The following is a 72,089-nucleotide window of genomic DNA, read 5'->3' as shown; positions in this document are numbered from 1 at the left end:
TACATAATTAAAAACTATATTTGTTTTCCAATCCTCAGAATCTAATAGCATTATTAGCTTTAATATTTGACCTGGATAGGTTGTATTTGTTATCTATATTCTATTATATCATTCTTTCACAATGAAAAACTCATTAATAATAGGTTAGTGAAATAAATATATCGCTAAAAGTTGATTTTTGCTGTGCAGTAACCCAATTTAATTATTCAAATGAACCCATCAAGTGTATCATAAAAATGAATAGCTCCTTTGAATATAATACAAATGGAGTAGCATGCCATTTCCAGCTCTCATGAACTAATGAGGCATCTCACAGAACTGTTCTAGTCACAAGAGACCTGTGAAGAGGGTCAAGATCTGTGTGATCATTGTTTGACAAGGCAGAAAGCTTAAGGGGTTTGTTCTCTCTTATCAACTACACTTTAAACTAGACCTGCTTAGTCTCTCGACTCTCAGCTGTGTGTTCTCTCTTCTCTTAAGCCCCTTATGTGTTTCCTTAGGAAGTAAATAAATGAGAGCTAAGAGGTGATTCTCAGCAATTATATCCACATGACCCTACTTTCCCCAGGCTTTCTTGATTCTTGATCTCACAGAGTTCCATTCCTCTTATTTTTCCAACAGTATCTGACACCAACACTTTTGCTTTTGAGACAGACTGCAAATTGTTGTAAGCATAGATTTTTAGAAATTAAGGACAACTTATAAAGTCTGAAATTAACTGCTATTTTCAAGTGTAACTAATTTTATGTTAAAAGCTAAGGCAAATTATTTATAAAATAGATGATTAAATATGTGTAGAACTATTCAAATGCATGCTATCCTTTAACGCTCATGTTCCAAAAATTATAACATTCAAATAGCTTCATAAAATACAACTTTCAGAAGGGGAAATCAGTGAACAGAGCCTCTCCCCTTAATCTCTGCTTGCTTTCCTACCATGAAAATCTAGGAAAATTACAAAGAGTCTCAAAGGTCCCTTCTTCTGCCTTTGTTTTTTCACTTGCTCAAAGATGAAAAAGTAGAGTTGAGCTAAAATTAGCAGAGTTTCTTCTTTCTCTCCCCAGTGTCATAGGATATCCTCTGGATCCCTCTTAGATTTCTAGAGTCAGAGTTTCTTCTCCATAGGAAGATAAGATAACTGGATAACCTATATGAAAAACATTGTCACTTATAAGGGTGTTTTTGAAATTCATTTCAGCTTATTCTCAATAATGTTTCATTAACCACATGCCACCTTCTTCAGAAACCAACCCAGTGCCCTGCCTCCTTTACAGCAAAACATCCTTAAAATATGTTCTTCAGTTGCTGTTTCTTATTCCTCACATTATTTTCCTTATGCACATATCCAGTTAAGCTCCAACCCCCCACTTATGCAGCTAAAATTTCTTGTCAAGGACAACTACAACAGCACACTGCAACCCAATGTCATTTTTATGTATTACTTCAGGTAGCGACAGGAAACAGATGACATACTAAAATTAATATAATTCAAGGAAAGTTGACTACAGGGTTTATGTATAAACTGTAGGAAGACTCTAGAGAAACCACAGTGATAAAATAGCACCCAAGGTAAATCAGCAGTGGAGCTCGTATTGACCATTATCCTGGAATGATAAAGGGAGGATGTATTTACTAATCAGGATGGAAAGAATCATGGAGAGGTGTCTATTTAGGGAAAAGCCATGTCTCCCAGCAGAGGAACAGAGTCTGCCTAAGGCAAGTCTTCAAGAAATGAGGTAGGGAATAAACACCTTGATTTTACTCACCTCTCTCCATCAGATCTCATGCTGGAGTTCCCAGTTAGCTGAGATGACAAAAGCCAGAGCTCAAAGAAGCTCTTGATTAGTCCACACAACTTAGCCTCCTGGGATAGAATAGTAACAAGAGAAGGACAGAGTGGATCTAGAAGGTTAAACAGAAAATATCCTTCTATACATCTTCTCATCTTATTCTATTGCTCAGGGGCATTTTATGCAGTTGGCCACCCCCCACTTCCTAAAGTGCTGTCTTCACCTGTCCTCCTAGGTTTCTCCCTCAGTCACTAACCACTCTTCTTCTCTATCTCCTCCTCTACACAAATTAAATGTTGTAATATTCCAGAGATAGATCTTAGGCCTTCTGTTTCCATATGACCTTATTTTATGACAACTATAAATGCTACAATTACTGGTGACTCTCAATTTATGTCCTCAACTTAGAACTCTTCATTAAGATTCAAACTAATAGGCTAAACCAGTTTCTTGGCATCTTCACTGGACGGATGTGTAAGAGGAAACCTCAAATTTAACAAAAAAATAGAACAATTCTCCCTCCTCGCCACCCATCCCTGCCCCATTCTTTCCCCCTAATCTTATCCATCCCTGTAAATAGAGCCACCATCCACCTACTTGCTTGAACCAAAACTGTAGAATTCTCAGATAGCTTTGAGTATTTTATCTAAAGCTGTTACTTTGATTATTACTAAATAACGAACTACCTCAAAACTCAGTGACCTAAAACAACACTTCATTGTTTATCTTTCCCAGTTTTGTAGATTCCCTGGGATGTGCTGGGAAGTTGTTCCACTCGTTTCACTTGGAATGCCTCATGCAGCTGCAATCAAAGGGCAGTGGATGCTGGAGTAACTGTAATCTCAACTGTGAGGTGGGATTCCTGGATCTCCACCTATCCTCCTGTAATCTCAAATCCTCTTCTCTCCAAGTGGCTTCTCCATGATCTTCCTATAACATCTCTTCAGCAGAGTAGTTATACTCTTTCCCGTTATCTCAGTGCTCTGAGAGTGAGCATTCCAGGACTGTTGGAGCAGAAGCTGCCTGCCCTCCTGAAGTCTATACAGGTAACTGGTGGGGTGGGCCCCACAGGCTATTAGTCAATAGTCTCAGGCCAACCCACATTCAGTGAAAGAGAGGACTATATAAGGGCCAAATACTGGCATGTATGATTGAAAACTATCTACCACAGTCATATTTGATGATTTTATTTTTGACTGCCATTCTGTACAGCTTTAGCCACATATGCAACTTCTGCCATTGACAAAGGAATGTGTCATCTATAATTGCATTCTCCAAAGAGGGGTGTTTTTAAGTGCCAAATTACCTAGGACCCAATTTCCAGACTACACAAGGCTGATGACCAAACCAAAACCTTAACCTAGGAATAAGAGTCTAATTCTTCCCCTAGTGTCAGATACACTGCCCTCCTTTCTTTTCCTTCTGCAGATTTATCTTTTGCTTCATCATCCAAAGTTATATCTTTTGCCAGGAAAATAGCAGCAGACTTCCAAAATGGCATTACATCCTTTATTTTTAACGTTCCATCAGTCAACCAAGAAGCTTGCTTCATCTTAACACGGAGAATATATAGGTCAGATACTCTCAATGTTCATTGAGAGTAACTGATCATTTTTCTGGAGATTTTATTCCCTGTCCCAAAGCTGAGTTGTGACCTATCCATGGTCATAGTATACAGGGGTATATTCCTGTAACCCATTTCCATGTTTTTGGTGAGCTTTACTGAACTGATTTATTCTTATTGCAGTGTCTCTCTAACACACCAATAATGGAAAAGATATTTTGGTTTCCAGATTATTTGATGTCTCTCAGTGGTGATGTTTCACCAAAGCCCATTAGCAGGTAGTTGTATGTCTCTCAAAGGAGCTATATCTATCCACTGTATCAGTTAACTCATGAACCCAAAATTTCAATAATACTATTGTGGGAGAGTGTTAGATTTCTATAATAGGCTCCAATCTCTATTCATCTGCATAGCAGTTACTTCCAAAATTATTTGTGCAATAACATCACATGGTCTTAATGTGGCTTGATTTCAACCTGGTGCAAGTCTGTATGTGCTCTGGACCATACTTCATTGTGTGATTTTATCTATCAGGCTAACAGGAGAATCAAAGGGAGAAAATACCAAGATTTTTGATGGGTCCAACTAAATCCATGTATATCTCATAATAAATTATGCATTTTTTATGAGTAAGGTCTGGTATAGACTGCAGCTTATTCTATAATTTCTGTGGAATGTCATGGAATGTCCCATATGGCCCCAGACCATTACTCACAAATTTAACTGATTGGGTTAGGCCCTATCTTTTAGCATCAATGGTCATAGATATTATCACAGTTCTAAATATTTTCTGACTTCTTCCTCTGAGAGGGAAATTCTCATGTTATCAATTAATGCAATGAATCAACATACTTTTACCATGTAGCAAATCTATATTGCATCTCAGTAGGTTGTGACATATGCCTGAAGTACCCTAAAAAAGAGGATGATAAGCGCATGTTCAGCTTCCTTCTACTATTGGGATGGAAAGAAGAGCCTGACAGAGTTTCTCAAAATATGCCAGTATGGCTGACATTATCTTGTTAAACTTCCTGAAGACCAAACTGTATATAAGGCACAGAGGCAATTTTATTCAAATTAAATATCTTTTTACGTTTAACTAGTTTATAAACATTACAATAAGGGGAGGGAAAATCTTTGAGAGAAAGGCTGGGACCATAACACAAAGCATTACAGGTTAAAAAGTACTGGATTATTTACTCTTCTGTTCCATTCAAAATTATGTTCTCTGAAATTACATCTGACTATTCTAATTGTCGATCTAACTTTCAGTATGTCTTAGTTTCTTTTCAAATTCTTTTGATTAATTTCATATCTACTTTGAAACATAAATTATTTTTATATCTAATAGTTCACTTTTATCTAAATATGTTATTTTTCTTTACTTTGTATTACTGAAAGTCAGTCTTGTTTTTTTAAAATCACTTTTATTATTTCCTGAAAGATACATAAATAGTTCTCAATATATGTAACTGTCCCTATAAGCCAAAGATAGATATATCTATCTATCTATCTATATATATATATATTTCCCCCAAACAAATTTCTCTTCATTTCCATGACATATCCATACAGTCACCCAGCTAATTGCTACAATATTTTCTTCTCAAGTCAGAATAGAAAGGAAGTTTATTAGAGATACTCATTTTTTAAATCTTATTTGCATTCTTAAGAGATTAAGCAAAATTTCTCCTTGGTATCCATAAACACATTGACATTTATCAATCAAACAGGTAGAGGGAAGCTAGAAAATATGAGACCCACTAGAAATGGGAAGTGTGAGAGCATTTGGATATCTGAAAATCACGGACACTGAGGTTTTATTCCTCAGTTTACAGCTTTTTTGAATGTGAATATTTCTGTCCCTAATTGGGGCAGAATTGCTTGGATGACCAAAAATTGCTCTGGTGACCACTTCTATGTATCATAAGCCCTGAAAATGGCATCCCAAGCAGAAAGGCATTTTTAAATTCCTGCTCTAGTATTTTTCCTGCATTTTATGATGTGCTTTGTTATTCCCAAAATCTCTGGTGTGCTATATCTTCTTATTAGGAATTACTTCATTTTTACTAGTATTATGTTGTGGTATTGTTTATTTGCCTTATCCAAATATTGCAATATCTAGGCACATTTTATTATTTAGAAAGATTTTGTCATCAGGCAAACAATAAGTTGCATCCTAGCACTAAAAATCAGCCTTATTCCATGAAGGCAAAATTTCTTTTTCTTCTAAAGGGGACAATATGTCATGAATAATGAAGTGTAAATCCCATTTGGGTCATAGTTTCAGATGTAAAGAGATGTGAAGAAACAAAAAGTGAGACTAACAACAGGAAGTCCTTGTGTATCTTTTCATCTTCTAGCCTGTCAAAAACATGGAAGTTTGTACTGAACACAATGTCTCTAATTACAGTGCTGGTTGCCAAGAAGAGTTACTGTGTCTGTTAAAAAGATAATTACAGCTACTTTACAATTCAAATCTGTGCTCAGTTACCTTGTGAAATCCAAACGAATGCTAATCTGACCTTATGTTTCCAAAAGGCGCTATACTTTTTAACACTTTTTAAAAAATTGTATTACTGAGGGTGACAAATACTTTCACATCTTCAAAACGATGACACATAAAACAGGCACTTTGACTACCACCCTGAACACACTAAAGAATCTCAACAACCATAAAATTCATCTCTCTGAAGCACTTAACATTTTCACATGTTTCAGATGTGGCTGCTTACCCCACAATTCAAACTTGGGTACACATATCAGCAATGATGTAGACAGAAAACAGATGGCACACTCAAAGTCAGTAGTAAAGGTGGTCTTCACAAAGGAAACTAGCAGTTCCTTAGTGAATTGGGAACATTAGCAAGGGATACTGCAGTTCGTTGGGCTGGCAAGAGAGAGCGCGTTACTACCTCTAGGTCTAAGAGGGCAAAGAGAGGAAGCAGTTATCAGAACTCAGAGTGTGAGTTGTTTGGAGGGGGCCACCAAACAGAAATGTGCCCTTCAATAAAGAGATAGGCTCAATTCCCTGTGACCTGGTAGAGTCACGATAATGCATACCCTCACTTCCCTTGCTTCGGATTTCTAATCTCCAACTGTCCCCCACCCCCCTTCCTCCTTGGTCAAATCCACTAGGAAGCCATCAGGCAAAGGTACAGAGTGATACAGTCCATAGATGTCAGCCTTCTGGGACACAACAGAATTAGGAAGGTTAAAGAAGGAAACTGAAGAAGGAAAGGTAAAATATACGTGGTGATGCGTAGTCAATTTGGAAACAGCTTTTCAAATAATGCATAGTACATGATTTCTTCAAGTATCGTAATCACAAATATTGTAAAGAATCCAACTTCAAAACTCTCTTGAGTCATTTATATAAGGGACATTTTTCTATACTATTTTCAGACATAATTTACAAATATTGCTACATCTAATACCATAAACAAATGAAAAGTAGCAGATATTTTAGCACACAGTGGCTCAGAGAATTTAAACATGTTGCCCTAGGCCACAGAACAAAGAAAAGGAATGAAACATGAGTGAAAGAGTGAATGCCATAAAATGAATGTTGGTCCTATTGCTCTTACCAAATACCAGACATTGTCTTAAGTACATTAAATGTATGAACTCAACTCAACATTACATGAATTACATATTATTATTATCTTCATTTCACAGTTTAGTAAACCCAATTAGAGAGCATACACCCTATCCAATGTCATACTATTGGGTCAGGAGTCACCCTCGAGCCATTTGGTGTCAAAGTCTGTGTATTAGATCAAAATTTCCATCGGGATTATGTTTGCTGAGTGACTTGAGCAAGAAGTAAACATCACAGAAATAAAAATCATGTTTGGATTCAAATGTTGGCTGTAAAATAAATAGAAAATAGATATATGTCAGTATGATGTGAATGAAATCTTTCTAAATTGAATGTATATTAAATTTTATATATCCTATCAAGGGATCATTTAGAGATAATGTCAATAAAATAGAGTTTTGTCACAAGATAATGATCTCCTGCTGTTACATAACCATGAACGTGAAGCCAAGTTGTTTATTTTCAAAGCAGGGAAAATCAATCCCAGAATTATGTTCTATAACAGTGATTTTAGTTCTATTATACCAAAATGATGCATGTTGATTTAATAATTTTGCCTGATGGATGTTTGAGAGGGAAAATGACAGATGTTCCCTGCACCATTGTGAGCCAGAGGCATTCTGTTGGGCTTAGAAAATATATCTGTTGTATGTTTTGCCTAATCAGAAACAGTCATCCATAAAAAAGATGAGGTTGTATCCCTGTTGTAATCTGCACCTTTATGAATGAGATGATTTATGACCTGTTAAGGGTGCTGTGGTTTTAAACTTAAATCAGGGAATAGTGGTCAACCATGCAGCCATAAGGTCTAAGAGAGCAGGGTATATATAGTCCTTAAAAATTTGAACTGACAGCAAAACAACTACAGAAAGGTCTATTGCACTTGGTAATAATCCTGACTCAACTTTCATTTTAACTCCAGATGGAACTGTAGTAATTGTTTACTTAGGGCCCAAATAGCAAAATATTTCAGTTTCACTTAGCGGGGAGTGTGCCCAAATACAGCTAACTCCCAGAAAGACATAATACATATTTGTGAGAATATACTGAATAACACTTTGTATTTTAATATTTGTGATTGTTTTCAAAGTGTTTTCTATGTATTATTCATTATTCATTTCATGTTCACAACCACCTGGAGCATTGGTTCCATACTGATTAGCTGAGTAAATTGAGGAACAAGAAGGAAGAGGAGTGAAAAGAAAAAAATCAATAAAAGGTTTAGGTGTTTTGATTCCTACTCTAGACATTGGCATCCAATTCTACCACAAAGCCTTTCTTTCTTGCAAAATTATTTGTTTTTTAATGATATATGGCTTGCTGTAGTTTATTCTTTTTTGAACAACTAAGACCTTCTCTATAATCAAAAAGTGTGATTTCAAATGCATTTCAAAGCTAAAATACTAAACTGATTTATTTAGTCACTGCAGATAATTTTCAAAAATCTGGACATCCATATTTTATAAAACCAAATGCATTCTTGATTAAGTAGTTAAGAATTAATAATCAAATTTTATAATTTTGCTTTTAAAGTGAATTTTAAAACACTATTCTTAGATTTGAGGTTAATAGCATCAGTCTTCAAACAGTGCCTCTTCACCGCTCAACTTCTAAATGGCTATGGAATTCAACAAGACAGCTGATGGATGTGAACCAAATATTCACCGATGGCACTGATGTTGTACAATATGGTTTATATATTCAAGAAAGTTGTCTTTCTGACACCAAACCTCAGATTTAGACAGATGTACTCGCCCAGTTACAGTGACATAAGAAAAGACAAGCTCTGCCAGGCAGGAATTATCTCTTTTAAGCCTTTAAGAGATGGGTGCACAGAAGAGAACAGCTACAAAGGATTTATTCAAAAAAAAAAAAAAAAGAAAAGAAAGAAGAAGAAAGAAAGGAAGGAAGGAAGAGAAGGGAAGGGAAGGGAAGGGAAGGGAAGGGAAGGGAAGGGAAGGGAAGGGAGAGAGGGAAGGAGGAAGAAAGAAGGAAGGAAGGAAGGAAAGAAGGAAGGAAGGAAGGAAGGAAAGAAGGAAGGAAGGAAGGCAGGCAGGCAGGCAGGCTACAAATTGCTTCTCCTTCCAAAGTCACTCAAGATTTAATTCATTTAATGTCCCTTAGGCACAGTAAGTAAGGAGGACATAAAAAGTCAAGATTGTTATTCTACTGAAGTTCCCTTTCAAGGAAGAAAACATAATTTTCCATTATCCATCACTATTCCCGCCATCTAACTTCTGTTAATATTCTCTCTGCCAGAAAGAAGTTACTCATATTCTTCCACCTCAGCACAGGAAATGTGATTTGCTGCGTAACAAATCATTCCAAACCTTAGTGGATTCAATCAATAGTGATTTACTATTTCTCACCATTCCTTATGTGAGACTAGGCAGATCTCTCCCTGTGGAATTAGGTGAGGTCACTCATGCTGGACAGGGTTGGCTGGAAGGTTTAAGGAAGCCTCTTTCACATATCCAGAGTCTTAGGGCTAGTAGTTGACTATAGTGCCTCTAATCTCCTCCAATTGTTCTCTCTCTATCAACACAATGCCCCGGCCTCCAGAGGCTTTCCACATGGTGTCTCTCTCCAGAAGAAAGGTCTGGACTTCTTTACAACATGACAACTAGATTGCGCGAACAAAATGGAAGCTATGGTTCTTTGAAGGGCTGAACCCCCAACTACTTGCACAATGTCACTCTGCCACATTCTATTAATAAAGGCAAGTCACAGATCCAAAAGAAAGGGAAATAGACTTCACCTGATGATGGAAAGACACACAGAGATGGCAGGAATTGTTAACAGGCAAATCTGGAGAGAAGTGAATGACAACCTCAAAGGAATTTTCCCCATGAATCCATTTTATGCCTAATCCTCTGCCCATTCCAACCAGAAGATACCCATCTTCACAAACAATACATTACCTCTAATCCTTCTGTATCCAGTGTTCCCCTTCCTTAACTCCTTTGTTTTACCCCACATTCTAAATTAATTCTATCTGACCTGTGGGGCCAGAAGGTTGATAGAAGATCTTGGTGCGTGCAGGACCACTCTCTGAGAGCACTTTGTTAGTCCCTTTCCCTCACCTAATAGATATGGCTGTACTCCATGCCAAATTTTTACATTATTTTTCATCTTCAGGTGAAACTAACACACTATTCTCAATAGATTCTTTCATACAAACAAAAATCATTTAAATCTATTATATAATGTTTATAGATAATATATAATATATGTCATATTTACAAGGGAATAGGTTTTGTGTTTTTTAGGAACAAACTTATGAGCAGCAAGTTTGAAACTCTATAATTTTAATATTTTCTGTGCTTAAGATGATGCTATAATCACTGTTACATCTTTAAGATATACAGTTATTCTGAATTATTTCATTAATGGATTCAAGTTGGCAATTATTAAGTTCACATAATTCTGGGTGCTTAGAATTTAAGTCAAAACTAACTTGAAAGCAATGCCAGCACATGTCACATAAGACAGGTTTCAGGAAAAGGTTGACATCTATACTGAGTGCATATGATGAGTGTTATTTTTCAATTCATCTCCATAGCTGTGAAGTCCATAACTATTATTTTTTAAGAAAATTAAGAACAAGTTGGCACACACAAAAAAACAATGTCCCTGAAATCAAAACAACAAAAACATGACAACTATAACAAATAAATACTGAAGTCTCCTATAGCCACATTTTCCTTGAATATGGAATTAACAATAGGCTGTGTGGGAAATCTGAGGTACAGTTTGACAGTAATACTGCTGCTGCTGCCAGTAAAATAAAAAATCCAGCACATTCTAACAGGACGAAAATGCTGACATGAACAGTTTTGAGTTCTGCTACCTGGTCTTCTGATACCTGCCCCAGATTCTTGGTACTAAATCATTTCTTCTCTGTCTCTAAGGATTTCATCTGACCACCTTTAATCTCAAACTTGGAACTTAATATCACTGTTATTGGTGACAACATCAGCGACCTATAAAGAGCAAAAATTCCAGGGGCTACCAAAGCAAAGTACCACAAACTACAAAACTTATAGCACGGAAATTTATTGTTTCACTGTCCTGGAGGCTGAAAGTCTAAAATCAAAGTGTCATCAGAGTTGGTTCCTTCTGAAAGCTGTAAGAGATCATCTGTTCCATAGTATCACCTACCTTTTAGTAGGCTCAGATATTCCTCAGCTTGGAGATGACATTGGTTCTCCCTGTGTCCTCACATTGTCTTCTTTCCATGCATGTTGATCTCTGTGTTTAAATTTTCCCCTTTTGTAAGTATATCCAGTCCTATCAGGTTGGGGCCCACACCAAAACTTCATCTAACTTGATTATATGCAAGAATTCTATTTTTAAATAAGGGTATTCCCACAGGTGCTGAGGGTTAGGACTTCCACATCTTTGATGGAGACACAATTCAATCTATAAACATCATGGTTTTAGAGAAAGTCCAAACTCCTATGTATAGTGTAGGAGGGCCATTACTCTCTGCTTTTCTTTTTAGGCTTATCCTTAGCATACTCCACATTTCAATCCATACTCCAGATTATTGAATAAGTACCAGTATAATTTTTCTCATTATACATCACACACTTTGTGCTAATATCTCCTTCTTTTTGACTGTTTATAAGCCAATTAAAAAAAAAAAAGATTCTCTTGTGCTTCCCTAATTGTGATCTCTCCAAGTCTCTACATTGAAATAGCCTATTTAATTTTGAACTGGACACAATATTCACTTTAGCAGACTTTCCACTTTACTAGAAACTCACCCTTTTTTCCCCATCAATACCCACATGCTCACATTTTGTTTTATATATTTATTCTAGGTGAGGTCATTTTGTACATGTCCCTGAACCTCTGGCCCATAATGAGTAAGAACTTTTAGTCAGGAATTTCAGAAAAGATGTTGATCTAAAGTGTAAGATATAAAGCCCATGAACTGGCAGCTGCCATGTTTTTTGCTGTATAGAGCAGGAGGTGGCAGACTATGAACCATAGAGGGCCTTGAACTGCAATAGTTTATACATCTTTACACTGTTGAAAATTTAAGAAAATTATTGAAAATCCTATATGGGCCTTGAACTGCAATAGTTTATACATCTTTACACTGTTGAAAATTAAAGAAAATTATTGAAAATCAAAAGAATAAAGAGATGCCATGTCAAGAAAAATTATATGAAATTAGAATTTCAGTGCCCATAAATAAAGTTTCATTGGAACCAGCTTTGCTCATTCTTTGATATATTTTCCATAGTCGTTTTCATGCTATAGCAGAGATGAGTAGTTGAAACAGATATTATATGGCCCGCAAAGCCTCAAATACTTACTATATAGTTCTTTACAAAAATTTGATCGTAATAAGATAAACTACAGAGATAGAAAGAGTAAGAGAGAAGGAAGCACAAGATTGAGACCTAGAATGACAGAGAAGGAGGAAGACAAACAAAACATACACGCAAAGAGTCTAGAGATATTGAATTCTAAGATGTCTAATTCCTATTGTTCTTAAGGTCCAGCAACATTTGAATCCCATGAAACACACCAAATGAATTATAAAAATCAAGTTTTTCAAGAGACAAACCATAAGAGACTCTTTTTTTTTTGATTATTATATGTTAGTCACCATACAGTACACCATTAGTTTTTGATGCAATGTTCCATGATTCATTGTTTGCGTATAACACCCAGTGCTCCATGCAATACGTGCCCTCCTCAATACCCATAACCGGGCTAGCCCATCCCCCTACCCCCTCCCCTCTGAAACCCTCACTTTGTTTCCCGGAGTCCATAGTCTCTCATGGTTCAGTTCCCCTTCTGTTTACCCCCTCCCTTCATTTTTCCCTTCCTTCTCCTACCAATCTCCCTGCTATTCCTTAGGAAACTAATTGAAGGTTGCTGGAGGGGAGGGTGGTGGGGGTATGGGGTGGCTAGTGATGGACATTGGGGAGGGTATGTGTTGTGGTGAGCGCTGGATGTTGTGTAAGACTGATGAATTACAGCCCTGTACCCCTGAAACAAATAATACATTATATGTTAATTAAAAAAATAAAAGTAATAACAAATTGCCTCTACAAATAACACTTGTCTTTCTTCTACAGTTGACTCTAAGCTCCTTAAGGAAAGGAACTAACTAATTTAGTATATTTTCTCAAGCATTTTATTTAAGCCATTAAATAAACACTCTCTGAATGAATAAATACAGATACAAATATATATTGGTTGATTGAACTATAAGTAGGGGTCGGGGTAAGGGAGCTAAAGTGGATGAGGTCTCCCCATTCCCAAAGCATCACTCTCTCCAACATATGTTTGTGAAAATAGTCTAGATCACTCATATGGCTCTCCAAGTCAACTCGGGCCCCTCAATAAACAAACAAAAACAAACAATGCAGACGATTATTATCACTGTTCACAAAGTACAGTGAATTCCTGGCAATCGCACTGAAACTATAATGAATCCTCGTGACAGTCTGGTTCTTGCTGTGCTTTAACATGAAGTCTAAGTCAGCTCATGCTACATTCTGTATAAAATCTAACTCATTATTCATCCACCTTCTTCCTATGTTTTACACTCTGTGACTCTGAAGACTGTCATAAATATCCTGAATGAGAAAACATACACCATTGCCACCATCATTGCAAGTTTGTAAACTTTGAACATGAAGTTGCTAGAACCAGTAGTCCCTTTATTGAGAAAGAACTGCAATCTGACCAAGACTCAGATTATCCTCATCGGCAGCAAGATATTTAGGTGCTTGAAGAGCTTTGCAAACTCACTTACCAAGCTATGGAATTCTGTGGGGTTCATACACATACCTTCCACTCAGTTGTCAAGCATGATGTTGCTATCATAAAACTGCATAATAATGCCAAGATATTTGAGGATAGCATAAATAAATCAGGCATTGTCTAGAGCATATGGATTATTGCATTCCGAGCCCCAGCATAATTAAAATCCAGACCAAGACCCACTGAGGTTAGTGGCAGCACTTTCACCATTATATCACTCTCCTACAGCTTTGCATAGACATTTCAGGCATGGATTTTGAAAACAAAAATATCAGATTTTGTAAACTGATTTATGCTCTAGCCCTAGAAATTTGGGGAAGTTATGTAAATCCAGTTAGCCTTAATTGGCTCATCCCTAAAATAGAGATAATAATAAAACTACTACTAAAGTCATAGATATCATTGCGAATGCAGATAAAACAGCATAGTTCTTGGCACATAGTAATTAAAATTTGACAAATACACAAGAATACTTCAGAAAGTCATAGACCCTCAAATTGTTCGTCACAAGTGTTCTAAATGTCATTGCTATACTGCATTATTTTAATCAAAATGTGACTACAAAAGCTATGATGAGATTAGTATGGTTTTATTTGTGCATGGTTTCTTTTGTCCTGCTAGATCTGACTTTCAAAAAGAATTCAATAAGCAAGTAAAAGTGTGATGTAAAATAAGAAATGGATAGAGTACCTTGTGCCATGAGAAATAGCTTGGGAAATCCAAAATATACAGGCTACTGAAGAGAAGTGGATTATGATAGGTCATTTTAAGTAGTATCAATGTCTCTGCCTGGCAGTGGTAAGACAAGCATGTGGAGGCTCTAGAAGAAAGATCTGAAGTCAGTGTGTATAATAGTCAGTGTCATCAGTGGATTAAATATGTGTCCTCAATAGGTAATGAGATCCCTGACAATGTGGCTGTTGATAAGCACTTGACTAAGCCATGAGAGAAGGAACTTCATCAAATGCCAGAGAGCTGATTGGACAATTTGCCTTCAAAATCCATCACGGTCCTGAAAGCTGATGCCTCTATAATAATTTACACCATTATAAGGCTGCTCCAAATGGACCATTTGGTAGATAGATAGAGACAGAGACAGAGACAGAGACAGAGACAGAGACAGACATAGACAGATCTCCCATTTATCCCTGATAGGGTTCTCTTTGGTAGACAAATAACCATAGCCAGAGACTATACTAAATGACCATACAAAATCCAATATTTAAATTCAATTCTCTTCTCCAGCAAATTTTTGGGAACTCGTGAGGAATTCTGCCATGTTCCACAATTCAATCCTACTGACTTCTTGTTAACTCAGTTGTCTTCATAGCGCAATGCTGCTGTCCCAGAAGTACAGGGAACATTTTGTCACGTCACACTAGTTTCTTCTCAGCTCTCCTCTTCTTCTAATACCATTTTATTAAAATTTAAGCTAGACCTCCACAGCCTAAACAAGGTAATGATAACGATCAATGGTTCATTTCCCAAATCTGGCTTAATCATATTCTGAATTCCCATACAAACGGACTTGGTACTGCCTGCTCTGTTTCTAGACTCACATCAGTCTCACAGAAGGGTCTGCCCCTTAAGCTCTCCAGCCAGTTTCTGCTTCCAATTTCCTGTAGACATTCTTGCTTGAAATGTAAACACAAACTCACTCTCACATACACAATCACACTTAGGGAAAGGCATTATCTAACTATAGAAAGACAGAGGTAGTCCTAGTAATGATGTACATGGTTTACATTGATAATAAAACACTTAGCACTTTAATCTGGAGCCTCTTTATATTTCTCCAAAAACGTGTAGACTTTTATCCTAGCCTGAGGATATCTCAAAATAAAGAAATTCTGCTACGAACATTTTCACCTCTAGAGATAAAAAAAAAAAAAAATTAGTAACTCTTAAACGGCTCTTTTCCAACCACCAAAAAATAATGAAAACCCACCAGATGCAGATAGAAATTTTTTATTACTGTTTTTGTTTTCATTAGGGCCAAAAATATCATTAAAAATTGTGTCTTTTGAATGAGTAAATGAACATGCATTTGTTAAAGTATAAATACACATTCAGAACACATGCTGTCTGAACATGCATGACATGTTCAATGTCAATGCAGTGAGGCCAATGACTGCACTTCTTTCTTACATTGGGAGTTAAGGAAAGTTCATGTGGCACCACATAAATTTCTCAGCATTTTTTTTTCCACAACTGTTTATTCTTGCAGTGGCTCTGTTCCTTGTGCTTTTTTCTCCCCATGTACCATCTGTCTCCTCTGCTTCGTCTCACCTTCTTTCTTTCAACATTTTAAGCTACTATGACAAGAGTTAAAGATCATGGAAGCCATAAAATCTGGCTTGAAACCTTAGCTAATGTTATATTCTTTGAAGGGCCCCCTAAGTAAAAGTCTTATAAACCCTTGGTGAAGAAATCATTGAAAGACACCTTCCTGGATCTTTTACAACCCAGAAAAGCAAAGAATTAACTTTTCTATGAAACAGCTGAAAATTAAAGTTTAGGTCTAGAATTTGTTCCATCCATTAGAGATTATTACTGAGAATGTTTGGAAGCTGCTCTCCTAACAAGAGAAATTAATATATTTTAAGTATAGCATATTACTATACTATATAGCATATTACTATATAGCATATTACTTTATTATTGGGTTCATGATACATTATCATGTCTTTACATCTTGAACAACTACAAAATCTGATTATGCCCAAGAAAAGCTAGCCTTTCTGAAATGCTACCTACTTTCATAGTTTCACTAGTATATGTCACGTTGTAGATTTTATTTTTATATTAAAAACGTCTAATTTAAAAGTCAGTGAAGTCATAGAATATGTGCTGCTGTTGGTACCGTGTTTTTCCAACAAAAGAATAAAAGAAAATCAAATTCCGTTAGATAATTTATTTACTTGCCTGAATGTAAGTAAATGACCAGTTTAATAAAACTTTAATAAAACAAATTAAGTATAATATAGATGCAGAATATTAAAAGGTATTCTTTTATGCTATTTTATATGTTTAAGCCATTAAAATATATCTCTACTCAAATATTACTAGTTTACCAAAGGTGATACTCTCCATTGTCTTTATAAATAATCTTGCTTCTTGTCTTCCCTAATTCAGCTAATTGATTAAACCATTTTGAACTTTTAAGTTCAATATTGAAATTATCTTTTAAGATTCCTGTTTCTCACTCTTAGGCATTAAAACAATCAACCAATATTCATCAAGTGTCAAACACCCATGTTGGGGAAATCAATATGACAGGTAAGGACACTCTTTTGATGGACTTTTTTTTAGGTCTAGTATGAAAAACAATATTATCTAACTAACATAAGTGTGATAAAATTTTTAAAAATACAAAAAGCTATGTGAGCAACATATGTGCTATATGAAAAGTCAGGCCTTCCGAAGGACATGCCATTTAAGCTGAGACCTAAAACATGGAAATGAGTGAGCTATGTGAAGACATTGGGGAAAAGATTGCAATTATATAGGACAACTAACATAAAGGTATTAGAGTCACAGAGAGTGTGATGAGCTCAAAAGAAAAAAAGATCTTTCTTACTAGAGTGTGGAGAGCAAGCAAGAAGTGGAAGAATAAGAATCTAAAGAGAAAGTCAGGAAGATTTCAAAGACCTTGAAGACTCTGTGTAATGGCTTATTGTCATTACAAATCCACACTCACTTTTCCATGCAGGTAGAATGCCAATTTTTCTGAAATATACACACTTATATGAATCCAAGAAATTTAATGCCCTTCCCAGTTTAAGAGGTAAATTTTGTTTGGCATAAACTAACCAGAGAGTTCCCTTTTCTCTTGCCAGTCATCAGGATTAAACATATTGTAAAACTTGGTCAATTGGACATAAAGGAAAATCTACTGGGGGGTTGTTATGGTCTGAATTTCCCCTCAGCAGGGAGCCTGCTTCTCCCTTTCCTCCCCTGTTGTGCTCTTTCTTGCTATCTCTGCCACTCTCCCTCAAATAAATAAATAAAATCTTTATAAAAAATTTTCAAAACATTGAAATCCTACAGAATATATTCTCTCACCAAAATGGAATCAAATTAGAAATCTGTAATTTTAAGATCTCTCAAAAATCTCCAAATACTTCAAAATTAATTAACATACTGCTAAATAGTCCAAATGTTAAATAAGAAATCACAAGCCAAAGAAATTTTTACTGAACTATAAAGAAAATACAGTTTTTCCAAATTTATGAGAGGCAGCTAAAACAATGCTTGCAGGAAAATTTATAGTGAAATATTTATATTGAAAAACAAAAAGGATTAAAGTCAATGGCCTGAATTTCTACTTTAAGCAGCTAATAAAAGAAGAGTAAATTAAGTCAAAAATTAGTAGAAGGAAATAAAAAAGTGGAAGTAGAAATCAGTTAATATAAAACAGTCAAGAAAATTACCGAAGCCTGAATTTGGCTATCTGAAATAATAAAATTGATAAATCCCTAGCAAGTCTGAACATAAAAAAAATATAAATTTACCAGTAAAAGAATAAAACAGTTGATATATCTATATCAGTTCATTAAAATGGTAATAAAATATTATGAACACTATTATGAACATTTTTTACTATGATTTCAACAACTAAGATGAAATAAACTGTAAAAAAATACACTTAGATCTCAGAACAGCTTAGTATCTATTAGAAACCAGAAATTAAAATAAAAAATTCTTCCCATTAATGATAATTCAACCTTAAATGATTTCACTGGTAAATTCTCACTGGTGAATTTTATAAAATTTGATAGAATTTATAAATTTTATACAAACTTTTTACCAAAAGCAGGTGACAGAGAATATTCTCCAACATTTTTATAGAAGCTAGAATTACCTTGATAATAAAATCAGACAAATACATTATGAGAAAACACAATTATAAGCCAATGACTACATGAACATAGATACAAAGAAACTTAAAATATAGCAAATAGATTCTAGTAATATATAAAAGGAAAACAAATCAAGATGACGTAGGTTTTATTCCAGGAATTCAAGGTTAGTTTTCTGCTTTAAAATCAAGCAATGTAGGGGCGCCTGGGTGGCACAGCGGTTAAGCGTCTGCCTTTGGCTCAGGGAGTGATCCCGGCATTATGGGGTCGAGCCCCACATCAGGCTCCTCCACTATGAGCCTGCATCTTCCTCTCCCACTGCCCCTGCTTGTGTTCCCTCTCTCGCTGGCTGTCTCTATCTCTATCGAATAAATAAATAAAATCTTTAAAAAAATAAATAAATAAATAAATAAAATCAAGCAATGTAATTCATTAAGTTAACAGAATAAAGAAAAAAAAGCATATGGTAAGTGCAGAAAAAAACATTTGACAAATTTAACCACCATTCATGATAAAACAGTAAAATCTCAACAAACTGAGGCACCTGAAAAATCTGAAGAAAAAAGAGTCATCTGAAAAATCGACTCATATCACACATAAGGATGAGGAAATAATATTTTAACATTTTCCCTGTAAAATCAGGGAAAAGACAAAGACACAAATTTCACATTTCTGTTTCACTCATTCTCTTTGCTACCCCATCTGTCTCTTCCATGTCATTTCCATTCAACCCCATGATAGCAAATACAATCCTACCATGTTGTCACTACTACATAAAATACAAACTTCTAAATTTATTATCTTTGCTACGCACTTGAAATGTCATAAGTACATGGTAATTAGAGTTGATTGATGTGGTTCTGCAAGTACTTGTGCTTCCTACTTCAAACTACGTAATATTTACTGCATCAGCCATAAACACAATGACAAAATGAGAGGCAGCCAAAGTGACTCACATTTTCCTGAAATCAGGTTACTAAAGACATGAGGCTTCCGGAAAAATGGGAAAGGCACAGACTGAGGTCTTATGAGTCTGGTGTTAGTCTGAGAACAGTTACTGACTTTCTGAAGTCTGCTTTCTCATTAGGTAAGTGGCATGCATAGAAGTATTTTAATAGGAAACAAGGTGATATGCAAGAAAGCAAATAGTAAACTATTTAGTGATTTTCTCAAATAAAATACTAGAAATAGAGTATTTTATCTCAATGAAACAAGGAAAGGAAACTAATATTTATTAATGACTACAATGTGTCAGACATTCTGCTAGATATTTTATATTACTTCACATTCTTAAATCTGAAAAACAACCCTAAGAGGTTATTTTTGATTTTTCAATTGAAAAAAATGGAAGCTTACAGTAATCAACAAATTATATGAACAATGTCAGAAAAATGATACTATGTTACTTATCTTGCCACTGACAACAATGCTTAGGAATTTAAACTTTTAGGTCAGCATTTTACTACTTAGCCAGCTTAATTACTAACTGAGTCCATTGGAGACTCAGTTTCCCCAACACTAACATGTACTAGATTCAATGACATTATATGAGTACAAATACCAATAAAGTTATTAGTCTGTAACAATAAGCACTCAAAAAACATGATACTCTGTTACTGTTAACATACTAATGGTATTAACAATACCAGTGGTATTAACAATAAAGATTTCTTTAAAGAAGTATTAGAGTGCTTGAGATAAAGGAAGCATGGAAAGTTCTGTCTTCTGTCTTATATTTTAAAAAATGACTGTGTGACTACAGATTCTATGGAATCTATTTCTGCCCCATTGGAATTGCCATGCTCTTTCCATCACACACCATGCACAGGAGTCAAAACCTTCTAGAAATCATTCCTAAGACAGGTCACTTTAAATACATGTCAACTGCACTGATGGCATTTTCCCCCATCTTCACAGAAAAGTAACTTTCAAGGGCACAAGAAAGACAAGTTGGGAACATGATCTTTGGGGGCACCTGGGTGGCTCAGTTGGTTGAGTGTCTGACTCTTGATCTAGCCTCAGGTCTTGATCTCAGGATTGTGAGCTCAAGCCCCACATTGACAAAAACAAAAACATGATCTTTGGAAAAGTGACACTGAAGGACTTTTTTGGGAATGTAAGTGAAAATATTTATCAAAATTTCATAAATATTAACAAACAGGAAAATAATGAGCTACTATTAAGAGACAAAATCAAATACTCTGTCCACTCTTTTTAGGACTCAGATCCACAGGACTTGCTTTCCCAGAAATTTCTCCAGGGACTGCCTTGTCACCAGATCAAACCTGGCAAACAAGCATGCATTAAAGGAGATGCTTTATGTTCAGAATAAATAAAGTGAGATATAACTCTAACAAGATAAACCTTGTCAAAGACAACATTTCAACTTTTAATCATTACCATTAACAACAAAAATATTTTCCCAATACTCAGCTTTTTTGAGCAAAACTCTATTCTTTAAATATCTGAAAAGGATAGGAATTGAGATTGAAAAAAAAAAAAGGCTACTTTTATCCTGGAAATGTGACATTCCGAGTGTCAAGAGAAATCATATTTTACAGCTTAGTTAGGAACTCCCAGAAATCAAGATTTGGAAGAAATCTTTATAGATCTTTCAGATTTTTGTAAGGGTAGTTGATACTGCCATGGTAAAAGTTTAAATTAAGAACCCACATTTTGGCATGTATCAAGCAGAAACCTGCTAACAATGCCCAGGGTCATTTCCAAAAGAAATCAAGGAGTTCTGGCAGGCCAACTGAATGTATCAGGTAGTAAATTAAAAAAATAATAAAACATTCATCTGTCAGCATAAGTCTGGTTGTGAAGTATATGGCCATTATTTTGCAATTAGTGTCACTTACTGTAATAGTGCTTTCACAGCGATTCAGCCTTTAGCCACAGTTTTCCACGGCATTTCCTTCCACCAGTTTTGAAAATTATTGCTGAAATAATGGCTCGATATTAAATCAATCTGTCAATTAGTGATTGTGGGAGACTACTCCTTCTTCTGTTCCACACATATAAGCACTCAGACAGTACAAATGTAACTTCTTTTACAAAGTCATGATGTCTTGCATTAACCCAAAGCTTACAGGAAGATAGAACTTTCTCTCAAATATGTGTTCCCATCTTATCCTGTCCGTTAGAAGAGAATCCCAGAGCCCTCCACTGTTATTAATCTGTATTTGCCCATCCTAAACATTATTAAACTCAGTTTCACTACTATGCTTTTGATTTTTAAAGTCTACTTGTCCTTTTTTTTTCCTTGCCAACTTCCTGTGGAAGTGATCATTTGATTGTTAAATAAAGGTATATTTAAAAGTTATTTTCATGTTTATGCCTTCTAAATGGTATTTGCACTTCAAAAGATGACTCAGGCCTGCTGTGGTTCCCTGGGGAGTTAAGACAGAGAGCTGATATATAAGATTTTTGCAAGTTGTGCCCTGCTTAGGACATAAAAGTAGTCTGAAGTCCATTCCAGCTTCACCTGCAAAGCTGAGTACTCTGGCTCAGAGCAGACATCCAAAAAAGAAGTGTCCCTTATTCTTATTCACGCAAGCAGTCTCGGGAAAGGGAGCTTTTACTACATTGTTTGATGGTGTGTTCCAAAGTGAATTGATATTGTGCAGATAGCTAGTCATGTTTTGTGTTCCAATAAAAAGGGTTTAAATCTCCTTCCCAGTAAAACAGTAATGGAAGAACACCAGTGCTACAGAAAGAAAGCAACCACGGAATGCTTAGTTTAAAGAGATAGACAGCTTGCATATAGCGCAAGCACAGCGATGAGTGCATGATATACAGGAGAGAATAAGAGCCTCACATTGAGGCATCAGTCAATAAAGATGCATGCTTAAAAACCATACTGGGCTTCAGAGCTCCTGAAGAATAATGGCAGCTGCCTAAATCTGAATCTCTTTACACATTTGCCCACACCCAAGATGGAAAGGAGAGCAAATAAAACTATTCTCAAAAATAACTGGGAGATGGAGACTACTATATGCTTAAATGTATATGTAAGTCAAGATGTTAATATCCAAATCTTATAAAGCTGTCTCCAGACTCAATACCTAAACAGAGTTGGGTAGAGACTTCATGGAAAAGAAGGCTTAGAGATGGCACAAAGCATACAAAGACACCCCCAAAAAAGAACTGCCTGCCCAAAGTAGGGGAAAAACTCAAAATATGGATGAGACCTAGTGAGTAGAGCAGTGCTGCGAAGAAACTTGAAGGAAGGGGCTTAAATGACAAAACAGTCTCCTTGATGACACTATTTTGATGGTGGGAATGAAGAAGGCATATTGATTGCAAGACTTGTTGAGGGAAAGATGAAAGCCTCTGGTGGAAATCAGGATACTACAAGAAAAAAAAAAAAAGGTGCTGTCTCAAAGGCCCAATCGTATCTCCTAAAAACGTAAGGTCTCAATCTATTAACATCCAACTACATTGTCTCCCCAAATCGGTTCTTTATGAACTAAATAACTTTGTGAACCATGAAAATCTCTCCCCATAAACCTGTAGAAATACTGTTATTGCTGGATGAGAATGTGAGAAATTTTTAAATAAACAAAAAAGGCAGACAAGATTCACACAAAGTTGTCATAGAAAGAAAATAGAAAATATGAGTCAAAGTAAGTATATAAAAACACTCACAGGGACAAAACACAAAGCAGAGAAAAATTTTAGTATGGTTTTTACACTTGAAAAATATTCTTAAGCAAGCACTTCCCAAAATGAAAGAATAATTTAGCAACTCAGAAAAGAAATAGACATAAACAGTAATGTGTGAAATATCAGGTGAGCATAGGATGGAAATATTAAAACCAACAAAATATCATATGATCGAAGACTAAAAAGCAAGATAACGAAAAAAAATTTATCTGAAAATATGATACGGGACATTTAGAAAGAATAAAGTGACCCAAAGACATGAAATAAAGATAGAATCTTAAGGGACACCTGGGTGGCTCAGTGGGTTAAGTGTCTGCCTTCAGCTCAGGTCATGATTTCGGGGTCCTGGGATCAAGTTCCACATCAGGCTCCTTGCTCAGCGGAGAGCCCGCTTCTCCTTTCGCCTGGCAGTCCCCCTGCTTGTGCTCTCTCTCTCTCTAACAAATAAATAAATAAAATCTTTAAAGGAAAACAAAACCAGAATCTGAAAAGATAGAAAAGAAAGGATATATGGAAGATAGGCCAAAAAATAAGCCAATAAATATATAACTGAAGAACCTGCAAAAGAATGACAAAACAATGGAACAAAGCTAATAATAAAGCTAGACTCTCAGAAAACTCTAGAGGGTTTGAGTTCTAATACAGTCTCTTTGATCATTAGTCCATGCATGGCTCACTTTTATTTAGTTAGTCCATCATTAATTAGTCATTTTTAATGATGCAATGCACAACCTTGCCCTTGAACCCAAAAGAAAAACTAAGACCTGGACAAACCAACCTCTTGTCCTTCCCTAAATCAATAAAAAAAAAAAAAAATCCTGAATTCCACATGCATCATGTTGCATTTATATATATTACTAAGAAGTATGTGAATATAATATAGAAACCCATATAGAGACTACATGTGTGCAATTATATGTATATACACATACATTTTTAAGTGTTTTTATTTTTATAAAAATGTATTTTTGTTCTACATAATCATTTGAATTTACTTTTTCACTTCATATTTCATTACTAAGATTCATTCATATTATTGTATGGCATTTTGGTACATTCATTTTAGCAATTATATGTATTTGGTGATCATATCATGCTTTGTCTACTCTCCTTTTCATGGACATTTGTGCTGTTGTTGTTGTTGTTTTTATCCCCAAAATGTTTACTATATTAAAGGTTGCTACAAATGAATCTAGTTAAATAGCGGAAATTTGTGAATGCTTTGCTGAGCTAAAATCCTAAAGAGCAAAAAGCAAAATATAATTCCTTTAGTATCAAACCAGATGTACACAACAGTCAACATATTTCTAAAAGTATCATGTTGGACCAAAAGGTAGCTTGAATTCTCAAATAGTGGCAATTAATTGAAACTGACCATACACTGAATACCAAACAGAAGAGAATATAGTTTAACTGAATCATGCAACATGTAAACCCTTCCAGTGTTTCATAATTTATGTCTGACTTCTCAGAAACATTTTGAGAAGAGTGCAGGTTTTATTCATCCCTCTGTCCCTAGTTGTCTCCAGTACTTTATCTAAAATATAGTAAATACATGTCAAAATAAAGAGAAATAAAGAATAATTAATGAGTGAATGAATGGGTAAATCAACTAATGTATCTTTTCAAACAGAAAGATACTCTTTTTAGAAAGAGTAGAGCTCACTAGTAGTTAAGTTTAAAAGTAAGATTAAAATATTAAATATTCGGGGCGCCTGGGTGGCTCTGTCATTAGGCATCTGCCTTCAGCTCAGGTCATGATCCCAGGGTTCTGGGATCGAGCCCCGCATCGGGCTCCCTGCTCAGCTGTAAACCTGCTTCTCCCTATCCCACTCCCCCGATTGTGTTCCCTCTCTCATTGTGTCTCTCTCTGTCAAATAAATAAAATCTTTAAAAATATATTAAATATTCATTTGAAATTAATATGCATTTTATTGCCAGGCAGGTCTATACAATTTACTTCATGGTCTTCTATTAAGAAAATTCTTTCTTTGTTATAATTATTTTTATACACTTATTTACATACACAAACACACAGAATCACACACAGTCACACTCTCTCCCCTTTCTAGAAATATAAAACGTATTTATATATTCTAAACTTTTTTCTATAAAATAAAGATACTATCATAGCACTCTCCAACTGAAAGTTAGATTACTGTATTCCTTCCAGAACATTGTGTGCATGCATAAAACACTTTATATAACTTTTTGAAAAAATAACTTATTTACTCTCATAAAAATCTTACCATCTAAGTTATATTCAATGTTTTCAAATAAAAAAGTATATTAAAAACTAAGACAAAAAATTCTTATATGAATTATCTACAAGTCTCTATTTGTATAAAATTTAAAAAAACACATTGCAAAAGAAAATAAATTTGGAAAAGGCAATTTTTTTTTAAGGCAGTGTTGATCTTGCTCTATAGTAAGTATAACAGAACAATTAAAAATTTGAAATATAATCACCTAAGAAGTAAAAAGAATCACAAATAAAATGTCTGGTATAAACATGAGAGATAAGATACATACAAATTATATGAGAAGAAAATACAAAAATTCAGTAGAATTGACAAAAGTTTTAATCATTTCCTATAATGAAATTTATCTATTAAATAGCAATTAGTGTTTTGGTCTAGGTACATCTAATATACAGATGTAATGCACTAAAAGTTCTATAAATTTTTTTGAATATTCAGAACAAAATTAAAGATGTTGAGTTTATTAAGTAATCTATATACTTTTTGATTAAAACAGAACAAAAGAAAGAATTGATAATATAGACTAATTGAAGGTAGGGTGTTTTCCAGAAGATTGAGTAAATCCCACTTTTACCAGTGGCAAATGGATTGGATGAGTCATTTTTTTTAATGTTTTTTTTTATTATATTATGTTAGTCACCATACAGTACATCCCTGGTTTCTGATGTAAAGTTCAAAGATTCATTAGTTGTGTAGAACACCCAGTGTACCATGCAATACTTGCCCTCCTTACTACCCATCACCAGCCTATCCCACTACCCCATCCCTCTCCCCTCTGAAGCCCTCAGTTTGTTTCTCAGAGTCCATAGTCTCTTATGCTTCATTCCCCCTTCTGATTACCCCCCTTTCTTTATCCCTTTCTTCCCCTACTGATCTTCCTAGTTCTTCTGTTCCATAGATGAGAGAAATCATATGATAATTGTCTTTCTCTGCTTGACTTATTTCACTTAGCATTATCTCCTCCAGTGACGTCCATGTTGCAGCAAATGTTGAGAATTCGTTCTTTCTGATAGCTGAGTAATATTCCATTGTATATATGGACCACAGCTTCTTAATCCAGTCATCTGTTGAAGGGCATCTCGGCTCCTTCCATGATTTGGCTATTGTGGACAATGCAGCTATGAACATTGGGGTGCATATGGCCCTTCTCTTTACTACGTCTGTATCTTTGGGGTAAACACCCAGTAGTGCAATGGCTGGGTCATAGGGTAGTTCAATTTTTAACTTTTTAAGGGACCTCCACACTGTTTTCCAGAGTGGCTGTACCAACTTGCATTCCCACCAACAATGTAGGAGGGATCCCCTTTCTCCACATCCTCTCCAACAATTGTTGTTTCTTGCCTTGTCTATCTTTGCCATTCTAACTGGCGTAAGGTGGTATCTCAGTGTGGTTTTGATTTGAATTTCCCTGATGGCTAATGATTTTGAACATTTTTTCATGTGTCTGTTAGTCATTTGTATGCCATCATTGGAGAAGTGTTCATATCTTCTGTGCATTTTATGATTTGTTTATTTGTTTCTTGTTTCTTGAGTTTGAGAAGTTCTTTGTAGATCTTGGATACCAGTCCTTTATCTGTGGTGTCCTTTGCAAATATATTCTCCCATTCCGTGGGCTGTCTCTTAGTTTTTTTGACTGTTTCCTTGGCTGTGCAGAAGCTTTTGATCTTGATGAAGTCCCACAACTTCATTTTATCTTCTGTTTCTCTTGCCTTTGGAGATGTGTCATGAAAAAGTTTGCNGAAAAAGGTTGCTCTGGCCGATGTCATAGAAGTTGTTGCCTATGTTCTCCTCTAGAATTTTGATGGATTCCTGTCTCACATTGAGGTCTTTCATCCATTTGGAGTTTATTTTTGTGTATGGTGTGAGAGAGTGGTCAAGTTTCATTCTTTTGCATGTAGCTGTCCAATTTTCCCAGCACCATTTATTGAAGAGACTGTCTTTTTTCCACCGGACGTTTTTTCCTGCTTTATCAAGGATTAGTTGCCCAAAGAGCCAAGGGTCCATTTCTGGATTCTGTACTTTGTTCTATTGGTCTATGTGTATGTTTTTGTGCCAGTACCATGCTGTCTTTGTGATCGCAGATTTGTAGTACAGCTCGAAATCCGGCATTGTGATGCCCCCAGCTTTGTTTTTCCTTTTCAACAGTTCCTTGGAGATTCGGGGCCTTTTCTGGTTCCATACAAATTTAAGGACTATTTGTTCCAGTTCTTTGAAAAATGTCCTCGGTATTTTGATCGGGATAGCATTGAAAGTGTAGATTGCTCTGGGTAGCATGGACATTTTAGCTATGTTAATTCTTCCGATCCATGAGCATGGAATACTTTCCCATCNTTCCAATCCATGAGCATGGAATATTTTTCCATCTTTTTATGTCTTCCTCAATATCTTTCAAAAGTGATCTATAGTTTCTAGCATATAGGTCCTTTACGTCTCTGGTTAAGTTAATTCCAAGGTAACGCATGGTTTTTGGTGTTATTGTAAATGGGATGGATTCCCTAATTTCTCTTTCTTCAGTCTCGTTATTCGTGTATAGAAATGCAACTGATTTCTGGGCATTGATTTTGTATCCTGCCACCTTACTGAATTGTTCTATAACTTCTAATAGTTTGGGAGTGGATTCCTTTGGGTTTTCCATATAGAGTATCATGTCATCTGCAAAGAGAGACAGTTTGACTTCTTCTTTGCCGATTTGGATACCTTTGATCCCTTTTTGTCTTCTGATTGCTGTTGCAAGGACTTCTAGTACTATGTTGAATAATAGTGGCGAGAGTGGGCATCCTTGTCGTGTTCCTGATCTTAAGGGAAAGGCTTCCAGCTTTTCCCCATTGAGAATAATGCTTGCAGTAGGCTTTTCATAGATGGCTTTTATGAGATTGAGGAATGTACCCTCTATCCCTACACTCTGAAGGGTTTTAATCAGGAAAGGATGTTGTATTTTGTCAAATGCTCTTTCTGCATCTATTGAGAGAATCATATGATTTTTGAATTTTTCTTGCTGGATAAAATCTAAGACACTGATCGATTTGTGAATGTTGATCCACTTTGCATCCCAGGGATGAATCCCACTTGGTCATGATGGATAATCCTTTTAATGTACTGTTGGATTCTATTAGCCAGGATCTTGAGGATTTTGGCGTCCATGTTCATTGGGGAAATCGCTGTAATTCTCCTTTTTGATGGGGTCTTTGCCTGGTTTGGGGATCAAGGTAATATTGGCCTCATAGAATGAGTCATTCACAGCTAACTTGTCATTTTTATTTCTAACTCTTGCCCCCACAAAATTCTATTTAATCACTCTTCTTCAAGATGTGCTCTGCACTGCACTCCGTGGTTGGTTGAGATAAAAAAAGAATGGTGCACACTGATGCTGTTCAGAGAAGACCAATGTTACGATGTCTGTAAATTATTTTAACATGCCTTCTATACAGAAGGTGTGATATTATGTAGGCGTTGGGCAGTTTAAACTGCACACCAGGGACGTTCAGTTTCTCATTAGGAAGTCACACTCTGAGGGTAGTCCCTAATCATTCAATCAGAAAGGCCACTCTAGACTCAGCCTGTACAACTTCAGCTCTTCTTGTCTTGAACGGTGCCAGAAATGTTGCTCATTAGCAAAATAAGCATTAAAAATGGTTTTTCATACATAGAATTAGCAGCTTGTGAGCAGAATGGGTATTTAAAAAGACTTTCCTTGGTGAAATACATCTTTTTTAGTGAATGACTTAAATATGTTAGAAATTTCCCCAAACTGAATATAAAACTTTTGTCAGATTCTTAACTCCCATGCCTATAACAACAGCAGACCTATATACCTATATACCTATCCCAGCAGATGCTTTGTTTCATCAGTGATTCTGAGGATTCTTGATTGATTTCGAATCAGTCTAGTTTTTTAGGTAATTAGGCAAATGCCATGTTAGAATATTATTGCATCTGCTTAAGAGGAGCCTTTCATCCAAGGTCGAATGTACAGCACCTAAAAAGACTAAGAAATGAAGATTCTTTGAGCTCACAGACCAAGCTGTGGTGCTTGTGTAATGCCTGCTTGTTAAGAAGTGTCTGTCTATGTAAGCAGATTTGGTTTAGGACTTTCATTACAACCTGGCAGTGAGCTTGTGGAAGAGTACCCAACCATCACCTATCATTAGTTATAAACTTCCAGTGTTACAAACCATCAGAAAACAAAACTTAAACAATTTAATAAAGAGTTTGATGTCCTTAATTCAAGGGAAAACAGTCCATTGATTGGGGGAGGACAGTGTCTCAGGAGCAGTGGAGTACTCTGCTTCCCAGGGGATTTTGGGCAAAATCAAGTTTTATAGAGCCTTAGAGAAAACAACATAGAAACAGGGCATGATTGGCTAGTAGATAAGGGATTTTCTCATATGGCTCTCTGGTCCTACTTTCTAGGGTAAGGTAAACTAGTTAAAGTGGAGCAGGAGGACCATACTTGGTGTAAGTTTTCTTGGTTAAGTGTTTCCTGTAAGTGCAGCCTTACTTAAATTTCGATTTGTAATGTAGGCATGCACTACATGATAGTGTAGGCATTATTTTGTGGTTCACAATATACGAATTAACTGAATCACTACCAAACCAAAAAAAGAAAAGAAGAAAAAAAAATTTAGTAATGAGTTTCAACTAGCTCCCACCAATTAGCAATTTAGAAATGTAAAGCTGTGTAAAGCCTGCTCTTAGTTTTTCAACATTAAAGACATATGTAGATAATATAAATCATCTTGAAATTGATATCACAGAAGCAAATGGCCATTTACTCATGATCTAAAATAAAGTGTCTGTTTAATGCTATAATATTAACAAATTCTGTGTTATTATTTAACTCAAAGCTAAGAAGCAAATGGACACAATACTGTTATTTGATGACAATTAATTCTTAATTCATTCATTTCATTAAAAACTAAGCATTCTCCACCAGTTTCATTTTACCAAAAAAGAAAAAAAAAGAATTTATATAAAGGATTTCTTTTTCCTTAATCTTTACATGCATGAGAAGAAACAGAAGAGACCAACTATTATAATATCAGAGGATTTTTCAACCTAAGAATCTGTTGATTTATTTCAGGTTAGGGGAGAAAGCTATAGTTACTCTAATCTCTGGGTTAGTAATATTTTATGGCCTGTATTTCTCAGTTTGCAAGGTTTAACTAGATTTGTGTGCCAGCTTCACTTATTCAGAGTGGATAGAAAGTAAGGATGCTTGAGATAGGAAATTTCCTGGGCTGAGATGCAAACATTTCTTTTCTTGTGAACTTGCTTGTTTTTGTCAATGTATCTCTTCAAAAGGAGCATTTGAATATTTCAAGATGAAGAATAACTCAAATTTTTTTTTAATTAAGCAATTAGGTAATCCATTTAGGATAACACAGTAAACGAGGCAATTAAAATCCAGTATTTGGTGAGTGAGCGATGATCTGCTAAAGGGACCAAATGCATACTAAATACAAGATGGAAAAAAACAATAAAATGTGTACAAATAAAATAAGACAATGTTGATTTACAGAAAACAACTGAAGAAAAAAACTAAAATAGTAATTTTATCTTTTCCCCATACAACTACAATAATCTCCAAAAAAGGAGATAAAGTAAAAGGTTTTGTTTTAAAATACCAGAAAATAGAGAAAGACAAATACCGTATGATTTCACTCAAACATGAAATTTAAGAAACAAAACAAACGAACAAAGAAAAAAGAGACAAACAAAAAAACAGACTCTCAAATACGGAGAATGAACTGGTGGCTGCCAGAGGGGAGGTGTGTGGGGAATGGGTGAAATAGATGAAGGGGATTAAGAAGTACACTTATCTTGATGAGCACTGAGTAATGTATGGAATTGTTGAATATGATACTGTACATCTGAAACTAATACAATACTATATAAAATAAAATGATAAAATACTAGAAACAAAAACAATAATGGTTAAACACAGATCTTTAAATTTTTCCATTGAAAATTTGAGATTTAATGCCACCAAGTAGTGAAAGAATTCTCCAAAGTTCTAAAGTTTTAATAGAGATTAAAGAATACTAAGAAGAACTAAACACAGGCCTATTAACTGAACTACATGGCAGTTATCATATAGAATTAAGTTAACTGTCTTGTAGACTCCTTTAACATTTCTAATTATTTTGACAAATTCTTGGAGTTTTAGACTGATACAAAAAAACTGAAGGAAGTGGAAAAATCTTCATAATTGATTAATTAAAATTAATGAAACAAAAGCAAAAATGATATGGAAATAAATGAGAAAATGAAGATATGTCAGATCATTTAAAAGGTAAAAATGGTGCTTAAAAACATATTTCTGTAGTAATATGTATGCATTTGTCATGAAATATATGAGAAAGAGAAACATTGCCATAAAAATGGGTACATTACTGATTTTATGCTTGAACATATCTCAATTATCTCATTTAATTCTCACATCAACACTATGACACTGCCCATTTTTATCTTCATTTTCCGAATAAAAAGCCAATTTCTGAGACACCTGGTCAGCATATATTGTGATCTGAAGTCAATGCCACAGGTTCTGTACTTTTTTTAATATCTTTTAAATTCTAATTGGTTATTGCTTTGGAATGTTTGTTAATATCTTGCCTTTGGTGGGTGCCTGGGTGGCTCAGTTGGTTAAGTGTGTGTCTTCAGCTCGGGTCATGATCTCAGTCTGGGTCATGGGATCCAGCCCCTACCTCCTTCCTTGGGCTCCCTGCTCAACGGAGAGTCTGCTTCTCTCTCTCCCCGACTCGTGCTCTCTCTGTCTCTCTCTCTCCTTTCAAATAAACAAACAAATAAAATTAAAAAAATAAAATTTAAAAAATTACCTTGCCTTTGGTACAATCCCAGCTTCTTTGTTTTCAAACAAAAAAACCATGATGCATATAGACAACTTTGCCATATGGGAACAACAAACAGGTTTGCTTCAAATGGGAAAAACCCTGAACAGACCCTCTTTAAAAAAAGAAAGAAGGAAAGAAAAAGATTTTATTTATTCATTTGAGAGAGAGAGAGAGAGCACAAGCCAGGGGAAGGGGCAGAGGGAGGGGGAGAAGCAGACTCATCGCCGAGCAGGGAACCCACTGGGGGAGGGGGCTCTATCCCAGGACCTTGGGATCATGACTTGAGCCAAAGGCAGAGCCTTAACTGATTGAGCCACCCAGGCACCCCATAAACAGACTCTCTTTAGGGATGAAGAGCGTGGTTCTTGGAGAAAACCGAGATTATGTGCTAACCCCGCAGTTAACTCTGTCACATCAGATATTCGTGCTACCTAGACAGAGGGTCATTCCTTCAGCCTCACGTGGCCCACAAGGAAGACACTGGACAGATTTGCTTCAATGACGGGACCCAGCTAGAAAGTGTTCCTCAGGAGTTTATTGATGCCTCCATCAATAAAGAGAGGGAGTTATGGTTGTTACTGAATTCATTATTACTTAAACATCTTTACTGCATTTTTAAAGTCCTCATGGAAACGTCTTTGAGAGCTAAATTTTAAGGCAGGGAGCATGGAAATATAGATAACAGATCCAAAAACTGGTGCAAACATCAGGTCTTTTGTTTTCTTTGAAGATTTTGTAGCAATAAATCCACTAGCTTAAAGCAAAAGAAAGTTGTAAATATGACTTTTCTCAGGGCTAATGATTTAACCCCTCGGGAGTCATATTTAGAAACTGGAAATAATTGTGGCTTCCTATTAAGGGTTAAAAGAAATTCTTTATCAGAAACCTTTGCCAAACCAACCATAGAAATAATTCATATGCATCTGTGTTTGTGGGTGTGGGTGTGTAAATGTATGTCTATGCTTGTGTCCTAGTTCAGGACCTGACATATTTAGAAAAATAAACAAAATCCAATGTGACCAAAACATATTATGTTCCTTAGGAAAAGATGTAGTAAACATATTTTCACTAGATGTCCAAAAATATTAGTCTGAAATCACTTTGGTTCAAATTATACATTTTAAAATTTTATAATATCTGGTTTAGCATGTTTTTCCCAAATAATTTTAAGAGATTTGGAGATCATCCAGAACAGAGAAATTTAAATGATTAAAGAAGTCAACATGTCTTAAGTGAAAAAATTAGAAGAACTAAATTTATAAAACTTATCAAGAAGACAAACATTTACAAATACTTGAAGGGTCTGAAGAGGAAGAAGAAGCAATTATTCAGCGCAGTGTATAGAAATAGGATATAACGGGGCGCCAGGGTGGCACAGCGGTTAAGCGTCTGCCTTCGGCTCAGGGCGTGATCCCGGCGTTGTGGGATCGAGCCCCACATCAGGCTTCCTCCGGTATGAGCCTGCTTCTTCCTCTCCCACTCCCCCTGCTTGTGTTCCCTCTCTAGCTGGCTGTCTCTATCTCTGTCGAATAAATAAATAAAATCTTAAAAAAAAAAAAGAAATAGGATATAACAAAATAATATCAACAAGTGATAATTTTGTTACCTTGAAAACCTCATCATTTTGTTAAAAAAAAAGAGAGAAAATAAAACAATTTCCACTTTTGTAGTTGATTAATTTTCCATTAATATATTTAATAAAAGATCATGTTGACCTGTGAGATAATATGCACTTTGCAAAAGACTTGAGGACTAATGCCAAGTATAGTAAAAACCATAATAATAGTTAATATAATCTGGCATGCACACTTCTAATTCATTTCATTTTTACTATTAGTCTGCAACTGTAACTATTATGGTTCCCATTTTATATGTAAGGAAACTGAGGTAAAGGAAGGTAAAATAATGATAATGCTAATCATTTGTATTTTGTTATTTATTATTCCAAAATAAATATTTTCATTCAATAGATTTACTTGTGATTAGAGCATGTTTGTAGGTTCATACACAACTGGTTTTATAACTCACACAAGAGAACACATGATAATCTTAAGGACCCCATTATTATATATTCTTTAAGTATCCTTATAATTGGTATCTATAGACCAAGACATTACTTCTAATATTCAACAATAATTTATTACTACATGTATAAGAACCATGCTAGGCTCTGGTGCTATAGCCAAGAACAAGGCAATTAAGACCACTATTCTCATGGAACATACCTGTAGTGGGGAAGGAAAAGATAATAAACTACATTAATGAGAGCTCTTTACTGGAACAAAACAAATAGGATAGATAGATGGTAAGTTATATAGACAGATGATGGGTAATGATAGGTAGATATATGATAGATAGATAGATGATAGATAGATAGATAGATAGATAGATAGATAGATAGATAGATGATAGATAGATTGATAGATGATAGATTTATTGTAAGGAACTAGCTCATGCAGTTATGGAGGCTGGCAAATCCAAGATATGCAGGGTGGCCTGGAAGCCTGGAGACGCAAGAGGAGTCAATGCTACAGTTCCAGGTCAAAGGCCATCAGGCCTTCAATTTAAGCCTAAAAGACATTCACTAGAGAATTCCTTTTGCTGGAGTAGGGAAAGACCAGCCTTTTGTTTTACTCAGACCTTCAGCTGATTGGACAAGGCACACCCGCATTATGAAAAGTAATCTGCTTTACTAGGAGTCCACTGATTTCAATATTAATCTCATTCAAAAATACTCTCACAGAAATACTCAGAATAATGTTTAACCAAAGAGCTAGTCACCCCATGGCTCAACCAAGCTGACACATGAAATTAACCATTACACAGTGGAATAACATGGTCGAGAGTTGTAGGATTTGAGTGATCAGGAACTACTCTCTTAGGATGTAATGTTGAAGACGGAATGTGGAGGACAAGAAGTGAACACCCATGGGACAGTCTGTGGGAAGAAAAACAGCTCAGCGGAGGGAAAGTGATGTTGAGTCAAGGAACACAAAGGCCTGTGTGATTGGAGCACTGTGGACAGGGAGGACAAGGAATGGTACCAGATAGAACTAGAGAATGGTCATGCGGCTATGGTCTGCAATTTAAGTTTAATGTAGAGTAAGATGGAAAGCTTCCGCATGGTTCCAAGTGGTGGACGGCCAATAAATCCATGAAATCCACACTGGCCCCACAGGAATTATCCTTCACAAGGTATTTATATTGCTTGAAATAATTTTCTTCTACATATGATCAGTAACTAGCAGCCCACAGACATTTATTGAGCACTGAATATATGCCAATGACTATCCAGTTGTTGGGGAATAAAAGAATAATGAAATATCATCCCTACTTTCAGCATATTTCAATCCCAGGCATAGAGAATAATGCAAATACATAATTTTACCTTATGTTTATTCCCTATACAGAAATTCTCCTGTGGTACAAAAGCCACTGGGTGATGCATAAGGTTACTAACCTTGGAAAACTGTTGGTAAATGTACATATGCAGACAAAACAAAAGATTGAATCATTAACGGCTAAAACATATTTTTTTGCATTTGTTGTGGAGAATTTATTTGGGTGCACTGTGTAAGGCAATGAATTTTACTTTCAGACTACTTAGGAATATCTGAATAGGACAGTAGAACATTTTCTCTACCAGCATAATTTCAATTAAATCACCTCAGAAAGAACTAAGCTAAAACACAAATACAACCTGAAACCTTAAGTAGCACATTCTGGCTTTAAATCAAACAGAAGCTTGCTCTCAATTAAAAAAAAAAAAAGTCTCAGTTGAATAAATGTTATGTTAATAAGGAGAGACTCAAATGGTTTAAAACCCTTTTTTATAGACATTGTCCTCCATAAAAGTAATTTACCCAAATATCTACCCAGATAAACAGATAGGCAAAATTATAGATATGAGCATTTTTACTGACCTCAATACAGTGTGAATGTTTCTTTTTTGTTTGTGATTGCCAGGTCAGTACTACCCCATTTCTGTGTATTGCATATCTAAATTCCAAATCATCACAGGAGCGGGGCTTTTGCTTCACATTCATAACATCTCCTGAATATTCATACAAATTGCCTCTGAAAATACTCTCATTAAAAAAGACCTGAGTAATAGCCCTTGTAAAGCACTTTAAAAATATGAACCTTTGTGTAAATGCTAAGTAGCATTTTTATTAGTGCTAAACATTAAACAATAGCAGAGGGAGTAATAAATTTGGATTTATGGTTTGGCCAAGGAAGAAAAATATTTTCACAAGGAACATCAAAGGACAGTAAAAGGAGATTTAAGAAACCAAGCTATACGATGCCACAGCAGAGAAAAAGAGTATCAAAAAACATGCCAGCCGGTACTGTAAGACTCCAGTCTGGTATAAAACTTTAAAACAAATAAGAATAATTAGAGTCATGGGGGTCAGGAGGAGAGGCATAAGCTATTTGAAAATGGAGATCGAATGAAGGGTAATCCCCAATGGATTGTTAGTCACCCAGTTTTGATCAAGATAGTACTGTATTTGAGATTTCTTCTAGGAGACAAGGATACATGCAAAAATCTGTCTCACTTCCCCATATCATAAAATAATCTTCTTAGAATCTTCTAATCAAAATGGCTGTTTCCCACTCTTCATCACTGACTCAACTGTCAAAGATGCTCATTTTTTTTTTCTTCTAGGTCACTTCTCTGTTGATCCCAAGCAGTTAATGTTTTTGGACGGCTATTGATGCTGAGAGTGAGTTCTGGAAGCTCTCACTCCGTGCCTAGACAACAAGTCACTTGCGATGGTCAACTCTCTTACAAATTCCAATCTGAGAAACATCCTCCACTTGCTGCTGCTCTGGTGCTGAAATGTAACACTTGGGGTCAGCACCTCTGGCTGCTGCTGTACTTCCGGCCCGGATTAGATCTCATGCAGTAGATCCCGCTCAGGTCACTCAAGGAGTGAGAAGGATGGTACAGCCCTTCCTGCCATTCAAGACCATCTTCGGCGTTCTCAAAATTATTGCCCAATGAAAATCAGGTACATGACTCTATCATTAGAACAGAAGTCCCCCTAAGGGAAACTTATTCAGGTCAGGTTAAGGGATGCTTCAGCTCCAGGATTCAGAGCCCCCATATCCTTTGAAAATGCAGCTCTGTGCAAGAGCAGGCACAAGTAATAACCATCTTCTATGTTGCTTCTGTAGAACATTTCAGCAGCTTCATTGACTCCCTCTGAGGGAGAGCCTTTGTCAGGAGAAACCAAGTTCATGCTGACAGGGCTCTTTAGTTTTCAGAGGGAGGAATTAAAGTCCTATTTCTTTCCCTAGTGGAAAGTCTGTAGGATCCAAAAACAAATTTGCCCATTCTTGTCCTAGAAACAATCAGGGTACCTATATCAATATTTTGTTCTTATACATATGCAAAAAATGATTTTAAATTTTGGCCTCATAATCCCATTTAAATGCTTTATTATATTACCTTATAATGTTATCATACATAAGAAATTACACCTAATATATCATTGTTTTATATGTTATAATATCTATAAGTGGTGATATAAATTCTCAATGAACCTTCAATAGCATCTTTTTGGGAGTCATACAGATAATTATCAAGTGTGTACAATATTTTAGTTGAAATCATTAATTTTGAAATAATTTCTAGTATGATGTGAGTGTGTGTGTGTGTGTTAAAGGTAATTCTGATCAACACACTAGGGTTGTATCATTAGCATACAAAATACCTTAATCTACATGTTAAAACACTCTTTGATTAGAAAAGTGCATCACCTAAAAGGCATGTGTGTGGTTGAGGGTCATGTCGCAGAACTTCCTTCCCTTGCATGTAAACCAGCAACCCCATTCTTGTGTGCCACCCATTCAAGGCCTGGAGGTGGCTGTCCCTGCATCTGTTCACTCTCTTCTTCCTGATCTGGTTATGGGGCTCATACAAGGCCCCTTGGAAATGGCTCTTTAGTGCAAAATGCTGATCAGTGTTCCTGAGCCCAGAGAGAGATCTCCTCCCAGATATGGACAGGTTTCAGGACTGTATCAGCCTGCATTTATAAATGGCTTTTCGTTTTGTGGAGTTGGATCTGAGGCTTTGTTTCATTTTAACTTGCTGTCTACTACTAAGATTGATAGAGGTAGATAGAGGGGTAGAAGATGAAGTTCTGAAGCCTATTAACCTGTAACCAACTCCAACCAATAAACTACTAATATTCACCAAAACACACCTGTCCAATCTAAGACCAATTTGTTCTATGACAGTTATCTGTGCAGCTCTAAATAGCCAAAGGGAAGCTAGAACATGGTAGCTAATGTTGCTGGATTAGGACAACTTTTTGAGAAAAACTGAACTGAACCTGATAAGCAAAAAGGTTTGAAAAAAATATGTGAATTAAACATATTTATTCATGGGGCACCTGGGTGGCGCAGTCGTTAAGCGTCTGCCTTTGGTTCAGGGTGTGATCCCAGCATTCTGGGATCGAGCCCCACATGAGGCTCTTCTGCTGGGAGCCTGCTTCTTCCTCTCCCACTCCCCCTACTTGTGTTCCCTCTCTCGCTGGCTGTCTCTGTCAAATAAATAAATAAAATATTTAAAACAAAACAAAACATATCTATTCATGTTGAATTGTTACCTGCTCGATAAATCATTGAAATGATAAAGAGAATGAAGAATTAAAGTCAAATAGATATGTTTAAATTAATTGAAGAAATAAAAGGAAGAACTGAAGCCATAACAAAGGGCAAGATTCTATAAAAACAGAGCAGGCAGATATGGAGAAAAAACAAAAAGAAAACATTTATTTATTCCTTTTTTAAAGATTTATTTATTCATTTTAGAGAGAGAGGGAGAGAGAGAGCACAGGCATGGGCATGAGTGGAGGGAGGGGCAGAGGAAAAGAATCTCATGCAGACTCCCCATTGAGCATGGAGCCCCACACAGGGCTCCATCCCATGACTCTGAGATGATGACCTGAGCCAAACCCAAGAGTAGGACACCCAACTGAGTAAGCCACCCAGGTGCCCCAAAAGAAAACTTTTAGCAAGAAAAACAATGTTAATGGGATAAAATATTAACTGTATAGATTGAACAGTACATTGGACATGATAAAGAGTGAGTTAGAAGATATAGATGAAGAATAACCCAGAAGAAGGCATAGCCATGCAGGAAAGATACCGGGAAAACATTTGCTGCATGAATGGTAAAATGAGAAGTTCTAACATATCAGAGAAGTTCACAAAAGGAGAACAAAAGCAATACTTGAAACAATGAATGCTAAAAAAGTCCAGAGTTGATAGGAGACTTGAATTCTCAGATAAAAATTCACAGTATTGTTAACTGCAGAACACCAAACACAATTAACAAGTGTACTTAAAGTAACCAGAGAGATAATAAAGATTATCAACAAAGAAAAAGAAAATAGATAATAAATAAACTAGAAATCTATACCTTGCTAAAGATTGAGAGTAAATATATTTTTAGGCCAACAAAGGTAGCATTTTTTAAAAAAGATTTTATTTATTTGTCAGAGAGAGAGAAAGCATGAGCAGAGGGGAGAGACAGAGGATAGAAGGAGAAGCGGACTCCCTGCTGAGCAGGAAGCAGGGCTGGATCCCAGGACCCCGGGATCATGACCTAAGCCAAAGGCAGACACTTAACCGACTGACCCTCCCAGGTGCCTCTATTTTTTTTTTTTAATTTTTATTTATTTATTTATTTTTGAGAGAGAGAGAGAGAGAGAGCACAAGCTGGGGAAAGGGCAGAGGGAGAAGCAGATTCCTGCTGAGCAGAGAGCCTAATACGGGATAGACAAACAAGATTACGCTTTAAAAACTTTCAGGAAAGAATGAACTTCAAAATGAAGTAAGATGCAAGAGGTAAAGATGAATATTAAGTTTGTGTTGGTAGCAGAGCTATAAAAGCAAGATTGACCTAACATAATGTACATTGGGAGATGATTGTATTCAATTGATTGAAATTATTTCAAATAATAAGTTAAGTCCACATGATTATATTCAGTTAATTAGAATTAGAGCATGTTATATTTTATATTGTTTGGAAAGAGGATAGAAATATTAGTTAGCATTAGATTTTATTAGGTCAAATATAAAGTTAAAATTTTAAGGCTAACTACACACACACAAATCAAATGTATACAAATGCAACAGAAATTAGATGCATCACTTTCAAATCAGAAGATAAAAAAATTAAATTAAAAATATTTCAAACAATCCAATAAAATTAAGATAGAGCAATAAATCCAAATACATTAGTAATAATAATAATAGTAATAAAAATAATAAGAAATGTAAAAGGGTCAAATCAATCAGATTTGAAAAAGAACCAAATATAAATATGTGGAAAAGAACTACAAGATTAACAAATTGAATAAAAACCAAAATTCAATTAAATACCATTTGCAAAAGACATAAAAAAAGGTTTAAGGAAGCATTGCAATTGGAAGCAAAAGAAAGTTACTCCAAGAAAATACTAAATATATGAAAGCTGGTAGAGTTACAAACCTATTGATAAAATGAAATAAAGAGAAAAAAAATTATATATAATATATATAATATAACAAATTATATGTAATATGTTATATTATATATATTATATACAATAATATATAATATATATTTATAGTTATATAGGGAAACATATATAAATATATATAAATTCTTAATAATATATCAATATATACTATATATTAGATTTGTAAAGAATGGATTGAGAAAGTCTCTCAACAGAAAGGTTTCACTGGGAAAATACCGCAATTCATATCATGTGATCTCCTGAGAATGAAATAAACAACTTATAAAGCCAAACTGAAATAATTATAAGAAGAAAATAAAAAATCTACGATCACAGAGGGTGAATTTTACTCACTTTTCTCAATAACTGGTTTATTAAAGAAAAAGAGAGAGAGAAAGGTAAGAGAAAGAGGAAAGGAGATAAAGAGAACAAGGATTTAGATAAGAAAGACCCAAATAACCTTCTTGATGTATTAAAAGTATATAAAGCATGGAAAAACTTGGGTTCTTGATGAAACTATTAAACTGATACAAAATTCTGAAACTTCCCACTGAAAAAATCCTTCCTTATCAAAATAATCAATGATTTAACTCACTGTTAATTGGATTTTCTCACTTCCAAAATGATATAGCATCCAAGCTGAGAGTTTAGAAAAAGATCCACTGATTAGATCCAAAGAAAGAGAAGTGATAAAAAAAAAAGAAGAAAGTTATGTAAGAGAAAATGAAAAAATAAGAGCAATAAAATACAAGACTAGTTAACTAAAAACTTAATATAAGAGACAAAATCTCAGAAAATTCAGTGAATTCTGTATATACACTAATTAGAGTAACAAACGTGTTCAGCAAGTTACCTGAACAAGATCAAACTACAAAAATCTACTGCATTCCTGCACATCAGCAAGAAATAATTAGTCGTAAAATGTCCTTAGATACAATGTCAAGAAATAATATGAAGTACTAAGGAATAAAACTAGCAAAACATGGACAAAGATCTTTCAAGGGATAAAGAAAGGGGGGATAATCAGAAAGGGGAATGAAGCATGAGAGACTATGGACTCTGAGAAACAAACTGAGGGCTTCAGAGGGGAGGGAGGTAGGGGAATGGGATAGGCTGGTGATGGGTAGTAAGGAGGGCACGTATTGCATGGTGCTCTGGGTGTTATAAGCAACTAATGAATCTTTGAACTTTACATCAAAAACCAGGGATGTACTGTATGGTGACTAACATAATATAATAAAAAAAACATTAAAATAAAAAAAATTTAAAAAAAAGACCTTTCATGGAAAATAGCACATCTGAGACATGTAGACGTAATTGAAAGACATAAAAGTCAACAGAGAAATGTAGAGATACATCACTTTTATATATGGGAAGTTTCAATATCATAAGTTTGTCAAATCTCTATAAATTCAAAGTTGTCTCATCAAAATAACAAAAAGATTGTCTTTATAATATGAAAAACTGATTCAGTAATCCATATTGAAAAATAAAGATCTAAAATGCTAGTTATTCACTTAATTTTAATCAGAGATGTGTTCTAAAATGTCTATTTTTTGATAATTACTGAATTATAAGCTATTTTTTGTTAAAAATCACCAGGTACTTTAAAAGAATATGCTTTCTCCCAGCAGCATAAATTGCTTATTTATCATTTAAATAAAACAATAGCTTACTTTGTCACAAAAAGCTCTAAGGATGGAGTCCATTCCCAGATTCACTGCGCCTAGAGGAAGATACTTGATGTGGTTGCTACGTAACAAAACTACTACTAGAGACAAACTATCCTTAAATCTATTTGTGGAGATCAATTCTGTCAAGACAATTTTGAAGAAGAATAAGTGAGAAAATGTGCCTAATAAAATATCAAAATTCAGTCTACAGTTAAATAAATGGGAACTAGTTTCAGAGCAGTTATGTGCATAATGGCTAATGGAATTAAACAGAAATTCTAGAAACATATATAAACATATATGTTTTATATGTATTAAAGATGACATTGCAAATCAGGATAAAAGATGAAGTCATCATTACATGGCACAGGGAAAACTAATGTCCCAAGCCAAAAGAAAAAAAAAGAAACAAAAACTTCCTCATACCAGTTTTTAAAATCTATTTCAGAGGAGTAATGACTTAAATGTTAAAAAAAAAAAAAAAGTCTATAAAACTTTTAGAACAAAACATTGAAGTCTTTCTGTCTCATAAAAGAATAAAGTATAATATCTTAATTGAGACACAAAAGGCACAAAAGCACAAAATGAAGGACTGATAGATACATTTATTTCTGCCATTCATCCCCTCTCCATCCCAGCTTTCCTTTTAGTTCTTCAAGTTCACACCTACATCCTGGCCTCTGGACATGCTGATCTCTGCCCAAATTGTCCATCTAACCCCTGTTCCCAGCCTTAACCTCAATTAACTTCAACTCATCCTTCAAATCTTGGCTTAAATGCTCAATTTCCTCAAGAAAGCCTTTTATGACATCCCAACCTAAGAGTAATTTAAGTCTCCCCACAAGTTGTAAACTCCTAGAATCTTCCTTACTTAATATTCACTGCTTCCATCATTATGTTTATTTGTGTGCTTGCTCTATTAATGGCTGGTTCCATGCACTACACTATAGCCCCATTCTCATCAGTTTGTCTCCAACATCTAAAACAATGCCTTGGACAAAGAAGGCATCCCACAAATATTTGTAGAATAAACAATAAAAGAGACTGGTTTCAGTGAAAAGGTGAGGAGTAGGGTGGAAAAGGCACGATGCAACTTTTATGTAAAGGTCATCTGTATGCTGAAACTTTATAAATAGACAGGGTTTGGACATCTGAGACGTGTAGACCACATTTCCAGAAAGTCAGAAAACTCTAGTGCTTTTCCTACTAACCCCACTTGTAATCACTCCTTCCTTTAATCCTTCCTTTAAAACATTATCCCTGCCCATTTGTAATTCACTTTGGGGCAGATTCCATGCTCCATTTATCTGTGTGTTGTTCATTTCTTCATTCATTGACTTGAGTCTGGCAGATGAGACTTCTTTCCTGGAGATTTAATTCTTATTGTAGGGAATGAAAGGCAAAAAAATAAAAATTGAATAAGAAAATGTCAAATTGCAGTTAATGATTGAAATGTCATTGAATAATATATAAATGTAAAACATAGGATAATGTCCTTGAAAGAGACTGGATTACACTGGATAGTCACATGTGGCTTCACTAAGGAGGTAACATTAAATCTAATATTTTAATATGTACCTCTAAGTTACTAATGCATTGTAGTGGTTTGTAATGTTAGTAGCTGCTTGATAATTGTGTGTTAGGTTTAATTGAATATTTACGCAACCACTTAAAATCCTGATAGCTCCTTGTAGCTTTCTATCACTAAACTAGGTCAACAGATAAAAAGTTATCTCAATAAGAGTTAAGTAATATTTTACTAGTCATTAAAATTAATCAAAGGGAGAAGAATGCCAGCCCTGACCTACCTTTAAGTGTCCATTTTATGAAGTATAACTAGTGGCCCTCATTTCCACTCCCAGCCCCTTTGCTGAATTTTCTTTTGCTGGTCTATATTATACAAAGTATACCCTTAATAAAATCAATTTATCCTATTAATCTGCTCAATCAAGAGCCTACACCCAGTTACTTTTATTGATTTTTTTTGGTATATTTTCTAGTTAACATACAAATATATAACTCTTCAAGTGTTAATGCTCATGACTGACAGAGATAGAGCAAAATCAAAACAATCGTTAAGAAATGTTCTCTAGTTCATCATAGAGAAGTGCTCCCTATGCTAGTTTTCTATCCTGATTAAAAAATTAAATGACTTAAAATGACACACATTCACTTTCTCAGTTTCTGTGGGTAGGAAGTCTGAATGTTGCTTAACTGGGTTCCCTACAAGACTACAAGCAAGGTGAAGGCCAGGACTGGTGCTTATATGAAGGCTCAACTTGGACAGATGAAATCTCACCCTCATTCAGATTTGTTGGCAGACTTCATACCCTTGAGGCTGGAGATTTCATGGTAATTCACTTCTGTAAAGCCAGCATTGGAGACAGAGTTTCTAGAGTGAGTCTGTTTGCTAGGCAAACATCCTGTAATCCCAGAAATGACATCCTATCACCTTTATCGTATTCCGTTAGTTAGAAGCAAGTCACAGGCCCCTCCCATGTTTCATGAAGAGGATTGCAGAAAGGTGTGGATATTAGGAGGTGAGGACCATGGGGAAAACTTCAAATCTGTCCACAACAATATTTTTTTTAATTTCCTGCTTTTAGATGAATCTTTCACACACCATAAATTTTGTGCTAAAGGTCTTCTCCACATATGTTAGCATCAATAATTATAACAATCATAAGAGAGCTAGTATTGAGGTAGTCCTACTGTCATACTTCACCTAACATATCTTTTGAACAACATGGTCAGGGAAGCAGCAGCAGCAGCAGCAGCATAACCACTTTATGCCTGAGGAAATAGAGGCCCAGAGTTATCTGCACTCAAGATCACATAATCTATAAGTAGCAGAGCTGGAATCTGAACACTGGTTTCCTAACAATAATTCCAGCACTCCCATTTACCACTTTGCTTCACTGGGAAGTGCAATCACAAAGCTTAGCTTCCTCAAACTCAGCAAAATAGATGTAACACCAGGAGACACAGAAAACCATTGACTGCCTCCAAAATCTAGTGTATCTGTTTCCTACTCACTGATTGGAGGAAATTAATAATACTTTATTCCAGCTATACGGAGGAAAGAGAGTGCAATTATCTTAGCATTTCTGTGCTTGGAGTTGCTTCTATTTCCGCTCTTTGTGGCCTGTCTTAGCCAGCTGTTTGATCTCCTTCCCACAAGGAGTTGAATAAATCCTTTTCCTCAAAAAATTCTACAAAGCAATGGCTGTGTCCCTAGCTGACTCATAGTTTCATGATTCAGCTCTCCTCCTTCCATTGTATAATCATGTTTAAAAAGAGAATACATCTTTCTTTTGAAGATTTAAATTTACTAAACAAAGAAAATATGTTTTAAACAGTTCACACAGGCTCTTTCATACATGAACAACAACAAAATCACAAAGAATGATCTTTGTGAAAATAAGTTAATTAAATTTTACTCAAGGTGAGAGAATGTGTGAATTTCTTATTTGATATAAAGGGTCAGTGGTTTTGCCTTTAATTTCCAGAGCGTATTCCCTTTATAGTCATTTGAAATTTCTGGTGTTCATCCATGTTTGTTTACTATGTCCTGGTTGGAATATTTGTCCAACTATCTTGTGTTGTCTTCACGAGCTTTGCTAGAGCAATGTACAGGTTGAAGATTTGTTTTGGAAGGCATGGTGGAGTTGAGCTAATGGGAAAAGAAACTGATTTTATGAAGACAGGTAGTGTTTGAGAATATAGACTGAGCTGATAGAGACAGCTGAGCAGTAACTGTGTCAATAGGAGGAAAAGGAAAGAGGGAATGGAATACATGACTTTACTAAAATTGTACTCTGTCCATTTCAAAATTTTGTTCTGGATAAGTAAAAAGAAATACATTGAGAAAATATGGTTCTGAAAACACTTTGACAATTTGATAAAGCTTAGGAATTCCCAAAAAGTCCAAAGGGATTTAGAGTAGAGGGCTATTTTTGAGGTTATTAGCTTTGCTCAAAGTAATCATAATTCACACACATCTGAAAAGCACAAGTTAAATTTATTTCTTACTTGGGCAAGAAAGAATTGCCAACAAATGTGGTTTTCTAGCTGAACAAAGAAAGAAGCAAGGCTGTTACATGGTTTGGGGGAAGTGTGGACTTTATGTTAAATGTAAAGGGAGCACCATTTCGATGAGTTATAAACAAAGGAGAAGAATTCTGAGCACATGGTTAACATCAAATCTGCCTTCAAAAACCTGTTTCCTTGGGAGTATATCATTAAGATAAATGTGAAAACTTGGGTCTGCTGTGTTTTCTGTGAAGCTGTAAGCCCCAGAGGTAAATCTGAACTGGAGATGCAGAGAGCTTGCGGGTGGTATTTGACTCACATTACTAGATCAAAATTAAAGATAGGTGAGAAGACAATGTGCTCTATTAAGATCTGCGATTCTTTTGGTCAGCACAGAATGTTCCATTCATAGATTTGAAAAGATCAATACTCTTAAATTGAAAATTTAGGGAAAAATGATCTTGCTGCCAATGAACATTCTTATATCACTGACTAGGGATCACAGAGATTCAAGCAGGTTAAGGGCCAGGGCTGGGGCCTGGGGTAGAGAAATCATTAAAGGAAAAAACAATATCTAAAATCGACCAGAAAGGGGGGGAAAAGTGTGTTGTGTTTATGTGTGCGTTTATTTTTTTAATAAAGAAATGAGTTTCATGTTGGCATCATAAATCCTAGGACCCACCCACTCCTCAACAAGAAATCATCTGTAGTATGATGATATATCCAAGAATTCGTAATACTAATGTTTTCAAAATTGAAAACGTCTTTGCTGAAATGGGAAAAACAATCATACGTGACAATAGAAAAGATTTTAGCATTTCATTTTATTTCCAAAAACAGATAAACTTTTCTAATACTCCATGACAAAATGATATAAAAGGCTAAATTAATTTTAAAAACAAACGTATTGCATGGTGCACTGGGTGTTATACGCAACTAATGAAGCATCAAACTTTGCATTGGAATCCGGGGATGTACTGTATGGTGACTAACATAATATAATAATAAAATTTTAAAAAATTAAATTAAATTAAAAAAAATTTTAAAAAAATAAAAAAATAAAAAATAAAAACAAACTGAGAATTTTTTATGTCAGATATTCTTTACCACTAAAAGCCATAAAATACAAGTTGAAAATAGAAAGACCTACTTCGTTCTTGACTAGAAAGACAAATAATAATCTTCTTAAAATTAGTATAGATTTTTAATATAATTATAATTTGAGCCTCAATATGATGGAGAGGGAGAGGGGGAATTGGATGAAATCAAGAGAGGTAGTGTGGGAAAAACACATGCTTAAATATACATAAAACATTTTAAAAATAAAATAATCTGAAGTATTTACCTTACCACTTGTTAAAATATAGCATAAAATTATTATAATCAAAACAGTATAGGATTGTTATAGAAATAATCTACTGAATCAGTACATCAGAGTAGAGAATCCAGAAATAGAAGCAAATACATAAGTAAACTCATTTTTATTAAAAAAGTCTCAATTTCAATTCAAAGAGGAAAATAAATATTAATTTAATAACTAGTGTCAATAAAACTAGCTATCTAGAATAAAATCATATTACATATCACTACCTCACTCTATTAAAAAAGAAATGAAATGAATTATAAACTCAAATATTAAATGAATAAAACAAATAAAATGTTTACAGTCAATTGGGATAAAATAAGCTAAGGGTAAGCATATAAGTTTTAAGTAAGGAAGTTAAGAAATCATAAAGAAACCTATTTGGCTGTGAAATGAATTACGCTATAATATTTCACAAACAAAATCAAATGCATCTGAGAGATTGGGTAACATGGCCATGCATATAAAGAAAATAATCCAAAATATAAAATATGGTAGTTATAAGTTGATAATTAACAGTCGAAAAAAATAATGGAAATGGGTAAAAAGTTACATAGACATATCACAAAGAGCCATGCCAATGGCCAATGAATTACTGAAAACAGATTTAAACTCAGTAGTCATTAGGGGAATGGATATTAAACGAAACAGTCTAGTGCTCATTTTACTGGATTGAAAAAAAATTAAGACGCTATAATAACCTCCGATTTTTGAAAGGACATAGAAGATATCTCATAGATGATTTCTGGAAATAAATTTTGTCTCTTTGGAAAGCAAACTGGCAATATGCATTTCCCTTAACGGTGCCAATCTCTCCCATACAATTATAAACACATGTACCTTAAGATACTTACTACAGAAGATGTATTAAAATATCTTTTGCAGTTACAAAACATTAGAAGCTAACCATCAACAGTGGAATGGTTGGATAAATTGAGCTTTGGTAACACCATTAAATAGAATTGGTTAGCATTACAAACCAGCTGATTCAAAAAGTTTTCTAAGTGTGGTGAAGGCAGAGAGCCACGAAGCAATGTGACGTCACACAGTAAGAAATGACCACGAGTTTCCACGTATTATTTATCACTACAACTATAATTCAGGCTATGCAGCAGGAATCTAAGATGTTGTTAGAGCCTAGAAAAGGCTATGAAAAGATGCATGAGAAATTATGAACTTAGAAGTTTCAAGGGAAAAAAAGAAAAGCTGCAAAATCAGTGATATTCATAAAATAGTTAATAATATGATGGGATATATATATATATCCATAGAAAAATGTATGAAATGAAAATCCCTAAAATATAATTGGTGTTTATCTCAGAGTGGTAGAATATATTATGGTTTCTATATTTTCTCTTAGTTTTTCTATTATTTAAATGTTTCATGATGAGGATGACAAGGGGAAAAGAGAAATGATAATTTCAGGAAGACAAATACAATTTTTATAGCTCATAGTTGTAGTTCAGAAAAATACATGGACTTTATAGTTAAGAGGATATAAAGTCTTTTGAGGTACTTGACCTCTTATGCAGCATTTCTTCCAACAAGTAGAAACATTTTAAAAGGCCATGTCTTTATTTTCCATCCAAATTGTTTGCCTTTTGGATTTTCATCTCCTGCTACTGGCAGGGAGGAAACCAAACTTTTCCAAAGCTGCAGGTTCCCAGATCAACAGGAAGCCAACAGTTGTGTAAACTTCTACAGATTTTTTTTGGTTTTACACCTCAGTCTACACCACTGAGACCAAATGCCCAAGGATGAAAGAATTTTCTATTTTCCATGAATTATTAATTACCTTTCCAGAAAAGTCTGAGGGCTTCCAAAGTGATATGCGCTCACATAGACACATGGTATTCTTCTTTTGTTGTAGGTTCAGAATTAAAGTCCTTGAAGGCTAAAGTTAGAATCCGGTCCTAATCCAGCAATTATAAAAAATAAAGGAGAGAATGCAGAAAAATAACAGTATATAACACAAGTACTGACACATTCATTGTCTGCAATATTTTCTTTGGTCTCACAGGGATATTAATATTTTATAAGAAATGAGCAGCTGACATACATAAACATACAGTGAGTACAAAAGAAATCATTTTGCCTTATTGTAAAAACTAAGTTCTCTCTAATCTGAGGTTTGAATTGAGGCCAAACATAGCATTTTCATTTTTTTGTTTTGATTCAATAATAGAATATTTCCTGTTTAGATGTTTGTTTTCTTGAAGCATATGAGAGGTTTTTTTTCCCCTTGACAGGTCAGACCCTAGAAAATAACAACAGCAACTTTTAATTTATTTTAAACTGAGTATTATTATCCAGATTTACTATCAAAGTAATTAATGGGGACAACTGGGCATAATATTCAGCTAATAAATGTTATGACTTATAAACCACAGAGGAGTAAAATCTAACATGTTCCAAGGTTAAAGGAGACAGAGGAATGAAGATCAGTATGGGAAAATTTACTAGTGCATTTGTATGAAGTGTCATGGATATGAATCCTGTTTCCCATCCTGTATCTCAAGTACAAAGGAATTGCTGGTGGTTTGAATTTTTCCTTTATTCTGTAAACTTCCTTTTATAGAAAATGTAAATAAAATCAAGGAGGGAAAACGCATGTGTCACAAATAGTTTGGACTGCTTATTGATGATCTCATTTCTGTATATAAAAGCATATAAATCAGAGACTTTTCAACCCTGTTGATTATTTAAAAACAGAGTCGTATATTGAAACAACATCTTAGATTCCTGCTGCATAAGCCTGAATTATAGTTGCCAAAATCAAACTTTAGTTTGATTCAAACTTTATAAGTTTTAAGCTCATTTTAAAATATAATTGAGACTTCTCTTGTATAAATATCACTAGAGTGGTTCTTTGTCTCTCCAAAACCCACAAACATACACACATGCATACATTCACACAAACTGTTCTCTACAACCCTGTAGCTTTCAGCAAACTCAACCCCAAGTTTTTGAGCCCATTAAAACTCTATCAATGTTGGAAGAGTCCCAGATGAATTACGATGCCCTATGGCCTCTAAAGCCCCAACAAACACTCAGAGTTTACCTTAAATTTTCTAGAATATCCTTAGCCACATATCCTCCAAATCAGAAGTAATTGCTCCTTCTTTTTCACCCTATTCCATATGAATTGACACATGCCACCTTGTTATTTGTGCTACAAGCATTTGTTTACATTGAGTTCATCCTGTGAGGAAAGGTTTTCCATGTTAATTATGTATCCCTAGTAACTAAATCCAACAGCACCTTTCACACAGAAGCCAGTCAAAAGACATTTGCTGCAGTTAGTTGAAGTTGAATATCTGGAATCACAGGGAGGAAAAAAAAAAAGTAACATAGGCTTTCAGTCCACCTTTCTCTCAGTAATAAAATCCCCCAATACATAGAATGTGTACTTCCCCATATTTCTTCAAAATGATATCTGAGTGCTCCCTCCTCTTGCTTTGTGATTTGTCTATTAACATATGGAATAATCTAGTCGAACTTTAAGTGTTTGCCTTATTGAGCATCATTTACCAAGTGTAGCTTTAAGCAAAACGAACACTTTTCCCAGAAGAACTGCTTTTGAAAATTCTCTAGACTAAGTTAAGAGTCCCTTCGTCCTTTATCTGACAGAATGACAGATTCACTGAGCAGATCAGTGTTTTTAGGGGGGAATTATTTCAGTTTCCCAATCGTCCAGGACCTAAAGTCAAAGATATGTGCACTGAGATTAATTTTAAGAAATGCCAAGAGACTTTTCTTGGGATTTTTAATGCAATAGGTAACAGTGCCCACCATGCACACACTGAATAAATAACCTAAGAAGTCTGAAAGTGTAGTGTCTTCTCCGGAATCTCTGTGGAGACACATTTCTCCCCCTACTCCCTTCCCCTTGCAAAAAAAAAAAAGGTTTTTAAAAGAACAATCTTCCCTCAAGAGTGGACACATTGAACTAAGTACTGATTCAGAACTGATTCAACCAAAGAGTACTTCGTCAGAATCTATTATTCCCCGGGCACTATGTCATATGGCAACGCACATTGATACGGGACCTTATCTGCACTCTCATGGAGCTTAGGCCCAAGGAGGAAGAGACAGACCATAAAAGTACATAAAGTTGTGCCATATAATTTTAAACAAAGATCAGTGCTTCAAAGCACTGACAGCAAGGGACAGTGAGTGGCTGGTTTCATTTTCAGTAAGTTGCATAGCAAATTGAGGATGGAGTATTTCAACAGAGAATGGAATTTAACGTTTGGTGACAGGAGAAGAAACCAGCGAAGGAGGTCAAGATACAGACATATTTGTGATGTAGGAGGGAAATAACAAAACCAGAAATTACTGATGAAAGTAGGTCCAGTTTTTTTTTAATTTTTTTAAACTTTTAATTACTTTTTAGTGTCCTAATCTTAAGCATTAACCAATAGCGAAGAATCACCAGATACTTGATAAAAGTACCTTATTAAGAGAGAAACACTAAACTAAACAGAACAAGGGGGAAAAAGCATCAATACCAGGAGTAGAAGTCCTTAGAAAATAATCAGTTGATACTCTCAGAGAATTCAAAGAAAATATTATATCCAAAAGATTTAAAATTATATCCAAAAGCGTGTTAGTATTATTTTGGTTTATACAGTACAGGCATGTATATCAGTAACAAAAATGATAAAATAAGATATTCCTTTGTATAATATACTATTAAGCAGGTTGTCTTCGTTTGTTAAAAAAATATATATTTTTTATGGCAAATTGTGACAGAAAGATGAAAAAAATCAAGAATAAATAAAACTCTTGTTTTCTAAGTAACAGAAAACACAATACACGCTGACAGAAAAACAATAAAGCCTAGAGGTAATTTGGGTTTCCTGAGGATCAACTCAATCTATGGTTCTGCTTTCTTTGCACTACTGTTGTTAAATGTCCTTTCCTCTCTGTGTGTCCTTCTGGCTGTTTTTTCCCCTTGAAAAATGATCAAAGCATTTCCTGTGTTGACATTTATTCTTTACAAGAGTCAGAGGAAAAGAGTTCCTGAAACACAATACCTTTCCCAAAAGATCCAACAAACCTTTAATGGTGACTCAATTGCTCAATGGGTGAGGAGGCTGTGACTGAACTAGCCTCCTGAAAGGGGGCTGGAATCACCTTTAGGTCATTTACCACCTGGAGCTGAGAGAACAGTCAGGTTTCCCTGAGTCATAGGACTGTATGAAGAGCAGTTGTCCTAGAAATAAGGGACGGGGGCTGGGCACTGAAAAGTCAAACGGAGCTGTCCATTACAGCCAGCCCATTACACTGGAACATTATTTCACATACAAAGGTATTTCAAGCATATACTACTTACTACCTTGCTAACAAAATAATTATTTAAAATATACCAGTTCAATAACTAAATGGGTGAATGGCAGGCATAATAGGAAGACTATATATAAGAATTGGTGACAATAATAGAAGAAAACAACATTCTAGAATTTATACCTGAGTATGAATTTACTCTCGAGGATCAACACGTTTACCCTTGTAGAGACATTATTGCATTCCGCAGTATAGAATCGTTGGTTTCTGAAGCCTATTAGTAACCTATTCAGCAACGCAGGAGAGACTATGGAATGGAAGAATTTCTGGTGGTAACATATATGTTGAATTGTTTGATAAATATTTTAGCATTTTAAGTTAACGTGAGGTTTCGTAAAGCTGGTAAACACCCCCTAAAATGCCTCTCTAACTCTCAGAAATGGCAATTTAAAATCAAAGAAGGCCTTTCCTTTCTGTCTTTCTTTCCGTAAGTTGAATTTTCTACATTACAAGACAGGATTAACAAGAAGTCAACTTTCATTCCGATGGCTAGTTGTGCGAAATCTCTTTGTGCTTTATTTCTAGTGTTTATATGACATTTAAAGCACCTTTGCTTTGTTGATAGATATTGAACACCAGTAATTGTACTACCTGAGTTAATTAGGCAACTAGAGCATGTTTACCATGCCTATCAATTTTCTGTCTAGCGGAATATCTCAAAACCAGTTAGCAAGGAAGAACAGTGTGAAATGCTTGCTTAATTGTGTATACAGTATTCTCTAAAGCTAACCAATGACCTCAATTAACAAATCGAGGTTAGCGTTGTTCATTTCATTGTCATTTTGAGCCTTCTGCAGACTGCTTTCCCAAAATCAAGGCTTTATCTTGCAGAAAAGCTGTACTGGGTTTGCACTAAGCAGAGAGAGAATTGTCAAACCATGCAGGAAATTATGCAGACTTGTGTTTAACCTAAACCTGAGTAGAGCCACAAAGAACAAAATTTTAGCATGTTATTTTTCTTTTCAGAGTGCTTTAAGAATGTATGATTAGGAAAAACAGAACATTATGCCTTCATATCATGAACTTCTTTGGGAAATATACCAAAATGTTAATAAAATGCTAGGTATTGTACATATAATTTTCCAGCGACAGGAATGTATTCTCTTTGCAGCATTAAATAAGCTGTGTCGTTATCTTGCACATTAGCTCCATAACTTAAAATAAACTTTGAACATAGTTCAGATATTTCCAGTGGTTGGAACCTATCATTAGAGAGGAAAGGAATGGGACTGATATTCTTTAGTCTGAGTAGACTTTTATTTGTGGTAAGTTAAAAAGATAATATACTCAGATTTTTTTTTACTCTTGTGTAAAACCTAACTTTTAAGATGAACCATAGGCAGAGGACAGCTTTAAATAAAGAAAAAAAATGGTTAAGACATACTAAAATCAGACTACATCAAAGAAATCATTTAAAAATTTTTAAAAATATTGAACACAGAATGTCTTTCATATTCACAACTAAGCATGTCATATTCTCCTCACATTATATTTTATAAACTCACAGAGTGTATTCAATTTCCATTATAAGCTCCTTCTAACTCTGGTTATAATGAGGAGAAATTGTGGTGTCTTGAATGTACTCTAGGAAAGATATTAAAATATTCTACTATCATCACTGTACTATCTGAACAAACCCAGCTTCATTTTTATTGCTTCTTTCTATATGCCAGAAAAACTTTCTAAAAAGTGTAATTAAATGATGGTGAAATCCTTTCATTTATTTACAGAGAAACAAAATATTCTTCAGAAAGTTTTAAGTAGGAGAACAGATGGAGAAAACGAAAGGAAAATATTCCACTCCTATTTGTCTCTTATAAGAAAAGAAAGGGAAGATTTTTACAAATATTTATCTCCATTGTTTTAAACATTTTCTGGCGATTTGGAACAGGAAGTTGAAAAACAGCAACCTTTGTGTTAATCTAGAATATCTATTTTTGTATGATTCTGCCAGTATTCATTAAAATTCTGTTTTCCTTGTTTTTATTCTCTCCCTCAACCTTGTATATTGTACTTAATACATCTATAAACTAGTTGGTTGAAAAGTGGCAATGTGGAAAATAATTTTGTTCATCACTTACAAAAACCCCTTCATACCTACTTCCTAATAAGGGAAAGCGTGATTTTGAAGTATGGGTTCTGGAGTCAAACAGACACTGGCTTGAATTAAATTTCTTATAATTAGCTATGTGGGTTACTTTTCTGAGCTTGAATTTCCTCATATTCTAAGTTAGAATAATAATAATAAAAAGTTTTCCTTCAGAGTTTTGTTTTTTGAGATACTTCTCAGAAATATTTTTATCATATACACAAAGTAAGTATTAGCTATTAATTTGTTATTGCTATCACCATCATTGTTATAGATTCAAAATGAATACTGAAGTCATCCTCCCTCTCCTGGTAGAATACTAAGTCATAAAAATGAATGCAAAATCGATGAGGATTAAAGATCTGAGATGTGTAGCTATATAGATATGCTTCCTAATCCTATGGGCATTAAGAAAAATCTTTATAAAATAAACAGATATTTGCAAGGTAGAGATAATCTCATGTTTTCAATCTTGGACTCTTGTATAAAAATCACACCAATAAAAAAGTTCAGAATCCATGAATTTGTTCTACTTCTTTCTTCCATGGTAAAATAGGCTTCAGTTCCATTAACGTGTCCTATTTAGCTCTTTTAAAAATTTTAACTTGGGGCACCTGGGTGGCCTACTTGGTTGAGCCTCAGTCTCTCAGTTTTGGCTCACGTTATGATCCCAGAGTCATGGGATCCAGCCCCAAGTGAGCTCCACGCTCAGTGTGGAGTCGCTTGACATTCTCTATCCCTCTCCCTCTTCCCCTCCTCCCTAAAATAAATAAATAAATAAAACTTTTAAAAAATTATATTAGTTACTAAGTCTCTAGAATAGCAGTTCTTTTTTTATGGGTTAGCTTCAAGAGATCTATGCATACGTTGAATTGAATGCAAATATTGGTAAGTACAGTTTCTTACATTGTCTCCGCCCCACGCCACACTTGTCCTCACCTTGTTTTTTCTTCAGATTTTTCACTGGAGCCAGAACAATTTTTTCAAGTGAAAAATACATTACCACCATTAAAGCTAGTTGAGTAAGGAATATTAACATTTTCTTAATTTTTAAGATAAATATCAAAATCCTTAACTTGAATTGGAAGACTCTATATAGTTTGAATTTTATCTACCTACCACTCCATCACCACAGGGCCTTACTACATGCTGCTCTTTCTGACAACATGCTGCCACCTCCCTTCCCCAACACGTCTACGATCATCCTTCAGATATCCATCAGAACATCTTTTCCTAACTTCTTTGATTAGTGTAGAAATGCCATCATACCCTTTCAAAGTATCATGTGGCTCCCAGTGTAATTTTTAGAACAGTTCAATTTTAAGTTTACTCATGTATTAATCTCGTTAATTTCCCCTACTACCCCATACTACAAGTTCCTTTTCAGAAAGTATTTGATTTGCATCTACCCACCTTAGAATTACCATCATTTAGCACAAGGCCTGGCAAAATAAATACTTTTTAAATGAGTGCATAAATTTAAAAAAAAAAAAAAGAGAGAAAGTTAAAAAAAAATTTCTATCTCCTATGCTTATCACATTATATTGTCATCTTGAAGGTGGAAGATTTTCCTTATTAATCTTTGAGGTTTTAGTTATCTCATCTAATGCCTAATACACAGATATTAATCAATAAATCTTTGTTAAATGTTAGAAGGTGGAGGAGAGTCAGTAACGTATCCTCCTGACTGAGAAGACAATGTAATATGGCAAAATGAAGCAAGCCACTCCACACCATTTACACAGACTTTTATTTAGGGTAACTTACTATCAGGGGCAATCAGGCTGGTGGAAGAACTAAAGATCCAGGGCAGTAGGAATCTCGGTCCTTAGTCTCCACTTCATCAGGAACTTAATCCTCAGCTTGTATAGAACAAGGGGCATGGTGGTGAGTTCACAGGGTCGTTGTCTAAAATGGTGCCTATCTGTGCAAGAAGGAGAACAAGATGGAGGACCAAAGATGGAGTCAGTGTTGTCAGGACTCCTACATGGAATAAAGATGTAAATAATGTCTAAAACAGGGCTGACAACAGAGTAGTCTCTTAATGGTAATTGGCACTTTATTACTCATTATTATTTTCATGATTACTTATGATCTTGAGATAAACTATTATTCAGAAGTGAAACTCATATTTCAATATACATAAATATATGCAAAAATTTGGAATGCCATAGTTTATTTTTTGTTCTAAAGAATTTTAAACATTTTGTTGATTTTTAAAAGTTGAGATTAAATTGACATTACAATCTTAGCATTTGATATTTCCCTATTTTTAAATCAAGCCTAATATGTGTATTAACTAAATGCATCAAAATATAATCCTGTTAATATTTCTTTGCCTAGTTTGAAAAAGATGAAAAATAACTATTCAAAAGGGCATTCAATGGCACCTCTTTCTTAGAATTTAAGATAAATGTCTTCTTCAGTATTTCATACTGAAAAAATATGTTACAATTCATTTAGGTATAAACTTCCAAATTAATGTTAAATTTCTCCCAATGCATAAACATTATCAGAGAGTAATTCAGAAAACTTACAGAACTCTATAACTTCATAATACTTTAAAGAAACCTATGGTAGCTAATAGAGTTGTGGAATTAAACATTAAAAAAAAAAATCTAGTACATCATTTTGAGAGCCAGGTAAAACATAGACTTACCAATTCATCCCAAAGAGTTAAGTTTAGAAGCAAGAATCTAAACTGGGGACAATAAGTAACTTTGGTGTTATGCAATGATGCATATGAAAATTTGACTTAGAATACTTGAGGGAAAAGTAGCACTTTAGCAATTGATGCAATTAAAATCTACTTATTGTACAAAATCTTATTTCTTCTTGTTTCGCTTGATCAACTTCCTGCCTACCTTTTCCCCTTAAGAAACAAAAAGCTCAGTTTTGACATGATGCCCAATTGAACAATTTAACACCAATATTAATAAAGTAAAATAAATAATTTCCTCTAAATGTTATTTCACCGTTGAGTGAATTTCTGTGTGGAGTAATTTCTATAGCTTTTGTAAGAATGCCAATAGTTTAGCTCATGTCTGTGCCAATATCATGCTATTTTCAGATTTTTATAGGGATGGTCATAAGACCAGATTATTTCACCTCTTCCTATTGCTAATTGATGATTGATGTTTGAGAAAATGATGAAAGCATAGTAAGACTGAAATTGGACTATTACAGAATTAAAGCACCTTTTTTTTTTAGTAAGATGAAAAAGGAAAGAAATACAAAAGTGATGTATTGTTTTGATACATATTTTGTCTTTTATGTTCTGCTATCCCTAATTCAGGCAAAACTTTCACAGTGAATTCCAAGAAATAAAATTAAATACCAGCTTTCATAAAATAGCGAATAAGAATTAAATGACTTCAAGACAGAGTCATCCACTTACTGAGTTTTCTGTGTTCTGAAGCAAGTTGAGACACTATTTTACAGCTTTTGTCAAACTAAGCTTTTTAAAATTGCAAATGTATTGACTGAATAACTTTCAATTCAATTCTTTCTTTTATGAAGAAAGCAAATTCTTCATAAAATTCCACTTTCATCCCATTTCAACTTAAAATATATAGATTTAATGAAAAAATAGGTTAAATATGTTCACTTCTAGGGTATCTGAGCGCTAACTTCTGTTGTCCAAGTTATTGTTAGGGCTTTTAGCGCAAACCTCTGGATTGTGATGCTGGGACTGGGGCTTGCCTATCCTATTTCTGCTCTGTTATGCTGGCTTCTCTGAGTCTCTGCCAATAGACAGAAGATACTAGAAAAGGACTGGAAGACTTAGTGGGGAAAAAGGGGCTCATGCCTTCCTGTTTGTTTCCTGTTCCTGTTTCGGCTTCTTGCTGCTCTCGGTCACAGCAGCAACCATTTTTCACCCTGACAGTGACATCTCATTTCAGCAGCAGTGGCTGATTTCAGTTTGCACTTACGCAACACTTTCTGAACCAACCTCCTCGCAACTTTTCAGAGATGTCAGCTTCACAGAGTGAGCAGTAACTCCTCCTTAGACATCCGATTAGCAGACACCCGAGTTTCAGCCCTGCAGATTCCCTCCTCTATCTCTGAAGTATTAATAATTTCCAAATTTAATTGCCCCAGACTCGGGAGGGAATCATCTTCCAGTAGCTACTATCCCTGATGCCTTAGTATTTTCTTTCTGCCCTTTCAGTCCTCCAATAACTAGTAACAAATCTTTGTGTTACATATTCTTGATCAAAATCAAAAACGCACAACAACAACAAAAACTGTCATAGCTTCTATCTCCTGACTGGACCCTGGATGATGCATAGGTCATGATTATGGATTAACAAATGAGCATTTAAATCCTTTTGCCTACGAATCTTTGTTTACTGACATATGAAATCCACGTATGTGAGTTCTTATGAATTTTGCAGCTGAACTTTAATCTCTAGAGGCCATTGATAAAGAAACCACAGTTGCATGTAAACACTTTACTTCTTTAAGTAAAAAATGAGTTAATTTTGATATTACTGACTCGGTGAAAACTGGTTCCCAATATCTTTTCATTTATCTCCAACAGATTTGCAGAAAGGATTGTCCTCTCTCGTATATTCAAGTAGTCTGAACAAGCAACACCTCTAATTCTTTACTCAACTGTAGGCACTTAGGTCTCTTCCCATTAAATATGCTCTTGTATGCAGGGTAGTTACAGTGTCAAGAAACCCCGGGATTTCAAACTTAGCAATGTGATTTTCCCTAGAAATTCTTTTATTTTTTTCCAACCTAGGACTACGTTGAGTAGCTCACCTTCTTGATGATATGGTACTTCCATAACATCAAGCATAAACTTCTATCCTTCCTTCCTTACTTTCTTGCCTCCCAAACTACACTGTCCACTTCCTGAAGATAGAAAGTTTTGTAAATATTATTCCTACTCATAACAATTCAGTTAATACAATGCCAAGCTTTCTTCATGCTTTCAATAAATGTGGGAAGAATGAATGAATGATGAATGAATGAATGGCTTTAATTAATCCATAACTAATCTTCTTGTATTACATAACAAACACTCTCCATGTCCATGCATTTCTATGATCTGAACTTCAGGGTTATTAGCTACCCACCCAAAATAATCTAATCAATAACCTGATTTCTTACTGCATGCTCTTGTATATCCTTGTATTTGTGTCACATTCTAAACTGCTTCTGTAAAGAATTTCTAGCAAACTTTGGAATCATTATAACGATTAAATTGTGTTTCATTTAATTTAGTGTTAAATGCATTCTATTGTTTTCTAGTTCTTTTTGAAAATTGGTAATCCCCCTGTATAGTGTATGTGATAATTCCTTATTAATTAAAAAATCTGTTTAACAAGGACAGCAATTCCCTCTCTACAATAGATAACACAGAGTTTATTCAATAATTAACTCCCTGTCAAAGTTCTTAAACTAATTTTATCTTAGATTTTTTTCTGAGATGCTTTGGCTCTATCTGTGGTTCTAGAAACCATCTGGTACAAATCTCCCTTGATTTCTCTATTTATGATGTCATTTTCCTACATAAAACTATACTTAACTGCATTTCACTTTACTATAAATATATTTTACTATATTTTTCAACTAACCTCTTGCCGTTCCAAACCTCAGGAGCCTTCTGGGGAAATCTGAAATGGGCCTCCAAACACGAAGGGTAGGAAGAGACCAAAGAAAAATGCAGGCCTCATCAGGTCGGTCGGTGGCAGGGTTAATAAGCAAGGGAACTTACTTAGCAGGCTTATCCAGGGGGACCACAAGATGAGTTGGTCTCAGCACCCACCTGCCAGAATCTCAAAAGTTTATACAGAAGCTTTAACTCAGCCCAGTCATATACCATTCAGATGGTCCCAACAGCCACGTCACTACCTCAACGCTGTGCCCTTGGGCAGGGCACCTTGGAGCAAAAGGACAGCAAGCAAAGCACACATTCCAAGGTCAACTGTGTCATATCCTTTCAATGACCCCCTTTAACCTTCAACCTCTAAACACTAGGAGGGCCTCAGAGGTTAGTTCATGGATCTCTTCTCTTTCTTAGCTACTCTCCAGGCTCTTTGTTCTAAATACCACTGACATGCTAACAACAGAATTCTACAAGTATGCATCCAGCCAGGATTTTGGTTGCTCATGTAGCCAACCACCTAGTCTGTGTTTCCACTCAAATTAATAATAGAATTTCAAAAGCACTATGTCCAATGTAGAACATGTTGGACATGTGATATTGCCTTTTCTGCTCTTCTTAGAAAACGACAACTGCATTTTTCCAGTTTCCCGAGAGAAAAATCTCAGGTTCATTCTTGATTCTTCTATTTGTCACATGTCTGGATATCACCATCCTTATTAGTTCTAGCCTCAAAATTAAACCAACTTCAAGTCACTTGGCACCTTTGCGATTAGCACTCTTGTCCAAGCCAGCATTATCTCAATAGTGCCTAATTCCGTTATAATACTTGCAGGTTCACCCTCCTCTACACACAGCAGTGTGTTCTCAACATGGCAGTGAGGGAAACTTTTCTAAAATGTAGGCCATATATGTCACTATTCTGAACAAAATGCTTACATAGCTTTGTATTCAAAGCAAAAGAAGGATGCCTGCAGGGCTCAGTCTGTTAAGCATCCAACTCTTGATCTCAACTCAGGTCCTGATCTCAGAGTCATGAGTTCAAGTCCCAAGTTGGGCTCCACCCTGGAAGTGGAGCCTACTTTAAAAAAAAAAAAAAGTGAAAGGCAATATGCTAATAATGGTACACAAAGCCCTGTGTGATCCAGCCCCCATTACCTAAGCGCTCATTTCTTACCACTCTGTTCCAGTTACACTGGCCTCCTTGCTATCCCTCCAATACACAAAGTTTACTCCTGCCTCAGGACACTCACACTTGCTGTAAGTGTGCTTAGATTCCTCCTCTCCTAGATTTCCTTAAAGATTGCTGCATTGTTTTTCGTAATTCTTTTCCAAAGTCACCTTAGGAGTGAAAATTTCCCTGTTCACCTGTTAAAAACCTAACCAAGCCTCCTATCTATCAGTCCTCCTGCTTTCTTTTTGTAACAGTTATTACTCACTACAGGTCTGATTTATTTGACTACTCTCTATCTCCCTCCACTGAAATAAAAGCTCTGTGTGGATGAGGCCATATTCTCATTCATTGACTGATACATTCTCTGCCACCAGAAGGCACTCAATATATATTTATAGCTCATAATAGGAACTCAATAAATATTTGTTGAATAATTAAATAAAGTTAAGTAAATAAAAACTTAGAAATATATCTGAAATACTGGAAATTTGTCTATTTTTCATGACATGAATAATTACCCCTTGTAGGTAGAAACCTAGACCACTACATTAATAATCTTCTAAGATAAATATTAGAAGGCTGCACGATCTGGGAGGACATAAAACAAAATACCGAGGACGACTTCCCTTGGATGGTGTATTGGCTAATTGCTTCCTATCATGCAAGACAGTTTTAGAAGGCTCAACAACAGATACTTTAGGAAGCTGCAGTGGGTGAAATAAATGCCAAATACACAGCTTAAATATTTTGCCTAAAGTCTAAAGATTCATTTAGAAGAGAAAGAAGTATTCACGCTTGAAAAGGGGCTTTCAAATTAAGAAAGGCTTTTGGTTAGGAGGTGTGCATAAGAGATGAGAGAAAAGTTGTTTTCCACAGTACCTGCTGCGATGTGTACACTAACTGTATATTTAGTGTACTCGCTATTCATTTAATTACAGTCATAAAATCCTATAACAAGATCCCAGTATGTAATAATAGTAAATTGAAGAACACTGATCTTTAAAGGAGAAACTGTAGATGACATAGAACTAGCTCTATTTATTTTGCCAGAGGAATGTTTTCTGAAATTACAATCCTGTGCTACTGAGTTCATCATGCCCATAATTTCAAAGGACCCGAGATCATGTGCCTGGCAAGGGGTGAGTAAAGACATCATGAGGCAGCAACTGGAATATAAGAAACAACATGAGCTGAACCGATAACCCTTCAAAACACAGAAACTAGTTCACCTCCAAAACTCACAATTCTACAATGGGTATATAAACCAATAGAATTATTTTTATCTTATTATTTTTATTACAACAAATCTTCATTTAAAATTTTCTTAGAATCCTGGGGTGTCTGGGTGGCTCCATTGGTTAAGCATCTGCCTTTGGCTCAGGTTAGGATCCCAGGGTCTTGGGGTATAGCCCTGCATCAAGCTACCTGCTCAGCAGGGAGCCTGCTTCTCCTTATTCCTCTGCAGCTCCCTCTGCGTGTGCTCTTCCGCTCTCACTTTCTCTCAAATAAATAAATAAATAAATAAATAAATAAAGTCTTTAAAAATTTTATTTTATTTTCTTAGAATCCTAAAGTGACCCAAACATTGCAGTTAAATCTCATGAAACTTTCCTAAGAGAAATTATGTAATAATAATGCCACTTGACTGTTGAGAACTATAAAACTCTTGGCACAAATGACATTGTCCAACAGCCCCCATGCTAAGAGAATTAGCCAAACTCTAGTATACCTTCTGCTGGCCCAAGACCACATCCTAGGACAACCATAACCACCACCAACCCCTTAAAATGTATACTTGAGAAAGATCAACACTGTTTTAATGTTTAATTTCATGAGGCAATTTGACTAGGCCATGTGGTACCCAGGCATTCAGTGAAGCATTACTCTAGATGAGAGGGTGTTTTCGGACAAAATTGGCTTTTGATTGAGTAGAGAATATTGTTCTTCCTAATATTGGGGGGATCCTCATAGGAAGGCATAACAGAACAAAAAGCCCACTCAGCCTCCCCAGAATAAGAAGGAATTCCTCCTGCGTCACTGCCTTGATCTGGAACATTGGTCTGTTCATGACATCAAACTCAAAGGGAAACATTTTGACTCCTTTTGGATCTTGAGCTGGCTTTTAGGCTACAGCTTAAATCATTGATTCTCTTGGTTCTCAGGACTTTGGATTCAGACCAGAACTGCACCATTGACTCTCCTGGGTCCCCAGCCTGCAGACTGCCGCTCTTAGGAATTCTCAGCCTCTATAATAACGTGAGCCAATTGCTTATAATAATTCATATATATGTGAGTGTGTGTTTGTGTGTGTGCATTCCATTTGATTCAGTTTCTCTGGAAATCACTGCCAATACAGCTGACAAAAGAATTTAGTTTGGTCCAGCCAGAACCTGAGTTTAAGCCCCTGACCTCTCTCTCTATTCTTTAGAGCAGTTACTATAAAAAACAAACAAACTTGTCATCATAAATCCTTTCAATCTCCTTTTGAGATAATAAGTCTTCTACCACCCAAAAATGTCTCCTCAAGTAACTGGGCACCATCTCTTTAAAATGCAAACATCCAGAAGGGGGCTTTCCTGTCTCCCAGTTTCTGTGGGAGAGTAAACCTAACTTTAGAGGGCACCTTCTCCAGTTTGCAAAACTATATCCTGTTCTAAAGATATAAAAAACGTTTCTCCCCCGAATAAGTGCCAATTAACAAACTTGATGGCCTAGTCATATTGACAAATTAAGCCCTTTTCCTTTAGCACATTCCTGCATTCTACAACCCCATCTTTTGTTTTGGTGGAGTTGAGCTCAGTTTATGCTGAAGTTTCTCTCCACTGCAGGAGTCTGAATAGAATCTGTCTTGCAACTTTTAACCAGTGTCTGGTGCATTTCTCTTTGACACTAACTTCTCACTCTATAGGACAGAATGACCTTAGAAATATGGTTAGAAACAAAACAAGTAATACAAACTGATTTAAACACTTTTTCCTGCTTATTGAACAAGGGACCCCACTTTCATTTTTCAATGGGCTCCACAAATTATGTCGGTGGTCCTGGTTGTAGTAGTAATGGCAGTAGTGGTGGCAGTAAAGCTAACATGTATTAAGTAATTGCTCTGTGCCAGGCTCTGACTTAGGTGTTCTTTGTGTATCAACTTATTTCATTTCATAACAGTGATAAAATATACTATACTAACACACATCTCTTTCTATAGTTAAAAAACTGAGGCAACACCAAAGTTCATTACTACCAGTATTAGAACAGACATAGAGAAGAAAGAGTGAAAACAGAATAAAAAAACAGATGAGTGTCACAATGGAAATAGAGTCTAAAGGAAATAACGAAAGCTTAGATTGAAGAAAGGATTCATGTCAAGTTTGTTTTCTTATTTTTGCTTAATTTTGTTTTGTTTTTATTGGAGTAATAACTGAGATGGTCTTAAAGATGAGACAATCAGTCCAGCTTTCATGAAACTGAATTTATATGAAAATGTCTAACAGGTCATTGGACGTATGGGTCAATTGCTCAAGAGCAAAGTAAAGTTGAGGAAGGAAATTTGGAAGAACCCAGTAAGGTAATATTTGAGTTCATAGGAGTACATGAGATTGACGAACAGGAAAAACATCCAAAGAAAAAAACTTAAACAAGGCTTTGTTTAAAGATCTGGAAGAAGAGGAGGCAGACGTGGGGTCTGAGAAAAGGCTCTTTCTTCCAGGTGTGTAGTGTCATTTAACTCCATAGAGGGGGAGACTTTAAGTCAGCACATTTTCAAGAGTTCTAAATGTTGCAGAGAGCTCAAGGAAGGACGAAGAATTACAGAGAACCAAATATTGGGGTCAAGGATAAACACTGGTGACTATCAGGAGAGCAATTTCTGTACAGCGAGAGGCAGGAGCCAGATTGCAAATGTTTTCAAAGGGAATTGTTGGTAAGAAGCTGATGGTTGATCGTTCTTTTCAGGTGTCAGAATTGAAGAGAAAGAATGAACAGAACGGTGAAAGAAAATAGTCAAGGAAATGAGGTATAGGATCAGAGAAGTTTGCCTTATTTAAAAGATGAAAGGACAGAAATAATTGAGGCAAGAGAGAGAGACAGAAGGTGTTGAACATGGGGAACTGCTTCTTCTTCCCCTCCTTATTGCAATCCGTTGACCCCTTTTTCATTGTTTTCATGTATTAAGTATATTGGATTTTGCCACTTTAAAGCACATAATCTTTAGCAATAGACTTTGGCTCTCTGTATCTCATTTTCCATTTGTAAAATTAAAATTGTCTGGCCTGCCTTAGGGGTTTACTCACTCAGGGGGTGGGTAAAATGTAGAATAAGTAAGTAAAAATGCATATGTAAAAATTAGACACTAAAATATAATTATTCAGAAAGGTTAGAATCATGCGTTGTTATTACTACTTGTTTCCTGCTCCTTGGAAGAGCTCCAAAGAGAGCGACGAGAGTTCTCTTTGCTACTGTTTGCAGGGACCTGCCTGAAAGTCAACCTCAAATACTTCTTGCTGTAAATCAAGTTTGCTGTTTTCCTATTCGACTGTGCCAACATTCTAAAACTGTAAGCAAAATACCAGTGAAATAGCTGTAGGTCAGTTCTAATAAAAATGACTTACTTACCAATGTTCATTTATGTATGTGAACTGACATATTCGCATCTTCATATTCATTACTCAGGAATCCATTCTGATTCTTACAGTTAGTGTACTACGGTTATCGTGTGGTTATGTGTGGCATCACTTTTCCTTCCTGCTACGTTCCCTTTTTACAAGCTGTAAGCATCATAAACTTGGAAGATTTTATTGGAAAGTCAAGGTGGCAGAGTTATGGAAATAACTCAGAAATGATGCTTCCCTGCTGCAACAATGTTGATTTACTTGTAATGCTAAACACACGCCACTAAGTCACACACAGCTCTTGGGAGAGGGATGACTAATTAGCTCAGTGACTTATCCGCCCACATGCTCGGCTGATTCTGATACATTAAAACATTTTATTAGCCTGCAAGGTCAGGAAATCTTACTGCTTGGGTAGTATTTCTACAAATTTAACAGCAATAGCCTGATGTTAGTTCCTTTGCATCTGTAGATTGAAAATAAATCCTCAAAGATGAATAAACTCCTATACTTATTTCTTAGAACTTCTTTTCACACAGAGGTCTCAACACAAAGATTGAAATGTTTTTTTTTTTTTTTTACTGGAATAATCATTGGCAAAGTCAGATAATTATTCATACGTTGACAAATTTGGTTGTCTAAAAACTTAGAATTCCTTAATATATTCTACTCATTGTGCATTTCAATATGAGATAGAGACTTGAAGTTCATACTTGTGTGTGAAGTGCCCTCATTTAGAATTTCTGACCAACGGATCCTCTTCAGCAAATATTTCTGAAGAATGACAAGTCTCAGGATGTTCAATGTGCAGCTGTCAATGGTAGAGCTGCAAACAGAAGCAGAGTAACTAAATATTCAAATAGGGCTTCTGTAATCACAAGTACATTAACTGCATTCAATCCTTAGCCGCTAGAACACACACAAATTGAAAATTTATTTTCCAGCATCATCACCGTAATCATTAGCTGAGCACAGAAATATTACATTAAATTAGACGACGATGGGCCATGTGAAGTTGGGAGAATTATGTTCATCTCTTAGTTTTCTGCCATTGACTAAATCCTACAGTCGGGGCACTGTCTTCTTTGCATACAAAAGATGGCAGCATTTATTTCTAGGCAGATAATTGCCTTTCCTGCTAATCACATAAAATACCCCATACATTTGATTAACATCTCTTACAGCAAAAGGTACTGAAGCAAAAATTTTGCATGGAAAAAGGAAAGAAACCGTAGAGTTCAAAATAAAGCCACAGGGCAAATAACGAGTTGGTCTTCGTCTGCAGAAATAATAAATCGATTAACCCAAAGCAGAAAATATTTAAGGTTCGTGTATTTTGCAACTTTTCCATAAGTACCATATTGTCCCATGTTATAAAAACATGCAACGGCATTTTTTTCCTTTCCATTTTGGGCTATGTCATCATTTTCCACTCACTTGCTACATTCTGAAGACTACCTCTAAGAAAATATAAAAATATTTGAAGATAAGAAAATATAAAAACAGACTTAATGAATTATTAATTGCTTTTAAATTTTATGCATAAAATTTAAGCAATTCTGCAAACAAAATTGGTTCCACAAATCCTTGGGCACAAATCACACTTTTCTTCTTCTTTCCTATGTTTCTTTGTTCTGACACTTTTCATTCATACAAAAATGATGCAATTTTATGTACACGTTTTTTTGCTCAAGTTGTACGGTTCTGACAACAAATCATGGGTTCCAACTGGGATCTTAAACTATTCAACTGTGCCCGTATCCTAACACTGTAAGAATAGAAGAGAAGTAAAAATTCCAGTAGAGTAGCTTTGAGTAAATTCTACTAAAAATGACTTAATTGGCATCATTCACTTATGAAGATGAACTGACGTATTTGCATCACTTTGGGTAGAAAACAGCACAAGAAAGTGTATGGGTGATTGGTACCTCATTGAGTTCAAATGTAAGTTTTGCTGCAAATCTCACTGGGTAACATTGAGAATATATCATATTTCATCTCAGCATCAATTTTTTGAGCAACTTTCATCTAGCTCAAAAGCTCCATGCTCTGGGCCCCAAAACATGCAGCCCGATTCCCAGTAGATAAGCAAATAAAATGTGGGTAAGTTGGAGGCTTCCACATATGCAGGGAAAAAAGTACTTTAAAAAACAGTTGGCATCTGAGTTAAAATGAGAAAATCGATAAACATTTAATACATGATAGAAAAATACGTGTGAGCATTCTTTCCATAGTTAAGGCAAGGCATCTCGTGACTTTGAACTTTACTTCATAGTTAGAAGCAAGTCGGCCTTCTTCTTCAGAGAAGGCGGGAGTATTTTACCTACCAAATCATCTAACCATTAAAAAGCACTACACTGATGTAAGAATTTCAGTTGGAAAGCAGGAGCTCTGTTCTACTCAGATAGTGTAATATCTGTACTATATCTCTATTAAGCCCCAGAGTCTTATTAATCTCAATCCTTTTCATGTGCATTTTACTTATTGAGCTAAAGCTGTGTAGCACATAGACTGTTAATATCCATTTATACCTCCTTAAACCTAGCTGAATTTCTTGAACCCACAATAAAGAGTTACTTTTTAGCACATATGAAAAGGAAAAAGATTTTCAGGTGAGCTAGATTTATGAAGACTAAAAAAGTCATCTAACTACACAATCACTATGAGAGTAAATACAACCTTAAGGATAACAAAACGAACATATTATACACATCAGGGTATTTTTTCCTTAGTATTCTACTGCGTTAGAAAGAAATTTCCAACAGTTATGTGGACAGAAAAGGGGTCATTTTTTACATGAGTAATTTATGAATGCATTCTCAAATGAAATGGCGGGACCCTAGCTCAGTGTCAGCTACAACCCCACCAAAAACTCCCCCCATGTTGGGAGGCCCTTGAAGCAGGCTCTCCAGCCATCCGTTTGCAGAAGGGACCATGATATTTTTACCAAAAGGGGAAAGGGGCTCAGGATCTGCATGCTTTGTCCAAAAGCAAAGGATCAGCAAAGAGAGAGCTATAATGATGAATGTCTAGCCTAAGGTTTTATCTATCCCCAGGAACTCACCTACAACCTTGTACACAGTGATTTTTAAAATCCGTCTTTTTCTCTATCACTGAAATATGCTTTTTAAAACATGTGATACATGAAGAGGAGAATATGAACTACCCACTTCAGAGCAGTTACTTCAGGTCATTTTAAACAGCATATACAAACATATAAGAGGACAGTGTTGGAGAATAACTATGACAATGTCCCTGAGATCTCCCGAAAGTGGTTTGGAGCAACTTAGAGTTTCTGGATTTCTTTTGATTTGCAATTATGAATAGAAACAGAGACAGTTTCTTCTTAACAATAATATGAACTTCATGTCGAGGCTTGTTTGATCTGGAGAAACATGGGTTATACTTAATAGGATAAAATAAAAAATAAAACAGACATGATATAACTCATATATCTAAGTTTTCCTATTGTCCTCTAGGAAAGAAGCCAAAAAATAGGGTATGAAATGAATTTATATTGCTTGTTCAAGCAGCAATCATTAAGCCCTGAGCTATTTTCCAATTTAAAAAATGATGGGGTTGCTCTCATGGAATATAGAGTGTTTTTAGAGAAGGAGTACACATTATACGTATGTATATTCCTTTGAAGGCGTTATGCTTTCTGGTCTCTATGCAGAATATGTAGCTTAACTGCTTCAGTCTCTTGAGCCACAAAATGAGACATGCAGAGATCAAATACTTAATATTAATTCAGCTTTTATGCTATAGCCTGTATAAGTTCAGGTTCGTAAGGCTGTGAAGGGGAAGATGTCATAAACAAGAAAGTCACATGAATTTGCAACCCTTTGGTCTATTCAACCTTTAGTTTTGAATTTAAATCACCTTTGAAAATAGGAAATGTGAACATAAGTGAATTGAGACCACAGGATTAAGTGCTGCGTTAAATATTTAGTCAAAGAGTAAATAAAATTCTTGCAGGAAGATAAAAATGTACAAGTCCAGAACTAAAAACTAACCAGGATTCTACATTTCCAAGGCTTACAACTCCTTTCTGGTAGTGACCCACACTTTGACAGACCCCTTATGATCTGAAGAAAATTACTACATTTTTTATTGCTTTTCAGGTTGGCTAAGAATTTTATCCTCTAATATCTATTTTAAAACATTTTTCATACCCCCCTAGAGGATTTGAAGACTTAATACTTTTTTAGAAATGACAAAAAACATACTTATTTTTCAAGGCAGAACTGCAGGTAGTTTGGAGAATGATCTAATCAAAAAGCATCCGTGCATATTACTCACTAATTCACTTTTTTCACTCACACAAAAATTATTTGTGAGTTCCACGATGTGTCCAGCATAGTACCATGGACACAAATATATAAAAAGTCTTTACCTAAGCCCTCAAGGAGCTCAGAATCTAGTCTGTTAGCTGTCCATCTATACAAATAAGTAAAACAACACAGATGAGAAAAGCAGTAGTATGGAAGAGGAGGATGCTTTTCTGGGTAGAAAGAGAAGAGGGACATATGCAGAATCCCTACATCTAATCAATTACACTGTGCTCAGCCTCCTGGTATGACTGCAAGAGACTCCTCTCAGGACTTGAAGAAGAAACGTGTTCAGCTCAATGCCAGCTTACAACTAAGAGGTTTTGCTCATTTCCCAAGCTCCTTGATGGAACTCCAGTGAGGTTTTGAACCACAGAGAGATGCACACATAATTTCTGAAGCCCCCAGGCAGGCCTGTGGGAGGTAAACTATATATTCACCACTCCACAATGAAGAGAAAATCATCAAACGAGCAGCCTCGTAATTCCCATTCTTATTTTCAAACCTCACTTGAATACATAATTGGTGAAATCAAATTTGCACTCAGAATCCTAGCTGTTAATGTAGATGATTTTACTTTTCCAGCTTCTACAGCAAAAGGAGGATGGAGTGGACACTTAGATAATCACTACTCAGCATTTGGTAGAAAAAAAAATCCTAAAAAGAAATGCCATGGAAAAGTCAGAACTTTTAGCTTCTTCCTTCTCACACATAAAGCATCTCTTTCACTCTTTCAACACATAGTCCAATTCTGTTCTTGTCTTTGATAGTTCCCTAGTAACCTTCCTCTACAGAAGTAGTGCATATTTGGGGAAAGGTCTGGAATTAGAAGAGAAAAATGAGACAGAGGGAAAGAGAGAGAAAAGACTCCATCTCCCACTGGTAGTATACATCTGTCGTTCCTTCAAACCTTTGAAATTGTCCTTTAAAGTGTGAGAGGCTTAAAAAATCCC

Source organism: Ailuropoda melanoleuca, chromosome 11 (genome assembly GCF_002007445.2).
Source record: "Ailuropoda melanoleuca isolate Jingjing chromosome 11, ASM200744v2, whole genome shotgun sequence".
Lineage (NCBI taxonomy): Eukaryota > Metazoa > Chordata > Mammalia > Carnivora > Ursidae > Ailuropoda > Ailuropoda melanoleuca.
Note: the sequence above shows the minus strand (reverse complement) of the source record.